We start from the raw sequence: 72,089 nt of genomic DNA, 5'->3' as shown, positions 1-72,089 counted from the left end.
CAGATTACTATTACTGTTAACACGCTAGCCTGATCATGCCATTGTCCACACCGATGCCCTTCGGAGCTACAGAAGCTATATCCGAGGTAATACAGGCCTTCTTATGTCGACATGGCATTTTCTTGACAGGTTACCATGCCGATGGCGAGACTTTCGCCACCCGTACCTTTCTTCCAGATGACCTATGGTTCTTTGATTCCGTTCTCTTTCAGAACATATATATGGCCGGGCACAAGATTCAGTGGCGAGGAGACTATCTGACAGCCCTCTACGTATTTTATACAGGCCATTGGGTATCTATCCCCGTGCTCATCTGGAGCATGATGAGGAAGCTCTTCGACGAGTATATCAGCAAGGAGATGCCCAGAAGGGCTAAGTCTCTCCCTTTTGGCCACCTCATCACCCAGATACTGATTGATCAGCGCTATCCTTTCCATCCTCGGGAGCACCCTGAGAGAGGTTCCTATCACTTCTTGAAGAAGGACTGGGATAAGAGCTACTATGCTATCATAACTAGACTGCAGGACCATGCAGTAGTGGCTACAGAGGAGCTTGAGGCTGAGGAGGTAGCAGCAGATCCGGCAGCGGATGATGTACCAGTATGTACCGACCCGGTCATTTACCTTCCTTTCTTTTTTCCTGAAATTTTATGGATAAATTTTTTCTGTTTAATTTTCTTTTCTGAGCTCTATTTCTTGTCACATAGTGTCATCTCAAGTGCTCGGAAATAGTTTCTGAGACTCTTTTCCGTGGATTGACAACTTCCTTTGAGGACCGAGTCATTTTTGCATTTTCACTTTTCGGACACTATACGCTATTTCGTCTTTTCCCTATTCTGTCTTATCTCCGTTTGTCAGTTTTTGGCACAACCTCACTTTTCATGCTCAAAGTTGGTTTTTGACTTCATGTGTCTTTATCTTCAGTGGTTTTCTCGAAATACAAATCTTTACTTTTGCAAGAAAGTACTCTGGTTGCTCTCAGTGTCCATAGGGGCATGGATGCACAATTCTTCAGAAACTTTCTCTTTTCTTAGGGCATTTTTAATAAATATCTTTTGAATATATTTTATTTCAGGGGCATCTAAGAAAATATCCTTTGGAAGATATTTTCATTCTGGGGTAGTTTCGCAGTTAACCCTTTTTGTAGGGGCCATTGTGCAATTAACGAAAGTTATTGCAAAATGCCTCGTCTGGAGCTTGGATCCTCGTGTAGGATTTATTTTCACATTTTGTTGAGTCATGGACTCTTAGAATTTCCTCTTGGTCGTTTTTTTTCCAGTTTTAGAGTTTCTGGACCCAGTTGCCGCCGAACCTGTTCGGGGCATATCTCTCTGCTCAGGACTAAGTTTTTGATACCATTTCTTCAGTTGTTCATATTTTCTCATTTTGAATCTTTTTTGTTCACGGAGTTTTGCCGTTTGAGCTCGTTTGCTCAAAATCCACTTTTTAGGACCCGGCGGGGCCCTTTCTGGGCACTTTTTGAGACTTACTATAAATAGGATGACCTAAAGTGAAAAATCACTTTTTCTCCTTCTTCTTCCTCTCTTGGCCGGCAGCCATGGATGCCTATGGAGCTGCCACTCTCTCTCTCCTCCTTTAATCCACTTTTCCTTGGTAGAAATTCTTCGGCCTTCACGTTTATTGTTCCCCTCGACGTGCTCTACCATTCCCCCTTATTAGAATTCATTTCTAACCATTTCTTGAGTTTGGGTTGGAGGTCAAGTTGTGAATTTCATGGGGCTTCCTTTGGATTCATGTAGATCGTGTTGTCCTTGACAAAACCTAGGAGTTTCATCGGATTCAGAGCCGTTTCAACTCGGTGGGGATTTGAGATTTCCATCACAAATTGAGGTAGGGGTGGTTATAATTTACTTTCTTGCTATTTTACATGCTTGTGATGCTTATACAACTTGATTACGTGCTTGAATCACAAAATCTAGAGATTTCATTATTTACTTTTCTTGTGAAGAATTTAATTTTTCCGGTTGTCCATAACTTTGTTTAATCATGTGGCATAATAGAATATTAACCCTTGATATGTTGATTGACATATATTAAATCTAGATTATTTGGACAAGTATTGAAGATTTTATTTAATATTTATCTTGAATAAAATATTAAATCATGTGGCCTTAACTAGCTTGAAATCAATATGTGTTAGCATATTATATTAGGCCCTAGCATGCTCTTCAACATAGGTGAATTTGAGAGTAATCAGAAGTGTTTCGAAATCTAGTAATATTTAATTAATTAGATTAATTAAATTGCTCCAAGTGAACTATTCATCTCATCGGATTTCCGACTTGATATTCTTGATGTGCATGCCATGTAGTTTCACATATATTTAATCTAGAATATTTGATTAGTTTTTGAAACCTTTCATTTATTATTTTTTTCGTATTAAAGTTTAATACTCAAGGTCGTAACTTGCATGAAATGTACTTGTATTGTGTTCTTAAATCAAGTTATAACATGTTGTATAACATATACTCAATTGAGGTTATTTGGAGGACTTTCAAAATCTAGAGATTTTAATTAAATGAAATAATTAAAATCCATTCAATGGTGCTATGCACTTGATTAAGTTTCTAACCTTGTATTCATGATTTCCTTGATAAGTTCCTTCACGTGTATTACTTTGAGCATAATCGGATGAGTTTTGAAACTTACATTTATTTATTTCCCTTGTATGGAACTTGGCTCACATGGTTATGTCATGTATGAAATGAACTTAAAACTTGACATTGAACTTGGCCTTGACATGATTCTTGACATAACTTGTTCGTAGAACATTTGGACTTGCCATGTAACCTTGATAAATTAATCTCTTAAGTAGATTAAATTCTCTTTTGTGTCTCCCTTGAGTTAATCATGCCTTGATATCATGTATCTAGACTTTTTGTATCTTGGTTTCATTAATGTGTTTAATGAACATGTTCATTTGTCTTGGAATGGTTTATGTACACATGTGTTATTTAGTATGCAATTGATATCATGTACCTTATACTTGTGGTATATTTGCTTCGATGGATTCCATGTGCTATTTATCTTGGTTGTGGTCTATATAAATGCACACTTTGATTTCTTGACATTTCTCATGCCATCATAGTTGAGAACTTAGGGCATGACTTGTGTGTTCCAAAATCTTGGTTGTGCATGATATGTGGTTAATGCATTTCTTGTATTTTGATACAATCTTAACTTGCACAACTTGTTGATTTTGGGACTTGGGATATCAATCAAGAATTGACATGGCTAGGACTCGATTCTAGTATGGGGGAATGTCCTTCTATATTATAGTGCGTAGTAGGGGAAAGGTACCCATGGGTTAGTAGCCCTAAAGTGATCTCAAGAGTACGGTTTTAATCCGGGCGATATCCAAGTTTCTACATTGGTTGATTTCACTCTTTAAATTTCAAATTACTATTCCTTGAAGATTTAAACTTGTCGTGTATGTGAAATGCACCAATCTTGTCTCATTGCATAGATTTTATGCTTCATTCATGTTTTAACTCCTTAAATTTCAAGTGTTGTATTCCTTAAAGATTTAAGACTCCCTTCATGTTGTATGGAAGATTCTATCCTTGTTTAAATGCATAGATATTATGCCTTGCTCTTGACTCCATGTACCTTCCTTTCCGTGTTTTATGGAATATCCCATCTTTGTTTAATTGCGTAGATATTATGCATTATTCTTGATGTCATGTGTAACTCTTTTCGTGTTATGTGAATGGTTCCAACTTTGTCTAATAGCATAGATACTATGCCTTGTTCTTGATTTCTTGTATAACTCCTATCGTGTTAATGTCCCAATCATGTAAATTACATTGATAATGTGATTCTTGTATTCTATTATCTTCTTGTTTTGTTGAATGAACATTTCCAAATCTTGCTTAATTGTATTGATAATGAAATTTATGTTGATCTATATTCAAGTATCTTTCTATCGAGTTCTTTGAATTATCCCAACTTTGACTTGTTTCATATATGTATATATATCATGATTCTTGTTGCTTATACTCCATGGTAGCTTAGGATGATCCTTGAGTCTAATCTTTGACATAGACGTTAGGTGGCATGATCCCTTTTGAATTATATCAAGTTAGTCCTAAAAATCTCTAAAGAGATCGAGTCGATGCATGCTCATTCTCTACGAGTAAACTTGTTTACTCACCCTGAAGTTACTGGGGGATTTGATTAGGTACGAAGACTTGGTTCGTGATGCTTGCTGTTCTGTGGGATGGCTTCTAGCTTTTCAATTTCTATTTCATGTAAATGTTAGCATGAAATACCATTTCATAGCCTTTTGTAAAAAACTTGTATTCTTTGATTCCATATATGTAATGTGTACTTAAGTACACTCTTTACAATGTATTTGACACGTATGAGATGAGGTCGGAGGCCAATGACATGTATATTGTATTTTATGCAACTTTTAACTTCATGAAGTATTATGAAAACCATGAAAAATCGCAAGTCATTGGTTCACCATGGTTGCATCGGGTGTGGGAATTCCATTTTCATTCTTTTATAGGGTTTCATTAATCTTGTTTGAAGTGTGGCCAAGGGCCAAATGATCAGTCGACTCCATTTTATAATTTTGGATTTCATGTTTTCCATCTCAAGTCCATTTTTGCCTTTTTGGCCGTTGGGGGGTCGGATTTTGTATCGGTGGTATTTTTAAGTCATGGACCATTGTAACATGTCCAAATAGGTAAGTTACATTTGCGTGCATGGTCGTTTTCGGGCAAAACCTCATCGTTTGTGATTTGAGCTTCCTATGGACTCATTTTGCGTTTTTATTGCATAATCTGATCTAAGGGCATTCTAGACTTTTCACTGTGGTTTTATTTTCTTCTTTCAACATGGTTGAATAGAAAAAATGATTTTAGGGGGGGTTTCTTCTTCGTCTTTTTCCAGAAAATGTCGTCTTGGCATCAGAAATCGCATACGAAGTTTAGCTTTCAAATTTTCAATTTAGCAGCTTTTTGGACCTCCATGACCAGATTTCATGGAGGGGCATTTTGAGCATTTTGAAGTGAGTTTTTTTTCTTTTTCATTTTCTTACATTATGTCACATAGAAAACTCGATTTTGAGGGGGGTTTCTTCTTTGTGTTTTTCCAAAAAATGTCATCTTGGTCCTCAAAAACTCATTTTTTTCCCGAAAAACCCCTGTTGCCAGGTTTTTAGGTTGAGCTTTCTGATTTTCGCTATCTAACCGGTTAGAAGAGGTCATCTAAATGGTTAGATGAGTGTGGGTAGTGTTTTTGGTCATCATTTTTGGCTTTCTAACCAGTTAGAAGGGCTTGGTAACCGGTTAGATGTTCTAGGGTTGACTATTTCGACTGTTTTACCCCTGTTTCTTCCGTTAGCTATATCTTTCTCATCCGGACTCTGAATCAAGTGATTCTTGAGTCTAAGTTTATTGATTTTTCATTGTCTTTCTAATGGTGTGCTCGGTACTACCCACTTTTATGTTGGAAATGATCGTTTTACCTCTAGGTTCATTCTTGTCCCTTTTTGAAACGTCGCTTCCGCATTTGTTTTCTTTGGGTTTTGTGACCTCATTGAGGGTCACATTTGTGTCTTAGGGATGTATTTTGTCTCTTGAGACCATTGTTTCATCTTTTGCTTCCGCATTCTGGATCCAGTTCGGGTCATCACAGGAGACACTGGGTTGAAAAATCCAGGGTCGTTACAAGTTGTATCAGAGCTTCTGGGTTCGAATACCTTGGACGACGGGTTTTGGGTGCATATAATGCTCACGGTGTTTTGCTTTGATGTGTCATTTATATCTTGATAACATGCCTTGTTTGATAACATGTCTTGTATGATAACATGTTCACATGCTCAGGTGTTGTGAGACGCCTATTGTTTGTTAAGCATACTTTATGTATATATATATGCTTCCTGATAACATGGTTCGTGTTGCTATCATGTCTTGGTGTGATGTCATGTCTGTGTGCTTATGTTAGCATAACCATATGTGACATATGTCGGCATAGCTTATGCTTTTCATTCACGTGTATTGTCATACCATATACTTACGTGCTTCTTGATAACATGTTTTAACTTGATAACATGTTTGTTTGCTTATGTGGCACCTTGAGTGGATAGTCCATTGCTATGATGCATGCTAGCTGTTTACTTTTATGTCAGGTTTTGACGTTGCCTCGTAGGATCTGTCGCATCCCTTAGATGCGTTCTTGTTTCACGAGTTTCTTCCTTGGATAAGAGAAATTCATTCTGTAAGGACCTATGTCGGGAACCTTCTTGTCTGTTCTATCGATTGATGCGAATAAGGCTAATGCGAGCGTAGAGGACTGTGATTCATTTCTTTTCCTTGTCTGGTGGAATGAGACGCGCGCCAGGGAGGCACCGTTTCATTTCCTTTTCCTTCGTGGCTTCTAGATCTAAGGCCTTAAGCGTAATGGTGCCGGTGTCGTTGTTGTCAGAGTTTTGGGATTAGCTACCCCAACTCTCGCTGATACCTGGTTCCCGTGGTGCTTTTGGTAATGATCATTTTCGACATTGATGTCATCCGTATCAATAGGTTTCTTAGAGTGGACCTGGTTTGGGGCATGTTATGGACTAGTACCTTATATTGTCATGCTACCTTGCTGACGAGTAAGTGTGGGCGAGTTCTGGTCGCTGTTCGTACTGCCTTGTCACTCTCTGCTTTTATCGTGATCCAGCCTTTCGTTGTCTTGGGATTCTCTCAGTGGTTGACGTGGAGTTAACGTACCGATTCGTATGAGGTGTTATCTTAGTTCGTGTTTCGCATTCCTTTAGTTGATCTTGAGACTTCTAGAGTTGTCCTTTAGTGCTTTATGAGCTGTCATTTGATTTGACCTTTTGTTCGGTCCCTGCTCTGTTCTTTTCCGGTATGTTCTGAATTTCAGGGACGAAATTCCTTTAAGGAGGGTAGGTTGTAATGACCCGATCATTTACCTTCCTTTCATTTTTCCTGAAATTTTACAGATAAATTTTTTCCGTTTAATTTTCTTTTTTGAGCTCTGTTTCTTATCATATAGTGTCATCTCGAGTGCTCAGAAATAGTTTCTGAGACTTTTTTCGGTGGATTGACAACTTCCTTTGAGGACTGAGTCATTTTTGCATTTTCACTTTTTGGACACTATACACTATTTCGTCTTTTCCCTGTTCTGTCTTATCTCCGTTTGTCGGTTTTTGGCACAACCTCACTTTTCATGCTCGGAGTTCGTTTTTGACTTCACATGTCTTCATCTTTAGTGGTTTCCTCGAAATACGTATCTTTACTTTTGCAAGAAAGTACTCTGGTTGCTCCGGTTGTCCATAGGGGCACGGATGCATAATTCTTCAGAAACTTTTTCTTTTCTTAGGGTGTTTTTCATAAATATATTTTGGAGATATTTTATTTCAGGGGCATCTAAGAAAATATCCTTTGGAAGATATTTTCATTCTGGGGCAGTTTCGCAATTAACCTTTTTGTAGGGGCCATTGTGCAATTAACGAAAGTTATTGCAAAATGCCTCGTCTAGAGCCTGGATCCTCGTACGGGATTTATTTTCACATTTCGTTGAGTCATGGACTCTTAGAATTTCCTCTTGGTCGTTTTTCTCCAGTTTCAGAGTTTCTGGACCCGGTTGCGGCTGAACTTGTTCGGGGCATATCTCTCTGTTCGGGACTCGGTTTTTGACACCGTTACTTCCGTTGTTCATATTTTCTCATTTTGAATCTTTTTGTTCATGTAGTTTTTCTATTTGAGTGCGTTTACTCAAAATCCACTTTTTCGGACCCGACGGGGCCCTTTCGGGGCACTTTTTGAGACTTACTATAAATAGGATGACCTAAAGTGAAAAATCACTTTTTCTCCTTCTTCTTCCTCTCATGGATGCCCATAGAGCTGCCACTTTCTCTCTCCTCCTTTAACCCACTTTTCCTTGGTAGAAATTCTTCGGTCTTCATATTTATTGTTCCTCTCGACGTGCTCTACCATTCCCCCTTATTAGAATTCATTTCTGACCATTTCTTGAGTTTGGGTTGGAGGTCAAGTTGTGATTCTCATGGGGCTTCCTTCGGATTCATGTAGATCGTGTTGTCCCCGACAAAACCTAGGAGTTTCGTCGGATTCGGAGCCATTTCAATTCAGTGGGGATTTGAGATTTGCATCTCAAACTGAGGTACGGGTTGTTATAATTTACTTTCTTGCTATATTACATACTTGTGATACTTATACAACTTGATTACATGCTTGAATCACAAAATTTAGAGATTTCATTATTTATTTTTCTTGTGAAGAATTTAATTTTCCCGGTTGTCTGTAACTTTGTTTAATCATGTGGTATGATAGAATATTAACCCTTGATATGTTGATTGACATATATTAAATCTAGATTATTTGGACAAGTATTGAAGATTTTATTTAATATTTATCTTGAATAAAATAATAAATCATGTGGCCTTAACTAGCTTGAAATCAATATGTGTTAGCATATTATATTGGCCCTAGCATGCTCTTCAACATAGGTGAATTTGAGAGTAATCGGAAGTGTTTCTAAATTTAGTAATATTTAATTAATTAGATTAACTAAATTGCTCCAAGTGAACTATTCATCTCATCGGATTTCTGACTTGATATTCTTGATGTGCATGCCATGTAGTTTCACATATATTTAATCTAGAATATTTGATTAGTTTTTGAAACCTTTCATTTAGTATTTTTCTCGTATTAAAGTTTAATACTCAAGGCCGTAACTTGCATGAAATGTACTTGTATTGTGTTCTTAAATCAAGTTATGACATGTTGTATAACATATACTAAATTGAGGTCATTTGGAGGACTTTCAAAATCTAGAGATTTTAATTAAATGAAATAATTAAAATCCATTCAATGGTTCTATGCACTTGATTAAGTTTCTAACCTTGTATTCATGATTTCCTTGATAAGTTCCTTCATGTGTATTACTTTGAGCATAATCGGATGAGTTTTGAAACTTACATTTATTTATTTCCCTTGTATGGAACTTGGCTCACATGGTTGTGTCATGTATGAAATGAACTTAAAACTTGACATTGAACTTGGCCTTGACATGATTCTTGACATAACTTGTTCTTAGAACATTTGGACTTGCCATGTAACCTTGATAAATTAATCTCTTAAGTAGATTAAATTCTCTTTTGTGTCTCCCACGAGTCAATTATGCCTTGATATCATGTGTCTAGACTTTTTGTATCTTGGTTTCATTAGTGTATTTAATGAACATGTTCATTTGTCTTGGAATGGTTTATGTAAACATGTGTTGTTTAGTATGCAATTGATATCATGTGCCTTATACTTGTGGTATATTTGCTTCGATGGATTCCATGTGCTATTTATCTTGGTTGCGGTCTATATAAATGCACACTTTGATTTCTTGACATTTCTCATGCCGTCATAGTTGAGAACTTAGGGCATGACTTGTGTGTTCCAAAATCTTGGTTGTGCATGATATGTGGTTAATGCATTTCTTGTATTTTGATACAATCTTAACTTGCACAACTTGTTGATTTTGGGACTTGGGATATCAATCAAGAATTAACATGGCTAGGACTCGGTTTTAGTACGGGGGAATGTCCCTCTATATTATAGTGCGCAGTAGGGGAAAGGTACCCATGGGTTAGTAGCCCTAAAGTGATCTCAAGAGTACGGTTTTAATCCGGGCGATATCCAAGTTTCTACATTGGTTGATTTCACTCTTTAAATTTCAAGTTGCTATTCCTTGAAGATTTAAACTTGTCGTGTATGTGAAATGCACCAATCTTGTCTCATTGCATAGATTTTATGCTTCATTCATGTTTTAACTCCTTAAATTTCAAGTGTTGTATTCCTTGAAGATTTAAGACTCCCTTCATGTTGTATGGAAGATTTTATCCTTGTTTAAATGCATAGATATTATGCCTTGCTCTTGACTCCATGTACCTTCCTTTCCGTGTTTTATGGAATATCCCATCTTTGTTTAATTACGTAGATATTATGCATTATTCTTGATGTCATGTGTAACTCTTTTCGTGTTATGTGAATGGTTCCAACTTTGTCTAATAGCATAGATACTATGCCTTGTTCTTGATTTTACTTGTTTTACTCGTATGGGACTTAGTTCACTTAGTTGTGACTTGTATTCCATGGAACTATTAGCTTTTCATCATGGAACTAGACCCCGTGTATCTTAATTTCATTAATATACTTAATGAACTGGCACGATTGTCTTTGAATGATTTAATTATCCATGTATTGCTTAGTAAATAATTAAATCATTAATCTTATACTTGTGGTATTTTTACATCGATGAATTCTATGTAACATATATCCTAGTTTGTAGTCTATGTAGATGCATACTATGATTTCTTGACATTTCACATGCCATGTTAATTGAGAACTTAGGGCATGACTTGTATATTTCTAAAATCTTAGTTGTGCATAAAACGTGTTCAATGCATTACTTGTGTCTTAATGCTATCTTAACTTACACAACATGTTGATTTTGGAAACTTGGTGATATCAATCAAAATTGACATGGCTAGGACTTAGTTCTAATACGGGGGAAAGTCCCCCTACACTATAGTACGTACTTAGGGAAGGTACCCATGGGTTAGTAGCTCTAAAGTGATCCCAAGATTCCGGTTTCCTATAGTACGCACTCGGGGAAGGTACCCATAGGTTAGTAGCCCTAAAGTGATCCCATGAGAACGGTTTTAATCTGGGCGATATCCAAGTTTCCACATTGGTTGATTTCACTCTTTAAATTTCAAGTTGCTATTCCTTGAAGATTTAAAACTCCTTTCTTGTTATGTGAACTGTTCCAACCTTGTTTGATTACATTGATACTATGCCTTATCCTTGATTTCATGCCTTGTCCTTGTCGTATTAATTGAATTGTTTCAATCTTGTTAAATTTCTTAGTTATCTTATTTCATGTTACTTTATGCTACCATGACTTAGGAATGATCCTCTACGTGTAACTTGACTTAGATTCTAGGTGGCATGGACTGCGAGTAATGATTTATATCAACATGCAAATCTCTAAACTCTTAGATCTCTAGTGTTATCTCTTAAAGACTTATGAACCTTGTCATGTTTTATGGAGTATTTTCCCACCTTGTTTAATTGCATAGATGTTATGCTTACTTCGTGTACTTAGATCTTATTTAGCATACTTAAAACTGCACACTTGCTTCTCGTACCTAGATTTCGTTTAGTGTACTCTTGTCTTGTATACTTGCCTTGTGTATTTCCGATCGTGTTTGGTATACTTATGTTTTGCATACTTACCTAGCATGTTTGCATCTTAGTTTAATACACTTGTAACTGGTATGCTTGTATAACGTGTATCACATCTCAATTGCATGAGTAGCTTAGGATGATCCCTGAGTCTAACCTTTGACATAGACGTTAGATGGCATGATCCTTTTGAATTATATCATGTTAGTCCTAAAAATCTCTAAAGAAATCGAGTCGATGCATTTTTTTTCCTGAATGTTGTATTTTTTTTTTTTTTCATAGATCGAAAATAGTACAATTACAAGTAGAGGTAAAATCCTCCAAAACAACCAAAAAATGGATAAAATCCATTTTCAAAAATAAACCTACCAAAAACTGACTAACTTACAAAAAAAAAAAAAAAAACATTCTGATCACAGAATTCAAAACCGCAGCCAATTGAAGATGAAGCAGACTCCATGCAGGAAAAGAAGAATCCCTTGGATGCAACACACTCAAGCAAGACCCCAACAAAATAGAACTAAGACATTCCCTTTCTAATAATCACCAAATAGCCTCAAAGACATTAAAGTGCAAACACAATTAACAAATCCTGTAATGAAATATTAAGATATGCAATCACATCCCAAATAATGGATTGAACTACATAGGCAGCATCATCTTTAACTCCATTGTAACAGGCGTAATTTCTCATCAACCAAATCTTCTATATAGTGACAACAAATATTGCACAGAGATACTTAGCCTTAGTGTTATGTGCACCAGTTTACACCACAAACTAGTCTACAATCTCACTGAATGAACTAGCCCGCAGCCCCTGCAGGTGCCCTGCAGGTGTAACAAGTCAAACAAATTGCTCCAAATTTCTTTAGCATACGCATAATTACAGAATAAGTGATCATTGGTGTCAACATTTTCATAGCAGTTATGACAAATAGCTGCTAAAGTAATCCCTCTCTTCTGTAAATTCACAAATGAGAAATTTTTATTTTGCAATATAATGTTTACGCCCACTGAAACTCTTGGTCTGCAACCATTCCAACATAGTCTACTCCATTTGACCTTTTGTTTTTTGACTCGACACACATTCCATACAGATTTTAGTGAAAAACCACCATGTCTCCAAACTATTAAGTCACTACCAGTCCTCAAGGGAATTCGGTAAATTCCAGTCCTCACCTCGTCAGGAACATAAACAGGAAGACACTAATTTCCATCTGCAATGTAAACAACAACAATCTCTGCTCTATTTATATGTCTGAACATAGTAGCACCAAATTTTTTGATCAAAGTTTGAATATCACACCAAGGATCTGTTAATAATTTAAAGCTTAAACCATTTCCAACCTTGAAATCAATATTATCCAACAAAGTCTGTCTAAGTTCAAGCATTTGTTTCCAAATGGGTGAATCACCAACCTTTCCAATCATATTCCAAAAGGAAAACCTTTTTAAATAAATGGCCTGAAGCCATTGTATCCAAAGTTTGTCCTTTTTCTGTAAGAAATCCTAGCACAAAGTAATTTTTGTAGCCAAATCAATGTCTTTGATTTTTCTAATATTGAAGCCCCCTTCAGCCACAGGAACAATTACTGAACTCCATTTTAGTTGAGAAAGTTTCTTTAAATCTTGTTTGCCACTCCATAGGAACTGCTTAAACTTCTTCTCCAGCTGATTTTTGATCCCCTAAGGAATTTTAAAGCCAAACAGCCAATGATACAAATAAGAATACAAAACTGATTTTATCAATTCAACTCTTCCAGCCAAAGAGAGATTGATAGTATTCCAGTGACTTAATCTAGCGTTGACTTTATCCAATAAGCTACTGAAATCTCCAGCGCTTAACTTATAATTGGACAAAGGTAACCCAAGATATTTGAAAGGGAATTGTTCAGTCTGAAAATGAAGAATTGATGCCAACCTTCTCTTGCATCTCACTGAATGTGAAAAAATAATAGAACTCTTCTCTTTATTAACCTATAAACCAGAAACGTCCTTGAATTTTCTGAAAACTTCATCAATAGCTTTTGCTGTTGTTGCCTCAGCCTTGACCACCAATAATAAATCATCAGCATAGAACACATGAGAAATTTACAGCCCAGAATTGACCACTGATTTACACAATTTGATCCTCCCACTTTCAATTTACTGATTCATAATAGTACTAAAATATTCAGTAACAAAGGCAAAGAGCAAATGAGATAACGGACAGCCTTGTCAAATCCCTCTGGCAACAGAAAAGTACCCCACATGCACACCATTGCACAAGATAGAGAATTTGGGAGTAGAAATACATGCTTTAATCCAAGTAATCCATTGATCACTAAACCCATGAGCCTTCAGTCTGCTTAAAATAAAACCCCACTCTACCAAATCATAAGCCTTCTTCAAATCAACTTTCAAAGTCATATTAGGTTCCCCATATTTCTTTCCAAAATCCTTGACCAAATCAGAAACTAGTAAAATGTTATCATGTAATCTCCTATTCTTAATGAAAGCCACCTGCTCTGGTCCGATCAAATTAGGAAGCACAAGACTCAATCTATTGGCGAGAATCTTGGAAATAATCTTATAGACCAAATTACATAAAGCAATAGGTCTATAGTTTGTGATTTTATCCCCATGATTCAGCTTAGGAATCAAAGTGAGAAAAATAGAGTTAATACCTTGAGGAAATTTGCTAGTATTGAAGAAGAACATAACAGCCTTTATCACATCTGAACCAACAACACTCCAATAATTTTGAAAGAACTTAGCTGGATAACCATCTGGACCTGGAGATTTGTCTGGATGAAAACCCATAACCACTCCTTTTATTTCCTGAGCAGAGATACAACCATCCAGAACACAACAATCTTCTTGATTTAAGCTTTTCCTAACTGGCGTATCCTCTTGCAATATACCCCCTTTGTACTTATAAAGATCATAATAGAATTGAATCAACCACTCTTTAATGGTATTAGGATCTGAAGAAAGTTCTCCATTCACATTCTCAAGTTGAGTAATAGCATTTTGCCCCCTTCTTTGTTTGACAATATTATGGAAATAAGCTGTACACCTATCCCCTTCCTTAGTCCATTTAACCCTTGATTTCTGAGCCCACATAATCTCTTCAATATCAAGAACATGATGTAAATGACTAGCAGCTTCCCTTTCTGAATTTATACTGATTTGATTATCAGATTGAAGAACCATTTTCATTTGAATTTTATGTAAATTGTCCCTTGCTTCTTTGACTTGATCTGGAACACTTCCTAACTTTTGGTTCCATTCTTTAACTGCTTTCTTTACAGACCTTAATTTCTGCTGAAGTAAGTGAAATGGATTACCTACCCTATCAGTCACCCAAGCTTGTTCCACAATATTTCTCACCTCTTCTTTCATACACCAAATTTTCAGGAATTTAAAAGGTTTGGGTCCTACTGAACAATTAGAGTGCCAATTGATAACCATACCATAATGATCAGATAAGGAAGTTGGAGTAAAATAAGCCTTTGAGTCAGTAAACTGTTGAAGCCACAAATCATTTATCAACATTTTGTCTAGTTTAGCATTGATTCTAGAGTTAAAATTCTGCTTATTGCACCAGGACTAATCCCCATTATTAATAGGGATGTCATCCATTTTGAGGTCATAAATAACATTGTTAAATTTATCCTATCTTGTTTGAGGAATTCGTAACCCTCCCCTCTTCTCTGAGTTATATCTGACTATATTCCAATCACCCAAGGCTATCCAAGGACCATCAATAACTGAAGCTTGATCCTTTAAAGCCTTCTACAACTCCCTTCTATCCCCAACTCTATTAGCAGCATACACAGCAGTGACATACACACTTGACCCGGATTGCAAATGTTTTAATTTCAGCAACATAGATTGTGCATCTTCTTGAATTAAAATGACATCAAAAATAGTAGTATTCCATCCAACCCAAATCTTTCCCAAAAAATGAGACTTGTAGTTAGCTAACCAAGTCCAATGAGAACAAATCTTCTTCTAAATTCTAAGAGATTTACCTTCCTTAACCCTAGTTTCCACAAGGATAGCTAAAGCAAGCTTTTAATCTGAAATCCAATGCTTAGCTTCCTTTTGCATTGGAGATCTATTAAGACCTCTGACATTCTATACCCTAACATTCAAAAGGTTGTGACAGTGAACCACTGCCTCCATTTTTCCCCCAGGTCACTCTATCTGATGGAGGAATATAAGGTTTATTTCTTTTCTTTGATTGTTTGCCTCCACCTGTAGCCATTTCTTCTTTCACAATATTATTTTCCAAATCCTTTTCAGCAGTTGCCCTATGCCCACTAGACTGATGATCCACACAAACCACATTTGAAGGGCCAACTTCGCTACTAATTGCATCATCCAAACCCTCATCCTGTAACACTTCATCATTCAAACTATATGGCACAACTGAAAGACTCTCATTTTCCACTTCAGCACCCTCTACAGCTTGTGACTGATGTTCCACAAAACCAACATTTTCAGCAAAACCAACTTCAAGAGAAGTCACAATTTCTTTCTGAATATTTGAAATAGTTGGAGTAATATTTGTATCCAAATCAGCTTTCTGCTGAACATCCTTATTCACCATAGAACTAGTGACATTGACCAGTACCTCCTCGACCACAATTTCATTATCTTCCAGCAAAGCAAAGGAATTCTTCGTGGTAATGACATTTTCTGTTTGCAGACTTCTCACAGGTATACTTTCAGTAATCTTGTCTACAATCTCACACTCTACCTCATTTCTTTTCTATTTAACCACCCATTTTTCCATATTTCTTTTAGGTTGGATTTGAACAACTTTTTTGGGACATTTATTTTCTGTGTGATCCACTCTGCTACAGAATTTGCAAACCACAGGTTTCCATTCATATTCAAAAGTGATAGCACAATTAATACCATGTATGTCAACCACCATCTCTTCCGGTAGAGGTTCTTTAACTTCCACTTCAACCATAACTCTTACAAAATGTCCTTTATCTCTATTGGTTTCGGGATCATCCATATAGATAGGTTGTGTAAATGATGAACACACCTTAGACACAGAAGCTTCATTACGACAATGGACAGGTAAATTGCAAATACGCAACCACACTGGCACAGATTCAAGGACCTCCTTTTGGAAATTAACATTTTTGCACCACCTCTTCAATATTGTTGGCCTTCCTTCAAAAGTATGAATCCTGGATAATACTTTCTGGACATCATCATCAGTCTTGAAACGCACCATGAAAAAGCCATCCTTAAGATAGACTAACGTAATATCTTTGGACCAGTATTTCTCAACAAAGGATTTGAAGTACGGATAATAAGGTTTCCTTCCCATAACGTATCCTATAACAGATGATTGCCAATACAACACTTCTTCAGCCACATCTTCGTCGGTAATGGATACCTTTTTGCCACGAACTTCTTGATGGTATTGTAGATTCTTGAAAGAAGATTGGGAATTATAAAAAAAAACTACTATATTTAGGTTTACTAGGGGTAGGGTTCCGACTTGGAACACTTGTCGGAGGTGTTGGGGAGGAGGATTGACCCTCCTCCATACTAAGAACTCCTTTTGTAGACGACAAACCCTAGAAGATGTATGTCGCCCTAGAATATTCAGCGAAAGAAAATGCAAAAAAATAAATGTTTGTTTAAAACATACTTGGGAACTTTTTTAATCGAGTCGATGCATGCTCATTCTCTACGAGTAAACTTGTTTACTCACCCCGAAGTTACTGGGGGATTTGATCAGGTACGAAGACTTGGTTCGTGATGCTTGCCGTTCATAGGGATGTCTTCCAGCTTTTCAGTTTCTATTTCATGCAAATGTTAGCATGGAATATCATTTATAATCTTTTGTATAAAACTTGTATTATGCGCTTAAGCACACTTTTTGGTATTCATTCTATGTATATAATATGTGGCCAAGGGCTGAACTTCATTTGTAATCCTTGTATATTGAAGAATGATGAATTTTGCCTTTAATGTGAAAAGTATGAAAACTAGGGTTTTGATATGTCATTCTCGCACCGGTGTGTGCATTTTGTGTGAAATTCATCCTTTAGCATTCATTTGCCATATGTGAGGTGTGGCTAAGGGCCAAATACCCTTTAGTTTTCATTTTTGCATTTCAGTTCACATATTGCATTTTAGGCTAAAATAGTAGAATCCGAGCCTTTAAGGGTTCATTTTCAAATCGGGTGGTGTAAAGTGTGTTCCGCCACCTCCACTAGGTCTCATTTATCTTGCATGAAGTGTGGCCAAGGGCTAAATGGTCATTTGAAATCATTTCCTAATTTTGGTTTCCATATTTTCCATTTCAAGTCCATTTTTGCCTTTTTGGCCGTTGGGGGGTCGAATTTTGCATCGGTGGTATTTTTAAGTCATGGACCATTGTAGCACGTCCAAATAGGTAAGTTACGTCTGTGTGCAAGACCATTTCTGGGAAAAACCATTTCCTTTGTGAATTGAGCCTCCTAGGGATTCATTTTGACATTTTGTTGCATAATCTGTTCTAGGGGCATTATAGACTTTTAACATTTGTTTTATTTTCTTCTTTCGATATGGTTGCTTAGAAAACGTGATTTAAGGGGGGGTTTCTTTTTTGTGTTTTTCCAGAAAATGTCGTCTTGGTGCCAGAAACCCATCGCAAAATTCAGCTTTCTGTTTTTCATTTAGCAGCTTTTTGGACCCTCATGATCAGATTTCATGGAGGGGCATTTTGGCATTTTACAGTGAGTTTTTTTCGATTCCGTTCGCAAGGTCAGGTAGAAAATTTATTTTAAGAGGGATTTCTTCTTCATGTTTTTTCAGAAAACATCGTTTATTACCTCAAAACGGCACACGAACTTTAGCATTTTGCCCAGGTTACTATTCACGACCTCGGCGACGTCAAAACTTTGTTTTGATTTTTCTCTTCCGTCCGGATTCCGAATCAAGTGATTCTTGAGTCTAACTTGATTAATTTTTTGTTTTCTTCCCAGTGGTGTGCTCGGTAGCACCCGATTTTATATTTTTTCAGAAATGACCATTTTGCCCTTGAGGCTATTTTTGTCCAGTTTTCTTATAATTCGCTTCCGCTACTTTCTTTTGAGTTCTGTGACTTCACGGGAATTCACGGATGTGTCTCAAGAATAATTTACATTCTAGGAACGTCATTTTCTACGCAAAATGACTATTTTTCCCCTAGGGGCTTAATTGTCATATTTTCGTTCTTTCGCTTCCGCATATCGGATCCGTTATCGGGTCAATTTTTGGTTCATCACAGGACACGCTGGCCTAAAAATCAGGGTCATCACAATCACTCGACCTACTAACCCTATATATTGTTTCCATTGCAAGTGCACTCATAATCCCTTGGGACGATCCCTACTCACCCTATCTATATTATTTTAATTAGAGGTAGTAGTGTCATTTATAAATTTAAAACTTGGCCACACTATTGTATTTTGCAAATTTGGAGTGTTGCGACGACCACGTACCAACACACAAGCTATGCCCTAGGCATTCAAGCTACAATGGCATATTAAATGTCATATAAGTAAAATGTGAATACTTACAAGTTAAATCATAACTTCAACTCATGGAATATTATCATGTAAACATATAACAAGTTCCAAATTATAAATTAAACAAGAATATGACATCAATACATGATTACCTCCACGTAAGCATACAAATGGAATTTAATTAAATTAATTAATTAAATTCTCAAGGTTATAAAGCAATTCAAAAAGGTCTCAAATTAATACGTGCTAGTAAATAAGTCATAGTCATTCCAAATATCAAGTTAAAACATAACCAAGACAATGGAACCATTAAATGGATTCGAATTAATTCTTTTAATTAAAATCTCTAGATTCTAAAACTCAACTAAATGCTCTCAATTTCAAGTATGCCAAGGAACATGCCAAGACCTAATTTAATATCATATCATAAGTTAATTCTAAGCTAGATACAACTAGGTGAATTTAACTTTCATACAAGAAAACAATTAAATAAAAGTTTTAAAACCTTTTCAAATATTCTCAATTTAATACATATGGAAGAACATAGCATGCTGATCAACACTATCAAGTTAAAAATCCATTTAAGAGATTAAAACACTTAAAATAAATATTAATAAATCTAATTAATTAGTTATTACTAGATTTTAAAACAACTCCAAATGCTCTCAAATTCACATATGTGGAAGAACATACTAAAGCTTAATTTAATATGACATTACATTTGGGTTCCATGCTAGTTACAACCATTTTAATTAAATCTTCATAAAAGAAAATAATTAAATAAAAGTTGCAGTGCTTTACTAAATACTCCAATTTTAATACATGTTAATGAACATATTAAGGTCTAATTTAATATCATGCCACAATTCAATTTCAAACTATGTACATCCTTGTAAATTAAATCTCATACAAAAAAATTCAAAATATTTCATTAGCCATGTTGCCTTTCCATATTCAAGCTCAGTTTGTCTTCGGGTCCTTATATGGTTTAGTAAATCCAACTTCATATACCCGATTGATTCTTTTCTACCAGCTTGCCTTCCCATCAACTCATATGAATTGCGGGGGCTTATTCCTAAATCAGAAGCCAATTCCAAATCAATGGCTTGAATGCGGCTAATTTTACGTTGGGACGGCAGCATGTGCATGCATTTATCAATCATCAATGGATGGTTGTGGCTTTCAACAAATTTTGTAACTTCCAACTTATGGGTATACTTGGAAACTTGTATAAGCATTTCAGCAAGGCAACCAGTTCGTGTTTTGGCCCTGGGAGTCTTTGTATTATTGTCCCGAATGTCATCAATCCTGAAACCCTCCTTGCAGCATGTTAACAATCTCGATGACAGTTTACCAGTCTTCTTGCTCTTATTAAAATACTCTTTGCGGATGCTAAAACTGACTCGACCGGCATATGAATTATAAAAATCATATACCTCTTCCTCAGTTTCAAACTTCATACTTATTCTTGGTTTCCATTCTACGACATCGGTCCTTGCAATAGGAGCGTTTTTTGTATATGTGGTGTCTTGGATGTTATTTAATACCTCTTCCATTCCAATCAGAAACCTACAATATTAAAAAAATAAAATTTGAACAAAGGGCTGTCTTGTAGGTATGGATTATTAATTGGAATTTTTTTTTGACCTATTAATATTATTCAAGATAGTATAATGTATCAGGGATCCAACTTCCTCTACTGTACATATTTTAATTTTGCTACAAATAATAAAACCAATGATTTATTTAAGTTTTTCCAACTCAAACATGCATTTCCAACCTTTTTGGGCCTTCTATTTTCATAAAATTTACAACTATGTTCAATTATTCATTTAACTTTTTTCAAATTAAACATGGACTTGCAAACTTTTTTCGGCTTATTTATAATGAAAAATCATAACTCTCATTGGAAACTTATAGGAATACAATGGAAAATTTATTCTAACATCTTAAATTGGAAGTGTAAAACCACCATTCAACCTCCATTTATTATTATACACAATATCCCAACTATATTGTAATATTTATCACGAATAAAACACTATATTACAAGAATACAATGGAAAATTTATTCTAACGTCTTAAATTGGAAGTGTAAAACCTCCATTTATTATTATACACAATATTCCAACTATATTGTTGTATTTATCATGAATAAAACATTGTATTACAGGAATACAATGGAAAATTTATTCTAACATCTTAAATTGGAAGTTTAAAACATAACACAACTTATAATACAAAATATCACAACTTTTACACTATTTAATAATTTGATTTTCATAATTTCTCATTCAATTTTTTACAATTTAATAACAATTCAAGAATAACCAAACAAAACTAATGAAATACAATGTTATACGATTCACAAATTCACTTACAAAACCAGTACACTGTAGCTTCGTCTTCCTCGGCCTTCAATCAAACAGAGGACATTGTAGCTTCGTCTTTCCCGGTGTTCAATCAAACCTTTCCAAAGATTTTGGGAAGAGGAATTTATTTCTTTCTATATTTTGGGAGAGAAGAAGAAAGAAGATTAAGAACAGGCGCTATAGTTTCGTCACTGTAGCTTCGTCTTCTCCGATATTCAATCAAACCTTTGGAAAAAAATTGTAAATTTGGAAAGAAGAAAATTATGGAAAATAGAGCTGAGACTTTTTTTGGAAGAGGAATTTGTTAATTTCTATATTTTGTGAGAAGAAGAAAGAAAGAAGATTAGAAATTTAAAAGAGGTGCTAAATCTGTTTTGAAATTTTCAATTTGGCGCTTAAATCTGAGTGTTAATACGAATAATTTCGTATATGTGTATATATTTTTCGCATATGTTTGTGTGTATGTATATATACCTTTTTTTACCCAAAGTCCTGTTTGCTCTTTTTAACCATCGCTACAGTGCCTGAACAGTAAGAACCGGGGGAATAGATTCTCCTATTTCAATGGAGAGGATTTTGGTCCGGTTTTACATTAAAACAATGGTGGGAGGGTTACATGGCCGTTCATTATAAACCCAAGTGAACAACTTTTGAGACATTGGACTTAAACTAAAAATAAAAATTCATTTATACCACGAAAGAAAGTTGATCAAAATTTGTAATTTAACTTTGCTCTTCTTTTTTTTTTTTTGTTCCTTCAGAAAAGTAGAGGGGTGACAACAAGACATGTGATCTGAAGATTCAAAATTATTTGAGGTAAAATTGACATTAATAAAATATTTAAAACTTAAAAAGTGTTTCAGCCGTTTGAAAATAGTAAATTATAAACAAACATACTTATAAAGGGCCGTCTTAACAGTCCTTAGTATGGGCTGGGCCCAGGTCAGTTCACTTGTTCACGTGTCTCTTATGCGTGTGTTATATATATATTGCCCATGTTTCCGATACAGATAACTCTTTCTCTAGGGTTTATAGCACGCTTGTATCGCATTGTTCCTCGCTCATCGGCTTGGTCGTTGTTCAGGTAACCTTCCTATTCCTTATAGCTAATATATGTGTATATATGATACACATATGGGTATTTGGATACTGGTAACTAATAATTGAATTCTTCTTGCATATCTACGTCAGAATGGAACCAAATTGATTTACTCATTTTTCGTATACGGGCTCAAAAAATGTGCGCGAGATAGGCAATTCTGATTCTTGAAATGCTGAACCCAACCCCTAATCTGATTTAGGCGTTTATGCCTTTCAGAATCTGAGCTATTCTTTATTGCTGGTTGAATTTGATTCAAATTTAGCTATATATTAATTTGGTGTCTTGGGTTTCCCCTGTAATGTTGCCTATTTCACACAATTGAAATTGTGGTCAGTCAGTAACCATTGTAGGGTTGAGTTGGGTGTACGACAGCATGTATGACCAACATAATGACCAAAAAAATAATATTGGAGAGGGTGGAGGTTTGGGGAGGTGAGGATTCCAACTGGGGTGGGGGTTTTAAAATTTCTTTGGAAGGGGTGGAATAAGTTCTCCAAACATATTCGTTCAGGCTTAGGAGCGGGTGTGTTGTGAGATTCTTGACTGATACGTGGCGTGGTAGCATGCTGCTTCTGCTTGGTAGCATGTTCCTTCTCGAGAATGTTCAGGATTGCAGTGGATTCTTAGGTTTCAGTCGCTGATAATTATGGATAGCGTTAGAACGACTTGGGATGTGCAGATGGTGACACACTTTAATGATTGGGAGTTGGAGGAGGTTGTTGAGTTTTTGGTGGTCCTCCACCATCAGGATGTGGAGTGACTTGGGATGTGCAGATGGTGAAAGACTTTCATGTTTGGGAGTTAAAGGAGGTTGTTGTTATTGGTGGTCCTCTACCACCAAGACTTGTGTGGAAGGGGGAGGATGAGCGGATATGGGTTGTGATCATTAATGCAGATTTGTGTTCCTTATTCAAGAGTCTGTTGGATAATCAGGAGCTTTCTTTCCCTTGGGAGGTACTTTGGAGGACTAAAGCCCTCCAAGGGTGTCTCTTTTTGGTGAGACCTGTGTTATTAAAGGCTCAAGGTGCACCAAGGTGCTAGAGGTTCTTTGGAGCCTAGGTGCAAGGCGCATGGCGATGCGTGCACTGCGCGCCTGAGTGAAGTGACGTGGCTTCATCGTTCATATATGCAACTAGGGTATCGTCGTTCGTATCTGCAACTAGGGCTTCGTTGTTAGTCTAGCAGTCTCACTCTTTCTATGTTCGGATGATACTTTGACTCTTGGGCTTTCTTATTTGTTTATTCTTTTGAACAAACGTTCTTCTTTCATACGCTTGGGCTTTCTTATTTGGTTATTATGTTTGCCAAAAGTACCGTTGTTGGCTTAAGAAATAGAATAATCATTTAAAAAAAAAAAATTGTGAGGGGCGCCTGACAAATAGGACGAGGCGCAACCAAGGCGCGCCTAGTAAACATCAGTGTGCCGGATGACAACATGCGCTAGACCCGCCTCTCGAGCCTAGGCGTGCCTAGGAGGCGTTCCTTTAACAACATTGGGTGAGATAGTTGCCCTTGGAAGGATATTGACGATTGATAATTTGAGGTGGCGGCAGCAAATTTTAGTGAATTGGTGTTTCATGTGCAAAGGGGGTAAGAAGATTGTGAACCACCTTCTTTTGCACTGTCCCATGGCTAGGGATTAGTGGGAGCTTCTTTTTGCTTTGATTGGCATTAATTGGGCTATGCCAGATTCCACGAGAAGTCTTATTGAGACTTGGAAGGGTTGTATAGTGCGGAGGCCAGCCCTTGATGCATGGAGAGTTACCCCTCTGTTTGTGGTGGGGTTCGTGGCTGGAGCGCAATAGGAGGTGGTTTGTTGGAGAGGATGTTCCCTCTTGGGTTCTTAATTCTTAAGTCTGAATTATTTATTATTTTGGGTTCATGGGTGGTATTGTAAATCTATAGAAAAATTTAAGGATATTGTCAATTCTCTGAAAGTATAGCAGGTTCTTTTTTGTGCGGTAGTATTTGGGATGCACTCTCCTCTTGAGAGTTTTTAAATGGAATCGTACTTATCGGGAGAAAAATAAACACATATTGCCACTTAGAAATTGATGATACTTGTTATTTTAGAGGATTGGATTGGCCATGGTCATAATTTACGGGCTTAACACTTTTGGAAAAATGTATTGCGTTAGTAATTATAATCTTGTTGGGTGAACCTGTATTTAGGACTAGGGTTTGTCTTCTTTGGTTGGGATGCATGAGAACAAGTTGGTCTCGTGTGTTAAGTTTTGAAAACCTTAGCACAAAAAAAAAACAGATTGTTTAAAAAACGCAAATAATTCTTTCGTTCAAGAAAGGAAATACTGCAATATTGGTTGGTGATAATATGAGGTTGATATTGAGATTTTGCATGTTAAGTGAATGCTAAGATATGTTAATGCATCTCAATTCTCTACCCAACTCTATTCAACAAAATCTTGTCCACTCTATTCGGGGTCCGCTATATAGATCTTGTGTTCTTGTTCTCAATTTTTTTTTTTTTTTTTTTTCCCCAAGATTATTATAAATTCAAATAAGCCACGCGTAACCATGTCTTTTTTATTTTTTCCCTCAAATACTATTTTGTTTGCCCCTTGACCTTATGCTACTGTTTGGCGCTATGTGGTACTCATTGGTCTTTAGTAGCTTGTTGCTGAACAATCTTAATTAGTGCTCTCTCTCTCTCTCTCTCATGATAAGTGAAATAGGAGGTGCAGTTGTGCAGTTGTGTATACAAGATGTTCATGAAAATGGATAGGAAACTGTACTCTCATCTTGCTTAAAATTTATGTGAGGGATCCATCTAAAAGGAGAAACTCCTAGTGAACTAAAAATCTGTGAGCACAACACATTATATTTAATAGTTCAAATAGTAGACCAGGGCACAAGTCCACAACACATTATATTTAAGAGTTCAAATAGCAGAATCCACTCCTTCAAAAGCTTTCTTATGTGCAGGAATGGACTGTAACTCTCAGTCTTCTGGTTTTCAGGTAGTACTTTTACTTGTGTTTTTATTTTCATTTTGGTATAAGAACATCTCTACTTTGAGTTAACCAAAAATTGGTTGTGTTTTATCATAGCGTTGTTTTTTGTTTAGAAGACATAAAGGTTGTTATATAATTAGTTCTAGCAAACTCTAGATAGAACTTTCTGGAAAGTAACATGTGAAAAATATATAGGAGAAAATTCTAGATAGATGTTTCTAAAAAGTAATATATGGAAATTATGTGAAAAAGAAAGTGCTAGATTTAGAGTACTTTGGAATGTTCTAGAGAAAATAAGGAGGTGGAAATGGGACTATAACTACCCCAAGGGGGTTTTCCTTGAAGTGAAGCATGCAAGCCAAGTCTTCCAATATCCAAAGCCTTGTACTTGGAGAACAAGTGCTCCAATCAATAAAAAAAAAAATTATCTCAAAGTGTTCCATCTCTCTTCCTACTACCTAGTTCACAACTCTAATCAACTCCATCCATTATCCAAACACCTAAACCATCCCACCTAAATTCCAACAAGTGGTATCAGAGCTCTAGGCCGATCTTCTTTGGGCATAGGGCTACATCACCTTAGTCATGGCTACCATTGGATCAATTTCAACCTTCCATTCCAATCTTTGGTGGAGATAACTATGATTACTGGTCCATAAAGATGAGGACCCTCTTTCAATCTCACGATCTATGGGAGATTGTTGAAGAAGGGCATGAAGTTCTTGACGAAGGAGCCACCCTCACCAAAGCTCAAAAAGAAAATAAGCAGAAGGATGCAAGGGCTCTCTTCATCATCCAGCTAGCTGTGACCGATACTATTTTTCCAAGGATAATTGGAGCTACAAGTGCCAAGGAGGCTTGGAACACCCTTAAGGAGGAGTTTCAAGGGAATGCTAAGGTACGTACTATTAAACTTCAATCTCTACGAAGAGAATTAGAGAATAGTAAGATGAAGGATAATGAGTCCTCAAAAGATTACTTCTCCAAAATCATGGAGATAGTAAATCAAATGAGAGCCTATGGTGAGAATATTCCAGATAAAAGAGTTGTAGAGAAAATATTGATAAGTCTTACTGATAAATATGATTCAATAGTTGTGGCTATTGAAGAATCAAAAGATATATCAACTCTGTCAGTCACAGTGTTGATGGGCTCTCCACAAGCACATGAGCCTACACTGAGTAGGCGTAATGAAGGCTCATTGGAGAGTGCCTTTCAGTCACATGAGTACTCAAAAATTTGGGGATGGTAAAAAATCAAGAGAGAATTTCAAAGGAGGAGAAAAATCCCGAAATGGAGGATATTCAAAAGAAAAAGAAAGAAAGAATAATCCTCCATGCGGCATATGTAAGAAGACAAGTCATCTGGAGAAGTATTGTTGGCATCGTGGAAAGCCATAATGTCAAAATTGTAAGAAGTTCGGGCATGCGGAGAAAGTCTGCCCCTACAAGAACGATCATCAAGCCATCTTCTCAGAGGAGGAGGAGGAACATCTATTCTATGCTTGCCAAGCTGCCTCTGAAGAGCGAAATGATACATGGTACATCGACAGTGGTTGCAGCAATCACATAACCAAGGACGAGAGCATCTTCTGCAACATCGATGCATCTGTCAAATCAAAAGTTAGAATGGGCAACGGCGCATTGGTGGAGACTAAAGGCAAAGGAACTATTGCAATCGAGACGAAGAAAGGTGCGAGATATATCAAAGATGTTCCAAGTGCAGGTCAAATGATACAAAATGGATATTCCCTACACTTTGGAGGAGATTCCTGCACTATATATGATTCCAAAAATAAAAATCAAGAAATTGCTAGAGTAAAAATGGAGAGAAATCGGAATTTTCCGATTCAATAGCGCTTCGCAAAAGAGACATCTATGAAAGCTCAAGTTGATGACACGTCACTATGGCACTGGAGATTTGGCCACTTCAACTTCCATGGACTTAACATCCTGCATCAGAAAAATATGATGAGAAACTTGCCAACTATCAAAGAGAGAGAGGACGTATGTGAAGGCTGCCTACTAGGGAAACAACATTGGCAACCATTCCCATCAGGAAAGGCTTGGAGAGCCAAGAAACATCTCGAGCTAGTCCACACTGATGTTTGTGGCCCCAATGAGGACACCATATCTTGATCAAAATAGGTACTTCATCCTCTTCATTGAAGACTATACGAGGATGACATGGGTCTACTTCCTAAAAGAAAGATCCGAAGTTATTGGAATTTTCAAAAAAATCAAGTATTTTAACTTATCAAAAAAAAAAAAAAAAAAAAAGGTACTTAGAAGTGACAGAGGCAAGGAGTATAATAGAGAATTTAACAAGTTCTAGGAAGATGAAGGTGTAGAGCATCAATTGACTACTAGGTATACTCCACAGCAAAACGACGTGTCAGAAAGGAAGAATAGAACTGTCATGGAGATGGCCAGCTCAATGCTGATGGAAAAAGGACTCTTGAAAAAGTTTTGGGTTGAAGCAGTATACATTGCAGTCTATCTACTAAACAGATGCCCAATAAAGATTGTCCAAGGCAAGACCCCTATTGAAGCATGGTGTGGTAAGAAACCCTCAACTATCTCAGAGTTTTTGGTGCATTTGTTACGTCAATGTACCTGCAGAGAAAAGACATAAGCTAGAAGAGAAGACAGAGAAAGGCATATTCATTGGGGTACTGCACAAAATCAAAATGCTGATGGAAAAAGGACTCCTGAAGAAGTTTTGGGCTGAAGCAGTAGACATTGCAGTTTATCTACTAAACAGATGCCCAACAAAGATTGTCCAAGGCAAGACCCCTATTGAAGCATGGTGTGGTAAGAAACCCTCAGCTATCTCAGAGTTTTTGGTGCATTTGTTACGTCCATGTACCTGTAGAGAAAAGACATAAGCTAGAAGAGAAGACAGAGAAAGGCATATTCATGGGGTACTGCACAAAATCAAAAGGCTATCGAGTTTATATAGCCTAAAGACGAAGGAGCTTCCCATCAGTCGAGATGTTGAGTTCGACGAGAATGCTGCTTGGAACTGGGAAGCTGAGAAAGTAGAAAAGCAAGGCACTACTACACTTAATGAGTAGTTGACAAGGTAAGACTCCGTGGAAGAAGAAGCGGAAGGACGAGAAGCTCCTGAAACTCAAGATCGCGAGGCGATGCTATCACCTTCATCAGTAATAGACGACCCTCCAAGGAAGACAGGGTCAATACAAGAAATATATGAAATATGCAACTTCTCAGCTACGGAACCAGAAAGTTTTGAGGTTGCATCAAAACAAGAAGTATGTGTGAAGGCTATGGAAGAAGAAATACGGATGATAAAAAAGAACGAGACATGGAAGTAGGTTGATAAACCGAAGACAGAGATCATTGGAGTTAAATGGATCTACAAAACAAAGCTCAACTCCGAAGGCTCTGTACAAAACAGCTACCTGGGATCGACTACGCAGAGACATTTGCTCCAGTTACTCAACTAGATACTATAAGAGCTTTAGTCGCTCTTGTAGCTCAGAAGAAGTGGAGCATTTATTAGCTTGATGTGAAATCAACATTCCTGAACGGAGTACTAAATGAAGAGATCTACGTGGAGCAACCACTGGGTTTCATCGAAGAAGGAAAAGAAGTCAAAGTTCTAAAGTTAAAAAAGCCTTATATGGGCTTAAGCAAGCTCCTCAAGCCTGGTACAGCAGGATCGATATACTTCACAGATCAGGAGGAGCAAGAGTGATCATACTCTCTACGTCAAGGCCTAAGGTAACACTGATATTCTCTCAGTCTCCCTCTACGTTGATGATCTAATTTTCATAGGGAATAACAAAAAGATGATTCAAGAGTTCAAGGGAGACAGAGATGAGCGATTTGGGATTAATGCACTACTTCCTTGGCATGGAGATAAGCCAAGAAAAGTCGGGGATCTTCGAATCTCAAAAGAAGTACACTAAGAATCTACTAAATAAGTTTGGGATGTATGGTTGTAAGTCAGTTGCTACACTGTTGATGACAAACGAGAAACTAAAGTAGGAGGATGGATCGAAGAAAGCAGTCGCCTCAGCATGTCAAGCATTATGGCTTCGAAGGATACTTGAAGATATGGAGGAACAACAAGATGAATCTACAAAGATATATTGTGACAACCAGTTGGCTATAGCAATGGCTAAGAACCCAGTATATCACAGTAGAACAAAGCATATTGCAATCAAGTATCACTTCCTAAGAGAAGTTGAAGCAAATGGAGATATCGTGCTCAAGTATTGCAACACTAATGAGCAAGTGGCAGATATCTTCACAAAAGCGCTGCCACGTGAAAAGTTTCACATACTACGCAACATGCTTGGATCTTCAGAATAGTGCATCAAGGAGGAGTGTTAAAAAATGATGCACTATTCTAGAAAGTTCTAGAAGACATAAAGGTTGTTATGTAATTAGTTCTCGCAAAATCTAGATAGAACTTTCTGGAAAGTAACGTGAAAAATATATAGGAGAAAATTCTAGATAGATGTTTCTAGAAAATAAAATATGGAAATTATGTGAAAAAGAAAGTGCTAGATTTAGAGTACTCTAGAATGTTCTATAGAAAATAAGGAGGTGGAAATGGGACTATAAATACCCCAAAGGGGTTGCCCTTGAAGTGAAGCAAGCAAGCCAAGTCTTCCAATATCTAAAGCCTTGTACTTGGAGAGCAAGTGCTCTAATCAATAAAAAAAATATATATATCTTTCCTTGTACAAAGTGTTCCATCTCTCTTCCTACTACCTAGTTCACAACTATCCAATCTACTCCATCCATCATCCAAACACCTCAACCATCCCACCTAAATTCCAACAGTTTTAAATACGAAGTATATGAACTTTTTTTTTTTTTTTTTTTTTTTTTTTTCACTTTTTTATTTTTATTTTTTAATTATAAATTTGTTTAAGCTAAGATTTGTGCTGCTCACATATTTTCCATTAATCTTTGGTCATTTTCAATGTATTGAAACATGGGCTGTTTTACTTTGGCCTTAGTTTTCATTCAACTAAATTGAACTTAGGATATTGTCAAAATCTTTAGAATAATGATATAAAACTCGAATAGTAATTCCCAAAATTTCACCGAATTTGATGTGGCCAAAGACAGGTAGGATTCATTATATGTCTTTTAGGCAAAGTATTCAACATCCTCTCTCACCTTACGTGACTTGGGTGGGTTTCATCTTTAACCGCACAAACTGTATCAAATTCCAAGTTTTAATAGTAGCACACAATGGCGATGATTTACATTTCGGGAACTCATGCCAACGAAATCAATATATGCAAACAAATGAAAAAAAAATAAACAAAAAAACCAATAGGAAAAAAAGAAAGAAAATGGGTGTGCCCACTGCCCAGTCCCAAAGTGTGTGTTCATCTGATGTTGAGTTTCAATTTTTTTTATTTATTTTATTTAAAAAACTAGGATAATGTGAGAGAATTTTGAAAATTGTATTGGACCAGATTCCGATTGTGCTAAGTGTGGATTGCGGCAAACCTTCAGACGCCAAATCAGAACTCATGGAATGAAATCGATAGATCCAAACAAATAAATAAATATATGTGTAATAATGGAATGTTGTTAAGAAGAAATCTAGCCAATACGATGTTGTGGTTTTGTGGAGTCTGATTATGTGAAATATTTTTTAGGAAGATTTAATTATATGGAAATTTTAGTTTCCTAATTTGTGTTTAACTTCCTTACTGGTTTTGTACTCTACAAAAGGCAATTTCTTGTAGGACAAGTTTTTTTGGGTCTATATATATAAACTCTAATAAGATTTTAGAGTGGGAAGAAAAGAGGATCATCGTACGGGTTCTATGATTGATTAATTTGTGCCAACTCAATAGAGACCAAATGAGAGAGATTGAGAGAAAATTCTCAATTGTAATTCTTTATCTTTTTCATAGTGGGATTTGTTTGGTGCGCTTTATGGATGTAGCCCTAAGATTTGGGTGAACCATGTATATCTTGTGTGTGATTTTTTTTATTCTTCATGATTGCTTGATTATTTTTCGAACAACGTTGTTTATTTTGCATTTTCGCCACAACAACCGGTATCAGAAGATCCGGTTGATTGTGTAGAGTAACTCCAACAACTGGTATCCAGAGGTTTTGGTTGAGAACCTAGGGCACAGAAGGTGTTTGACGAAATTTTGAAAGTCTTTCGATTAGATTTGTTCGTTTGAGTGTGAGTAATGGCATCAAAAGATAAGACATCCACATCTATGATCGAGAAGTTCGATGGCACAAACTTCGGTTTCTGGAAGATGCATATAGAAGACCTCTTGTTTTAGAAAAATCTGTACCACCCTTTGGGAGAGAAGCCAGAGGATACAAAGGATGTAGAATGGGAATTACTAGATAGGAAGGTTCTTGGCGACGTTGTCAAATTCAGTCGCCTTCAACATCAAAAACGAGAAGACGATGAAGTCTCTCATGGCAGCCCTTTCTAGTATGTATGAACAGTCTTCTGCAGCGAACAAGGTGCACTTGATCAAGAAGTTGTTCAACATGAAGATGGTCGAACGTGATAAGTTCAACGAACATCTAAATGCGTTCAACGAGATAGTTGGGCAATTAGAGTTTGTTGATATTGATTTCAAAGACTAGGTTAGAGCATTGCTAATTCTAGGGCAGTTACTCGAGAGTTGGAGTGGCACAATTATAGCGACCAGTCGCTCTGCTGGGAAGACTAAGTTGAAGTTTGATGAAGTTATGAGCATGATTCTGACCGAAGAAATCAGAAGGCAAATAACAAGAAATTCCACCAGTTGTTCGGCATTGAATGTTGATAGCAGAGGCCAGGGTTTAAAATAGAAGAAGGGCAACGGTTATAAAAACAGAGGCAGATCCAAGTCAAGGAATGGAAGGACATAATCTCAAAATTCTAGGAGTTCCACAGGTCTCAGTGATGTTGAGTGTTGGAATTGTGGAAAGAATGGACATTACTGCGTTGATTGCAGACTTCTAAAGAAGGGAACCGAAAGAAAAACTGAAGCATGATGCATTGATATGCTCTTTGGAGAGCAAGGCGGAGTAATAGGTTTTAGATTTCGGCACATCGTTTTATGGCACCTCAAGCAAAGAGCTATTTAATAGCTATGAATCGGTTAACCTTGGCAAGATGCATCTTGGTGATGATTAGCCTTGCAGCATTGTTGGCAAGGGTGAAGTGCAAATCAAGTTGAATGAGTCAGCTTGGAAGTTAAAGGATGTGAGACACATCCTTGACTTGAGGAAGAATATGATTTCGGTGGGACAATTGTCAGAAGGTTTTGTTACAACCTTCAATGGAGACTCGTGGAAAGTTTCCAGATGCGCTATGACCATTGCATGTGGTAGGAAATCTGGCGCACTCTACACAAATATTAGTGCTTGTGGGTCTATAGCAGTTGCAGAAACAGAGAAGATTGCAATTTTTGGCACTAGAGACTAGGTCACATGAGTGAAAGGGGGCTAAAGATTATGCACTCAAAGGGAAAACTATCAGGCATACGGGCAATTGATATTAACTTGTGTGAAAGTTGTGTGATGGGCAAGTAGAAGAGGGTCAGTTTCAAGAAGAGTGTCAGAAATCTTAGAAAGGAGAAACTTGAGCTAGTTCACACAGATGTCTGGGGCTAACCACTGTCTCATCCATTGGCGGAAAATCCTATTTCGTGACTTTCATTGATGATCACACGAGGAAGGTATGGGTTTATTTTTTGAAGCACAAATTTGAGGTATTTGATGTGTTCAAGAAGTGGAAGGCCATGGTGGAGAATGAAACAGGTTTGAAGATCAAGAGGTTGAGGTCAGACAATGGTGGTGAGTATGAAGACACTAGATTCAACAAGTTTTATTTTGATAATGGGATTAGATTAGAGAGGACTGTGCAAGGAACCCCACAGCAGAATGGGGTGGTAGAACGGATGAACCAAACATTGACAGAGAGAGCCAGAAGAATGCGCATACATTTAGGTCTATTCAAACAGTTTTGGGTAGAAGCAGTCAATACAACATCCTATCTAATTAATCGTGGACCATCGGTGCCTTTGGAGTATCGAATACTGAAAGAGGTATGGAGTGGCAAAGAGGTAAATCTTTCATGGTTGAAAGTTCTTGGTTGTATTACATATGCGCATATTAGTGTGACCATGCTGGGGGAAAGCTCGACCCCAAGTCACTAAAATGCATATTCATTGGGTATGGCGGAAATGAGTTTGGTTATTGACTTTGGGATAATCAAAACAAGAAAATCATCAGAAGTAGAGATGTGGTTTTCAACAAGAAGGTGATGTACAAGGTGTCAAGGATAGATGTAGCACAGTTAACTAAAGCCTGTATAGAGTAAGCCTGAGTGTGTTAAGTTGGATAATGAGCTAGAGAGTATTGTTGCGGAGCAGACAGATAAGGGTTCTTGGCCAGAACTCACAAAGTATAGTTCACCGCTGATTCCAAATCCTAAACCTCCACCCAAAGCGTTAATTAGGGAAGAGGATGTTCGTAGGGGGATTACTAATTTTTATCAGGGCCTATTTACGGAGAATGCCTCTTCGAGACCTCAACTGGATGGTCTTCATTTTAATTCTATCTCGAAGGCAAATAGGAATGGGCTGTAAATCCCGTTTTCTGAAGAGGAAGCCGTGAAGGCCCTTAGAAGCTGTAATGGGGACAAAGCTCCAAGGCCAGATGGCTTTAACATGAGTTTCCTTTTGGAGAGTTGGACCGTGGTTAGGAACGATGTGATGGGAACGTTCCATACTTTTTATTCTTAGGGGCGGTTTGAAAAATTCTTGAATGCATCGTTTATTGCACTTATTCCTAAGAAGGCGGGAGCTGCTGATGTGAAGGATTTTAGACCTATTAGTTTGTTGGGATGCATTTACAAACTAATAGCTAAAGTCCTCGCTTTGAGATTGAGAGAGGTTTTGGATGACATTATTTCGGATTCTAAGAACGCTTTTATAGGTGGGCAACAAATCCTAGATTCTACACTTATTGCCAGTGAGTGTGTGGATGATAGGTTGAAGAGTGGTGACCCAGGAGTTGTGTGTAAACTGGATGTTGAGAAAGCTTATAACCATGTTAATTGGAACTTTTTGTTATGTATGTTGGAAAGGATGGGCTTTGGGTAAAAATGGAGGAGATGGATTGAGTTCTGCATTTCTACAGCAAGATTCTCAGTGCTGGTTAATGGGTCTTCGACCGGTTTTTTTAGTAGTTCGCGAGGTTTACGACAGAGGGATCCTCTCTCTCCAATTTTGTTCGTTATTGTTATGGAGGCACTCAGTCGGTTAATGGGGAGGGCAGTGGAGTTGGGTTCATCAGGGGATTCAGGGTGGGAAGGGAGGATGATCATTTTGTGGAGATTTCTCATTTACTATTCGCAGATGATATGTTGGTCTTTTGCTAGGCAGAGGTGTCCCAGATGAGATATTTGAGGTCGGTGTTGGTGTGTTTTCAGGCAGTTTCGGGATTGAAAGTGAATGTGGGAAAGAGTGCTATGATTCCGGTGGGGAAGGTTCATAATTTGGAGTTACTCTTGGTTGTGGGGTTACTTCCTTTCCGATTTTTAATTTAGGCATGCCTTTGGGGGTTTCCGTAAGGACTGTGGGTGCTTGGGATCCAGTGGTAGAGAGGGTGGAAAGGAGACTTGTTGGATGGAAGAAGCAGTACTTTATCGAAAGGAGGGAGAGTCACCTGCTGAAGAGCACTTTATCGAGCATTCCTATTTACTTTTTGTCCTTATTCCACATTCCGTCAACGGTGGCTGAGTTGATTGAGAGATTGCAGAGGAATTTTTTATGGGGAGGTTTAGGGGATGAATTCAAGTATCATCTTGTTCGTTGGGAGAAGGATTGCAGGCCATGCAATTTGGAGGAGTAGGGATTAGGAGGTTAGTGCCTTTCAACAGGGCTGTTCTTGGCAAGTGGTTGTGGCAGCTTGGTATTGAGCGTCATAAGTTATGGAGGAGAGTTATCTTGTATCGGTTTGGGGAGGGTGGTGTTTAGATACGGTAAGGATTTCGGAAGGGGTGGGTGTGTGGAAAGCCATTCGGAAGGAGTGGAATGAGTTTTCTAAGTATATCAGATTCAGCGTTCAGGATGGTAGAGAGATTCGGTTTTGGGAAGATGTTTGGTGTGGTGATCGTACCTTAGTAGGCCTCTACCCCAGACTGTTTAGGATTGCAGTTAACAGACAGGCCTCGGTTGCTGGCTGCTATCGTCTTGATAACGGGAGGATGATGTGGGATGTGCTGTTTACAAGATCTTTTTAGGATCGGGAGTTGGAGGATGTTTCTGGATTGTTGGAGTTATTGTATAGACAGGAGATTCGTGGAGGAGGTAGGGACTTAATGGTTTGGGTTCCTTCTGCTAAAGCAAGCTTTAGTGTGAGATCCTTTTTTGGATGTCTTGGGGAAATGGATGGGATTACGTGTCCGTGGAAGGCTATTTGGCGTTTCAAGGCGCCGCGTAAGGTGGCTTTCTTTGCGTGGACAACAGTATGGGGCAAAATTTTGACGATTGACAATTTGAGGAAGAGAAATCGGATTACTGTTAACTGGTGTTGTATGTGCAAGTGTAATGAAGAGACAGTGGATCATCTTCTTTTGCATTGTCTAGTGGCGTTGGATTGTTGGAGTTTTTTGTTTAACCTCTTCGGAGTTTCATGGGTCATGCCTATATCAACGAGAGGTCTAATGGATGCCTGGAGAGGGGGAAGAGTGGGACCTCAAGCTCGAAGGTATTGGAGGATTGCGCCTTTGAGTCTATGGTGGTGCCTGTGGAGGGAACGTAATAGTAGATCCTTTGAAGGAAAGGAGTCGTTGGTTGCTATGCTTAAGTCCTATGTTCTTTGTTATCTTATTCTTTTTCTTTTTCTTTTTTTTTTCTGGATTTTAGGTAAACATTGTTCTTCTTCGGAGGAGACAATTGATTTCCTGAGCTCCTTGGGGCCTTAGGGTACCATGCTTTTTGTATTTGGCCTTTTATGAATTATTTACTTATAAAAAAATAAAAAATAAAAAAAAAACTTGCACCCAAAAGGTCCACGCGTCCTTATGTACCGAATCAGCGATATATAGATTATATGTTGCTCACAGATGATGGTGAGCTTGAATGCTATAACGAAGCATGTCAGGTTGAAGATGCTAGCAAGTGGGAGCTTGCAATAGAAGATGAGATGAAGTCCCTTATCTCCAACAAAACATGGGAACTAGCCAAGTTGCCTATGGGGAAGAAAGCTCTTCACAACAAATGGGTATACAGGGTAAAAGAGGAACACGATGGTTCTAAGAGATACAAGGCAAGATTGGTGGTCAAAGGCTTTCAGCAAAAGCAGGGCATTGACTACACATACGTTTTTTTCCCTGGTTGTGAAACTGAGTACCATTCACTCAGTTCTTAGCATTGTTGCAGCAGAGGGGTTGCATCCTAAGCAGTTAGATGTCAAAACTGCTTTCCTCCATGGTGACCTAGAGGGACATGGCTACAACAAGTGCAATGCTGACCATTGCTGCTACTTCAAGAGGTTTAAGCAAGTTTCATTATCCTTCTACTTTATGTTGTTGACATGTTAGTGGCATGTTCTGATTTTGAAGAAATTAGCAAATTGAAGAAGCAATTGTCTGGTGAATCCGAGATGAAGGATCTTGCTGCAGTGAAACAAATTCTTGGAATGAGGATTAGCAAAGACAAGTAGAAAGGTAGTTTGCAGTTGTCTCAGGCTGGGTATGTTGAACGGGTTTTGAAGAGGTTCAACATGAATAATGCTAAGGCGGTGAGTACTCCCTTAGCTAGTCACTTCCGATCATCTCAAGATCAGTGTCCGAAGACACAGGATGAGAAAAACTGTATGGCTAAAATTTCATATGCCTTAGCCATTGGAAGTTTGATGTATGCCATGGTGTGCACAAGACCGGATATTGCATATGCAGTGGGAGCAGTAAGTAGGTTCATGAAGTATTCGGGCAAGCTACACTGGAAGCAGTGAAGTGGATATTAAGATATCTAAGGGGTACCACAGACAGATACCTATGTTTCAGAAGGGGCGAGGTGAAGCTACGTGGTTATGTAGATTCAGACTTAGCTGGTGAGGTGGACCACAAAAGAAGTACTATCGGGTATGTGTTCACGGTGGGTACAACTGCAGCTAATTAGGTTTCGCAAATACAGAGGATTGTAACGTTATCTACTATAGAGGCAGATTATGTGGCGATGATAGAGGCCAGCAAGGAGATGATTTGGTTACAAGGTTTGTTGACAGAGTTGGGATTCGAACAGGTGAAGAATGTTTTGCACAGTGATAGTCAAAGTGCGATACATCTGGCAAAGAATTCAACATTTCATTCAAGGACCAAGCATATAGGATTTCGGTATCACTTCATCAGATCTTTGTTAGAAGATGGGGTGTTGACACTTGAGAAAATACTTGGCACCAAGAATTCGGCTGACATGTTGACTAAGATAGTGACCATGGAGAAACTGAAACTGTGCGCAACTTCAGTCGGTCTTCTAGCTTGTAGACAAAGATAAGCGCACCGACATGCATAGGATTTGCATGAGAAGAAGATGGAATGAGTTTACAAATGCTCCAACCTCCAAGTGGGAGATTGTTGTGTTTTTTTGGAATTTGGTTACATGAAACATTTTTAGGAAGATTTAATTATATGGAAACTTCAGTTTCCGGATATGTGTTTAATTTCCTTATTGGTTTTGGACTCTACAAAAGGCAATTTCTTGTAGGACAAGTCTTTTTGGGTCTATATATATCAACTCTAATAAGAATTTAGGGTGTGAAGAAAAAGAAGAGGATCATTATACGTGTTCTATAATTGATTAATTTGTGTGAACACAAGAGAGAGCAATTGAGAGAGATTGAGCGAAAATTCTCCATTGTAATTCATCATCTTTTTCATAGTGACATTTGTTCGGTGCGCTTCATGGACGTAGTCCTAAGATTTGGGTGAACCATGTATATCTTGTGTTCTTGTGTGATTTTTTTTATTCTTCATGATTGCTTGATTATTTCTCGAACAACGTTGTTTATTTTGTGTTTCCGCCACAACAACTGGTATCAAAGGATCCGGTTAATTGTGCAGAGCGACTCTAACATACGATGCCCCCTCGGTACAGCATTGAAGACGGTTGCCCTGATATATTCAGTTCCCAAATAGATATTGATACACTCATATCTGTATTTATCTGTATATATATGCATATATGCTTCTATTATATATTCTCTTTGCCGATGTTATTCTTTTGTTTTCTGATGAGGGAAACAATTTTAGAAGATAATGGCACCTTTATTATAGTTTTCCTTTTAAAATTTTGCACTTCATTTTTTCTTTTCATTTTGAAATCATTGATGGAAAGGAGTTTGGATTTAGATTGTGGGTAAAAATTGGGAGACTGTTTTTATACAAACAGAACACATGTCCTGAGGTTGAAGACAACTATGATTGGTGTAGGACCCACTCAAGACACGTGAGGTGGGAGATGACTTTGAATTTTCACATTACGTGGCTTGACCATTTGAGATTCGGTGACAATTCAGGGATAACCATTTGGTTTCCCTATCACTACTCAAATCTTTATTATGATAGTTCTGGCCAACCCTTGACTGGATTAACTTGAAGAATTATATATTTCCCTTTGGGATGAGTTTTCGTTAAACTTAGTTTTTGTACTTGGTTCATTATCATTTCCCTGGCCAAGATTATATTTTCGTAAAATATATTTATGCTAATCCTTTTTGCAATAATTTATATTGTTTAGTTGTGTTATCCGAGTCCTCCTGGAGTTGGATCAATGGGCCCTCAAAGTTTTGCTCCACCCAGCCTCATGCAGATAAACTTCTATCCTTTCTGAGTTACATGTCATTCCTTGTCTGCTTCTTCTAAAAAGGGCTAGCCTAGTACATAAGGCTCCCTTATCTGCTTCTTATAAGAACTATAATACTTTCACTATGGGCAAATCCATTTGCTTCACATGGTTCTGGCACAGCAAGGACAAACAGCTTTGGGTTTGCAACAATTTTCGCTCGAGTTTTCTGTCAACTAAATTGTATTTAGGGTAAAGTGCAAACCCCCCTTGAACTATGCGTTTTTGCAAATAACCCCCCTGAACTACATAGTGTCTCCCTGAATTATTAATTTGTTGCAATTAAGGACAAACTGATCACAAAAGACTATTTTACCCTTTCTCATTAAATTTGTCATTTCTTATTAACTAGGAAAAAAATTATCATTCTGATTAAATTACTTTTATTATCTTTTCTCTTTTCTAAATATTTAATTATATCATTTACCTTAATTTTATTATTAGTATCAATTTATGATTAAAATGGAAAAATTTAAATAGACTTGTAACTTCCATTTTCTAAGAGCTTCTCCAACCGTTGTGTATATATTTTTGTGTAAATCTGATGTGTCAGAGTAGATTTACACAAAAATTTTGTACTACCTATTTTTAGCTCCAGTGGTTATTTTAAACCTTTTATGTAAAAAAATATCCCCCAATAACAACCAATCACGTGTCATACCCAAGGTCCTACATAACTTTTACAAACCTAGTTGATTCACTTTACTTTTTCGCGATTAAACCTCACGTCCCAATCCTCCTCAATTAGGAAAAAAATAATAATTTCCTTCTATATTTCACTTTCCCGTCCTGCCAATAGCAAACCTTTCTCGCCGCCACCAGAATTGTAACTTAATAACAAATAATAAAATAAGATTTAAGTATGTAGAAACTACATAATCAAAGGTTTTATATCAACAATTATACAAAAACGTGATCTAAAAAACCCCTAGAATCTACGACGATGATTGCAGAAGATAAGATCAAACGAAAGTGATGAATCAAACTATGTTTATTACAAAAAAAATAAATAAATAAAAGATGGTCGAGCAGGTCTTACCTTGCCGGTTGCAGATTCTTCTCTATGGTGCTCTAGAAAAGAGGGAAACAAAGAGGCGTAAAGGAATGAGAGATAAGAAAGAGAACAACGAGTGGGAAAGGGGGAGGAGAGAAAATATGCTTACGTGGCTGTGTAAAAGGGCTGTGTAAAATACACAACCCTTTTACACATTGGTGATGTGGCAGTGTATATCAACAGACTGCTGGAGATGAAAAAAAATTACAAATCATATGTGGCAGTGTATATTTTGCACAAAAGGGTTTTTTAATATATTGGTGGAACTCTAGGTTTTTTTAAAAATTATATATTTACCTCCATGGGAAAAAAATACCTTCTTTGTCATACAATATCTTCATGAAAAATTAATAAATTACTTGAATAAAAAATGCATTTTTTTTTTAATGCAATATATTCATGAAAAATTAAGAACGAACTTAAATTGTTTTAAAATTTTCTACTTAAGATTTAATTAAATAATTAATTCAAAAAATTAAAGGTAAATTTATGCAAATTTAATGGAGAATATGTCATCAAATTAGTATTAATTTTTTTCATAATTTATTTCAATAAGAAAAATAGATTAAGTACAATTCAATAAAAAAGGGCATTGTGGGCATTTAATGAAAATAGTCTAGGCATTGGGGAATGTTGCAACAAAATGTGATAGTTCAGGGTATATTATGCACAAAATCTAGTTCAAGTTGGTTATTTGCAAATTCGGACATAGTTCAAGGTTTTTTTTTTGCACTTTCCCTTGTATTTAGTATATTGTCAAAATCTTTATTATGACACTTTAGGCCAATCGTTGACTGGATTAACTTGGAAGAATTAAACATTTCCCTTTGGCATGAGTTTTTGTTCATCTTAATTAGTTTTAGTACTTGGTTCATTCTCTTTTCCCTGGCCAAGCATATAATAACATAAAATATATTTATGGCAATCCTTTTTACAATAATCTCTCTCTTTCCTATAAAAGTCTCCTGGAGTTGGATCAATGGGCACTCAAAGTTCTACTCCACCCTTCCTTATGCAGGTAAACATCTCTCCTTTCTGAGTTACATGGCAATCCTTATCTGATTCTTCTAAAAAGGGCTAGCCTAGTGCAAGAGGCTCCCTATAATTGGATTAACTTGAAGAATTATATATTTCCCTTTGGCATGAGATTATGTTCAACTAAATTAGTTCTACTACTTGCTTCATTCTCTTTTCCCCGCCCCAGATTATCATATCGTAAAATATATTTATAATCTTTTATCCCAACGTTGTTTAATTACAAATTTTGTGATTTTTTTTTTCACTTTTTTATTATTTATTTTTAATTATAAATTTGTTTAACCTAAGATATGTGCTGCTCACATATTTTCCATTAATTTTGGGTCATTTTCAATGTATTGAAACATGGGCTGTTTTACTTTGGATTGAGTTTTCAGTCAATTAAATTGAATTTAGGATATTGTCAAAATCTATATTATGATGGTTCTGGCCAACCTTTGACTGGATTAACTTGAATTATATTATTTCCCTTTGGGATGGGTTATTGTTCAACTTAATTAGTTTTAGTACTTGGTTCGTTATCATTTCCCTGGCCAAGATTATAATATCGTAAAATATGTTTATGCTAATCCTTTTCACAATAATTTATATTGTTTAACCGTGTTATTTTTGGCCTCCCCCCCCCCTCTCTCTCTACTGTAAAAGCCACCTAGAGTTGGATCAATGGGCACTCAAACTTCTTTTCAACACTTCCATATGCAGGTAAACTTCTCTCCTTTCTGAGTTACATGTCATTTCTTCTCTGCTTCTTCTAAAAAGGGCTAGCCTAGTGCACGAGGCTCCCATATCTGCTTCTTATAAGATCTATCATATGTTCGCTATGAGCCAATCCATATGCTGTACGTGGTTCTGGCACAGCAAGGACAGGAAACTTTTGGTTCGCAACAATATTGGCTTGAGTTTTCAGTCGACTAAATTGAATTTAGGATATTGTCAAAATTTTTTATAATGACAGTTCTGGCCAATCTTTGACTGGATTAACTCGAAGAATTATATATTTCCTTTTGGCATCAGTTTTTGTTCAACTTAATTAGTTTTAGTACTTGGTTCATTCTCTTTTCCCTTCCCAAGATTATAATAACTTAAAATATATTTATAATCTTTTTATCCCAATGTTGTTTTAATAACAAATTATATGAATTTTTTTTTTTTTTCACTCTTTTTATTTTTGTTAATAAAAAATTTGTTTAAGCTAATAAGATTTGTGCTACTCACATAATTTCCATTAATTTTTGGTCATTTTCAATTTATTGAAACATGGGATGTTTTACTTTGGCTTTAGTTTTCAGTCAACTAAATTGAATTTAGGATATTGTCAAAATCTTTATTATGATAGTTTTGGCCAATCTTGGATTGGATTAACTTGTAGAATTATATATTTCCCTTTGGGATGAGTTTTTGTTCAACTTAATTTGTTTTAGTACTTGGTTCATTATCATTTCCCTGGCCAAGATTATAATATTGTAAAATATGTATATGCTAATCCTTTGTTACCTGTGGGGTGTGCACCCCTTTGTTTTTGGCCCAAGTTCTACTCCACCTTTCATGTCATTCCTTATCTGCTCCTTCTAAAAAAGGCTAGCATAGTGCACGAGGCTCCCTTATCTGCCTTCTTATAAGTTCTATAATATTTTCACTATGAGCGAATCCATTTGCTACACTTTCTTCTGACACAGCAAGGACTGGCAACTTTGGGTTCGCAACAATTTTGGCTCGAGTTTTCAGTCAATTAAATTAAATTTAGAATATTGTCAAAATCCTTATTTTGACAATTCAGGCCAATCCTTGACTGGATTAACTTGAAGAATTATATATTTCCGTTCGGCATAATTGTTTGTTCAACTTAATTAGTTTTAGTAGTTGGTTCATTCTCTTTTCCCTGGCCCAAATTATAATATCGTAAAATATATTTATGCTAATCCTTTTTTCAATAATTTATATTGTTTAGCTGTGTTATTTTGGCCTCTAAATATCCCCCCCCCCCCCCCCGGTTCCCCCCCTTTTTCTCTTTGTCTCTCCTGTAAAAAAGCCTCCTGGAGTTGGAACAATGGGCCCTCAAAGTTCTGCTCCACCGTTCACTATGCAGGTAAACTTGTCTCCTTTCTGAGTTACATGCCATTGCTTATCTGCCTAAAAAGGGCTAGCCTAGTGCATGAGGCTCCCTTATCTGGATTAACTTGAAGAATTATATATTTCCCTTTGGCATGAGTGTTTGTTCAACTTAATAAATTTTAGTAGTTGGTTCATTCTCTTTTCCCTGGCCCAGATTATAATATCGTAAAATATATTTATGCTAATCCTTTTTACAACAATTTATCTTGTTTAACTGTGTTATTTTGGCCTCTAAATATTCCCCACACCCCCCCGGGTCTCTTTCTCTCTCCGGTAAAAGCCTCCTGGAGTTGGAACAATGGGCCGTCAAAATTTTGCTCCACCGTTCCCTATGCAGGTAAACTTCTCTCCTTTCTGAGTTACATGTCATTGCTTATTTGCTTCTTATAAGATCTATTATATGTTCACTATTAGCCAATCCATTTGCTACGTGGTTCTGGCACATCAAGGACAGGAAACTTTTGGTTGGAAACAATTTTGGCTTTAGTTTTGAGTCGACTAAATTGAATTTCTGATATTGTCAAAATCTTTATAATGACAGTTCTGGCCAATCTTTGATTGGATTAACTTGAAGAATTATATATTTCCCTTTGGCATCAGTTTTTGTTCAACTTAATTAGTTTTAGTACTTGGTTTATTATCATTTCCCTGGCCAATATTATAATATTGTAAAATATGTATATGCTAATCCTTTGTTACCTGTGGGGTGTGCACCCCTTTATTTTTGGCCCTCAAAGTTCTGCTCCACCTTTCATCTCATTCCTTATCTGCTTCTTCTAAAAAAGGCTAGCATAGTGCACGAGGCTCCCTTTTCTGCCTTCTTATAAGTTCTATGATATTTTCACCATGAGCAAATCAATTTGCTACACTTTGTTCTGACACAGCAAGGACTGGCAACTTTGGGTTCGCAACAATTTTGGCTCGAGTTTTTAGTCAATTTAGGATATTGTCAAAATCCTTATTCTGACAATTCAGGCCAATCCTTGACTGGATTAACTTGAAGAATTATATATTTCCCTTCGGCATGAGTGTTTGTTCAACTTAATTAGTTTTAATAGTTGTTCCATTCTCTTTTCCCTGGCCTAGATTATAATATCGTAAAATGTATCTATGCTAATCCTTTTTACAGTAATTTATATTGTTTAGCTGTGTTACCCCGGTCGTCTCTCTCTCACCTGTAACAGCCTACTAGGCCTCTTGGAGTTGGAACAATGGGCCCTCAAAGTTCTGCTCCACCGTTCCCCATGCAGGTAAACTTCTCTCCTTTCTGAGTTACATGTCATTGCTTATCTGCTTCTTCTAAAAAGGGCTAGCCGAGTGCATGAGGCTCCCTTATCTACTTATAAGCTCTATAATATTCACTTTGAGCCAATCTATTTGCTCCACGTGGTTCTGGCACATCAAGGACAGGAAACTTTTGGTTCGAAACAATTTTGGCTTGAGTTTTCAGTCGACTAAATTGAATTTCTGATATTGTCAAAATCTTTATAATGACAGTTCTGGCCAATCTTTGACTGGATTAACTTGAAGAATTATATATTTCCCTTTGACATGAGTTTTTGTTCTACTTAATTAGTTTTAGTACTTGATTTATAATCATTTCCTTGGCCAAGATTATAATATCGTAAAATAGGTATATGCTAATCCTTTGTTACCTGCGGGGTGTGCACCCCTTTGTTTTTGGCCCTCAAAGGGCTAGCCTAGTGCATGAGGCTCCCTTATCTGGATTAACTTGAAGAATTATATATTTCCCTTCGGCATGAGTGTTTGTTCAACTTAATAAGTTTTAGTAGTTGGTTCATTCTCTTTTCCCTGCCCAGATTATAATATTGTAAAATATATTTATGCTAATCCTTTTTACAGTTATTTATATTGTTTAGCTGTGTTATTTTGGCCTCTAAATATTCCCTCCCCCTTCCTTTTGTTTCTTTCTCTCACCTGTAAAAGCCTCCTGGGCTTTCTGGAGTTGGAACAATGGGACCTCAAAGTTTTGCTCCACCGTTCCCTATGCCGGTAAACTTATTTCCTTTCTGAGTTAACTTGAAAAATTATATATTTCCCTTCGGCATGAGTGTTTGTTCAACTTAATTAGTTTTAGTAGTTGGTTCATTCTCTTTTCCCTGGCCCAGATTATAATATGGTAAAATATATTTATGCTAATCCTTTTTACTATAATTATATTGTTTAGCTGTTTTATTTTGGCCTCTAACACCACCCCACCCCCCCCATCTCCCTCCCTCCCTCCCTCCCTCTCCTGTAAAAGCCTCCTAGGCCTCCTGGAGTTGGAACAATGGACCCTCAAAGTTCTGCTCCGCCGTTTCCTATGCAGGTAAACTTCTCTCTTTTCTGAGTTACATGTCATTGCTTATCTGCTTCTTCTAAAAAGGGCTAGCCTAGTGCACGAGGCTCCCTTATCTGCTTCTTATAAGATCTATAATATGTTCACTTTGAGCCAATCCATTTGCCACACGCGGTTCTAGCACATCAAGGACAGGAAACTTTTTGTTCGCAACAATTTTGGCTTGAGTTTTCAGTCGACTAAATTGAATTTTGGATATTGTCAAAATCTTTATAATGACAGTTCTGGCCAATCTTTGTCTGGATTAACTTGAGGAATTATATATTTCCCTTTGGCATGAGTTTTGTTCAACTTAATTAGTTTTAGTACATGGTTCATTCTCTTTTCCCTGCCCAAGATTTTAATATCGTAAAATATATTTATAATCTTTTATCCCAACGTTTTAATTACAAATTGTATGAACTTTTTTTTGTCAGTTTTATTTATTTATTTATTTTAATTATAAATTTATTTAAGCTAAGATTTGTGCTGCTCACATATTTTCCATTAATTTTTGGTCATTTTCAATGTATTGAAACATGGGCTGTTTTACTTTGGCTTGAGTTTTCAGTCAACTAAATTGAGTTTAGGATATTGTCAAAATCTTTATAATGACAGTTCTGGCCAATCTGACTGGATTAACTTGAAGAATTATATATTTCCCTTTGGGACGAGTTTTTGTTCAACTTAATTAGTTTTAATACTTGATTCAGTATCATTTCCCTGGCCAAGATTATAATATCGTAAAATATATTTATGCTAATCCTTTTTGCAATAATCTATATTGTTTAGCAGTGTTATCCTAATGCAAGAACAGGAAACTTTTGGTTCGCAACAATTTTGGCTTGAGTTTTCAGTCGACTAAATTGAATTTAGGATATTGTCAAAATCTTTATTTTGGCAGTTCAGACCAATCTTTGACTGGATTAACTTGAAGAATTATATATTTCCCTTTGGCATGAGTTTTTGTTCAACTTAATTAGTTTTAATACTTGGTTCAGTCTCTTTTCCCTGCGCAAGACTATAATATCAGAAAATATATTTGTGCTAATCCTTTTGACCATAATTTATATTGTTTGTCTTCGTTATTTTGGCCTCTAAATATTTCTCTCTCCCCATCCCCCAGCCCCCACCCCCATCATTCTTTGACTGCTTCTTATAAGTTCTATAATATTTTCACTATTAGTAAATCCATTTGCTACACAGGTGATTCTGGCAGAGCAAGGACATGCAACTTTGGGTTCGCAACTATTTTGTTCATTTTGGCATGGTAGATCTTTACCTAATGTTGGGATGCCTTTTAGTTTGGATCAGCCTCTGCTGTTTTCTCAACCAATGCAGCAATTACCTCCAAGGCTTGGCCAGCCAAACATACGACAGACCCAGCAGACTGGTTTAGGTGGTCCTGGAGCACCTTTCTCATCCTATAGTGGAAGTTTCTCCTCATCGCATACTGTAAGTAATTCAAATTTGTGTACTATTTTGAGTTTCAGATTGCCATTAACTTCAAAATGGTTTGTGATTTCAGTCTGCATCATCTTCTTTTGGCCAGCAAACAAATGTTACACCTGTGCAGGTGACTGGGCAACAACCCTCAGTTACTGCTGCAACAGTTCCAGTAAGTCAGAATTCACCCTGCATTGAATTCTTTTTAGTATTTATCATCTTAGATCTTCTCTGTTGTTTGTACAATGTCCTTATGTTTCCTTGATACTGGCCACTTGAATGGTATTTGTTAATTCAACTCTCGAGAGTTAAATTTGCATAGGATATCAGAGAAGCCGCATGGAACTATTATTAAATATTTCAGTTGAGTGGTTATTTAAGAAATACAAAGTCTAAGCTCCTTGTTTTCCACTTTATGGGGGTTAAAGAGTCAGCCAGAGCTGATTAGGGTTCAAATAAGGCGTAAAAAAACTGCAAGTCAAATCTGGCATTTTAGTGCAAATTTGATGTTGTGAGAGTGACATAAAGAACTCTGCTGTTACCAGCAACTGGTATGAGGATTCTAGCGTGTATCTTTCTTTGGCAAAGCTCATCCTCCCTTTTCACCTCCTTCGTCTTTTTAAGGGTACCTAGACCAAAGCTGATGTATATTTTGGATCATGTTTCAGGATGTTGAGCCCCCTACCCTTGAAGTGCAATAAGACAGTCTCTTTGGAGAAGGTTTACTTGATATTTTTGAAGGTGTCGTGTATAACATCATCTGAGTGGTGGCATTGGCGTCCGTTTGATGCATTAAATTGTTGAGTTTCTTTGTAAAGCATGAGCATTATAAGCTTTCTTTTCGTGTAGTTTTAGCCTTTGGAAATTGGAAATGGCAGTTCTGCATTTGTATATTCACTTATTTTTGTTTATGTAAATACAAAAAGTTTGGTGTTAAACAACGTTACCTCACTGCAACTTCTTGTCTCCTACTTATTGTTTTGCTTTCCTCCTGTATATGCAGAGAATGACTATCTGTCTCCTTCCTTCTTTTTTTTTTTTTGAGTGGAACAAAATGAGGATGGCATTGTACAAACCAAATTCTCACATGTTTGAATGAATTCCAAGGGACATGAATTTGGGATACTTTGTTTTTAGGTTCCTATGGATACATATTTTCAACGTATATATGTTTCTAGTGGCTGTGTGTAAACTCTGTTGGAGTAAATAAGCTAATGTGAATTGTTTTACATATAAGGCATTTTGATCTTCATTTTACCCAAATTTGTGCAATTGTGCATGTAAATTGTTCTGAATCCCTTTTGTTTATATAGTAGTAATTATTTGATTCTTCACCCTTCTGGACTAGTTGTTCGTTGTTGTCTTTAGAACATTCACGTGTGTTAATTATGGACCATATTAAATTTTTTTAATACATGAATTTCTTTTTCTCCCGGCGTTGCTTCCTAATAGATAGACTTCTTTTAGTGTTTGCTTTAAGCTTAGCTCTTATTTTATATGTAGTTTTCTTGCATTGATTCTCTAATCTGTTTAGACTTTCGCTCGATTCATTCTATATTTTTTGTGGGGTTCAAATTTTCCTAGTTTTTCTTATATCTTATGGAGGAATCCTATGCACCGTGAAAATCAGAGTTTGGTTCTCTTAAAGAAGGTCCATATAATGTAAATTGTATATTTCTCTAGTCATCCTGCAATGTCTGCCTTGTCTTAGTGTTTGTTTGGACCAAACTTGTTCATTTTGTTTTGTATTGATGGTATATAACGGTAGAGAAAAGCTCAATAACATTAGGATTTCAAGAGAATCACATTGTGGGTGAAATGATACCCTCAATGGATTGATAGCGGGCAAAAAAGGGATCATTCTGATCACAAGTTCATTAGCAGTTTTCTGAAATTTCACCCTTTCAAAGTCTCTTCGTCTTAACATGCTCATCTTCACTAAAGTATGCAATATTACTGATGTGATCTTGGAGTTACTAATCTAGTTGCAAGTATTGTATAGTCACTAATGTTGTGATCAGGGTTTTCATTCTGATATGTTTTTAAAATCTGTGGAGGAAAACATCAAAATTGTGAAATCTTGAAATAGAAAATAACTGTAATGGGTTGATTCTTCATGTACATCAGCTGTTATGTCTGTTTCACAATAGTAGGTTTTGAACTTAATAGTATATAGTCTCTAATTCGATGAATTTTGTGAAATTTGAGTTTTGAGCATAGTTTGACATGATATCAACAGAAAGAGACGTTCTTCGTTATTTAGAACTACTAAATATTTTGTTGGTAAAAACGGAATGCATTTTCATTCAGATTCAGAAAAAAATTGAAGTGTTAATGATTGAATAGAAAGGCTTGCAATTAAGTGTAAATGCGGGGTGTGTAAATATTGATTCTGCAATCAATAGCTCTAAAGCATATCATACCAAGCCTATCAGAAAATGTTTGAGATATCTTAAAGCTTTAACTTAAAACGGTGCAGTTTCCTAAATTCTATTTAAAAATTAGCTGAAGTGGTTTAATATAGGCCGCAGATGTTTCATACATGCCACGTCATTCGGTGGAGAATTCAATTTAGGATAACTTAGAGGATCCAAGTCCATTTTCTTCCACACACACCAAACTATAGTTTTGAGGGCTGATCATGTTTACTGCCATTTTGTATTTGTATTTCCCTGTTATCAAAATTGTTACCATTCGTTGATGCTATTATTGTTGTTGTTATTAGGGTCGCAAGCGAAAAACACCCTTTTGGTATGCATATAATGTATAACCCCCTATACGTTCTTAACAGTCCCTAATCTTTGGTGCGAACGAGGGCCTGTTGTCAGTGGACCGATTAAAAGACTAAAGTGCCCTTATGTATTTGAAAAAAAAAAGGTGAAAAACAAAGTAAATGTAAAATGACCAAAGTGCCCTAACCAATAGCGACTTCGTATCGAGCGGGTAATAGGGCATTTTGGGGAGACCAAAAGCGTATTTTAGAGAATCTATTACTTATTATACTTAAATGTGTACGAAGTAAGCCCTTTACCCATTTTTTTAAAACTTAACGAACTTATATACCCAAATAAAGGTTAGGGGTGTTATTTTACCCAAAATTTTAAACATTAGGGATGTTTTTCTCACTTTACCCTTGTTATTATTATGATTAGATATTATTTATATTGTTATTTTTTATATTGTCTTAGATAACGCAATCAATACAAGTATCATTACTAGAGGCCGCGGATGTTATTGGGGTTGGTGGAGCCAATGTTGCTTACATTCACCAGACTAGTGGAGCAAATCTAATTGTGTCAGAGACCGAGGGTGTTCCTGAACAGATGACTATTGAAATGGAAGGCACCTCTTCAGAAGTTGATAATGCTGAACGACTTATACAGGTTAGTGCTTTCAATTTTAGCAGCTCACCCTGCTGCCTGTGGTGGAAGTGAAATGGTTTTTGGCACTAGCATCACTTATTATTATTATTGTTATTATGCATTTCATTAGTATAAAAGAGATGAGTAATCTGAATCATTACGCTTATTATTTTCTCATTAGACATGGTTACATGTTACAATTGTCACCATTTGTGATACTAAACTGTCAACTTCCGGCACCAGGGATTTCCTCAATCCATCAGATTAGTGTCCGTTATCCTTTAAAGAGATCAAATAGAATGAGAAAATATTGTTTACTGCATTGTATTAGAGATCATCTTTTGTTACTTTGTACAGGTGGTCTTATTGGTAATTGTCCGTGTTACAAATTCCCTTATTTATTTTTTAAATCGGAAATTTATATTAGTCATGGAACTCGTTATATTCTTCAATGAAGAAATTTATTGTACAAGCTTTCTTTTCACCTGAAACACTTTGGAAGGGGAAAAAATAATAAATAGAAGTAAAGCTTGGATGGTTTTTCTTTACCCTCTTGGTATCACCTTCCTCCTCGGGGGGAGGGAGGTTGAGGTTTCAATTTCTGAATAGTGAATGTGTATGAGTACCTTACCCAGTCCCTTAACCCCACCCCACCACCAATCAACCGGAAAAAAAACCCCTTTGTGATATGAATATTTATTGCTGCAGGAGTTTATTAAGAACGGAACCAGCTCCAAGCATCGAAAGCGTCTACAAGGACTGGTACGTACCCATCATCTTCATTTGCATCTGAGCCATTGGGGGAGGGTATGAAACTTTTAAGTTATAGATTCTGGTAGAACTAATCATATTTCCTGTCTTGGACTCCCTGGAACTACATTGTAGAATGATCTTGTGGTAGTCAATATTGTAAGGAGAAAAACTTATTTTTATGAAGACCTGTTTGACCAACTCCCATACAGAGAACAAAGAAAAATATTGTGTGCCGGCAGTGATTAGCTCGTGCTTTCTTGTGTATGTTTCCTTTTTCAAGTTTTTGCTTGCATATACTAAAATAGGAATTAGTTTTTAATGTAATCAAGGTTTTAATGACATAATAGTGAAATTTTGAATCTTGTGGCCATGCCCATTGGCAAAGAAATCCTTATTTAGTGATTGGTATTGTGAAGTGAAATTCTAAGGCAGCTAATCACATTTTATGGAAGTTGGTCGTCATCACTGTAAATGAATGTTATTTCTTGTAAGGTTTTGTTCTCTAAATGGTGAGGATTTGGACTTAACCAACTTGAACTAAAAGAGGCTGGCTTTGGCATGCTTCTACATATTAATGAGTAAGTGATGATGATGAGGTCATAAAATAATCAGATATAACTTTTGAACTACTAATTTTTATTATTCTATGTTAATAAGTGGTTAATAATTAACACATCCGCTTTGGATCATAAGTGATCAGTGGATGATTGATATTCAAGCTTTAACAAGTAGATAAATCAACGTCAATTTTCAGACTTTTTGTCTTCTGTTTTTTTCCCTTCCCAATTGTAAGACATTAAATAGCATTAGAATAAAGATGTACCGTATCAGTGTAGTTCATTTGCTACACGTGGTTCTGGCACAGCAAGGACAGGCAACTTTGGGTTCGCAACAATTTTGCCTTGAGTTTTCAGTCAACTAAATTGTATTTAGGATATTGTTAAAATCTTTATTATGACACTTCAGGCCAATCTTTGACTGGATAAACTTGAAGAAAATAATATTTCCCTTTGGCATGAGTTTTGGTTCATGTTAATTAGTTTTAGTACTTGGTTCACTCTCTTTTCCCTGGCCAAGATTATAATATTATAAATTGTATTTTGCTAATCCTTTTTACAATAATTTATATTGTTTAGCCGTGTTTTTTTGGCCTCTAAATATTTCTCTCCCCCCTCCCCCCCTCCCCTTTTTTCATCTCTCTGTCTCCCCTGTAAAAAGCATCCTGGAGTTGGATCAATGGGTACTCAAAGTTATGCTCCAACGTTCCCTATGCAGGTAAGCTTCTCTCCTTTCTGAGTTATATGTCATTCTTTGTCTGCTTCTTCTTAAATGGGCTAGCCTAGTGCACGAGGCTCCCTTATTTGCTTCTTATAAGATCTATAATATGTTCACTATGAGCAAATCAATTTGCTAGATGTGGTTCTGCAGAGCAAGAACAGGAAACTTTGGGCTCGCAACAATTTTGGCTTGAGTTTTCTGTCGACTAAATTGAATTTAGGATATAGTCAAAATCTTTATTATGACTGTTCAGACCAATCTTTGACTGGATTAACTTGAATAATTATATATTTTCCTTTGGCATGAGTTTTTGTTCAACTTAATTAGTTTTAGTACTTGGTTCATTCTCTTTTCCCTGCCCAATATTAAAATATCGTAAAATATATTTCTGCTAATCCTTTTTACAATAATTTATATTGTTTAGCTGTGTTATTTTGGCCTCTAAATATTTCTCTCCCTCCCCCCTCCCTTCCTCTCTTCCTCCGCATCATTCCTTATCTGCTTCTTCTATAAAGGGCTAGCCTAGTGCACAAGGCTCCCTTATCTGCTTCTTATAAGATCTATAATATTTCACTCTCAGCAAATCCATTTGCTACACAGGGGGTTCTGTCACAGCAAGGACATGCACCTTTGGCTTCGCAACAATTTTATTGTTCAGGTTCACATGGTATATCTTCACCTAATGTTGGGATGCCTTTTAGTCTGGGTCTGGGTCAGCCTATGCTGTTTTCTCAACCAATGCAGCAATTGCCTACAAGGCATGGCCTGCCACTGCCAAACATACCACAGACTGAGCAAACTTTTTTAGGTTGTACTGGAACACCTTTCTCGTCATCCTAGAGTGGAAGTTTCTCCTCATCGCATACGGTAAGTAATTCAAATTTGTGTACTATTTTGAGTTCCAGATTGCCATTAACTTCATAATGGTTTGTGATATCAGTCTGCATCATCTTCTTTAAGTACAATAAGACAGTCTCTTTGGAGAAGTTTTACTTGATATTTTGAAAGGTGTCGTGTATAACGTCATCTGAGTGGTGGCATTGGCGCCCGTTTGACGCATTGAATTATTGAGTTTCTTTGTAAAGCATTAGCATTATAAGCTTTCTTTTCCTCTAATTGTAGCCTTTGGAAATTGGAAATGGCAGTTCTGCATTTGTATATTCACTTATTTTTGTTTATGTAAATGCGAAAAGTTTGGTGTTAAACAACGTTACCTCACTGCAACTTCTTGTCTCCTACTTATTGTTTTGCTTTCCTCTTGTATTTGCAGAGAAATGACTATCAGTCTCCTTTTCTTCTTTTTCCTTCTTGAGTGAATTAATTTTTCTTTGAGGGGAACAAAACGAGAATGGCATTGTACAAACCACATTCTCACGTTTGAATGAATGCCAAGGGACATGAATTTGGGATACTTTGTTTTTAGGTTCCTGTGGATGCATATATTTAATGTATATATGTTTCTAGTGGCTGTGTGTAAACTCTGTTGGAGTAAATAAGCTATAATGTGAATTGTTTTACGTTTAAGACATTTTGATCTTCATTTTACGTGAATTTGTGCAATTGTGCACATAAAATTGTTGTGAATCCCTTTTGTTTATATAGTAGTAATTATTTGATTCTTCACCCTTCTGGACTAGTTGTTCAGGTTTTGTCGTCTTTAGAACATTCACGTGTGTTAATTATGGACCATACTACTTTTTTTTGATACATGAATTTCTTTTTCTTTCGGCATTGCTCCCTAATAGATAGACTTCTTTTAGTGTTTGCTTTAAGCTTAGCTCTTATTTTATATGTAGTTCTCTTGCAATGATTCTCTAATCTGTTTAGACTTTCGTTCGATTCATTCTATATTTTGTGGGGTTCAAATTTTCCAAGTTTTTCTTATATCTTATGGAGGAATCCTATTGAAATATCCCGGATTTTTCTGGATTTTTCGGTATTTTATTTTTATTTATTTTTCGTACATTGTTTTGCGCATCATGTGGGTCTCGGTGATTTTATTGCATATATTTATTTATTTATATGAGCATGTGATGTGTTTGCAAATATATGGATGTACATATATATATATATATATACATATATATATATATATATGGATGGTTAGTGAGAAGAGAGATTATTTGGCATATCAGAGATTAAAGTTAGTACAAGCCGCATGGTGGTAATTGTGAGGGTCAAAGAATGTGACCCATGGGTTGGCTAGTCTTGGATGACCCTTTAGTCATTTTTTGAACGTCACAATCTTCACTCTCTTCTCCCTCTGGGCCACCACTCTCCCTCTCTTCATTTTTCTCTCTCTCTATATTTCTATCTTGTCTCTTTGATCTTGCAAGTTTCAGCAAGAATTGGCCCAAACCATAGTTAGGAAAGTGGTAGAGGTTGACAAGGGCTACATTTTGGCACCGGTCTTGCATCATTTTGGTGGGATTTTGAGTTAGGGTCTAAGGGCTTTGGTTACTCCATTTGCGGTAGGAAGTCTAAATTGCAATGTCTTTAATCTTTGTGGATTCTTATTTGTATATGTGTTTGAGAAGCATGATTATGTGTTACATCTTTGTTCTTGTAATATGAAATTCCTTGATTTGGTTGTTGCTATACATAAATCATGATATGGATGTATTAATTTGGTTTATTCAAGTTGAAGCATGCTAAGTTTGATGTTGCTGAAAGTTAATTTCCTTGAGAAATGTGAATGATTTGATGTATAGCATGCATTTCATGAACATTGGTTGGGTTCATGGGTTGGAAAGAGTTGATGAAATGGTTTTTGAAAAGTTTTTTTTGAGAAATTGGTTTGAAATTGAAAGGTTTTTTAGAAAAGGTTTTGTGAAAACTGGGCGCCTCGAAGTTGCCATGTGGTCCGGTGAGCTACCTAGGCCTCAAATGATGCTAGGAAGATGCCTTAGGTCAATGATAGCTAGTCAATTCCCTTTGTAACACCTAGGAGATGCCTAGGGTCGGGTTGTGTTAACATTTTCGGTGTGAGCTGTATTTGGACGGAATTGGTTTTGGAAAATGGGGAGAGTGCATCTTATGACATTTCTTTTCATCATTTGAAAGGCACGGAAATTAAAGTGTACGTTGGATTATTATTTTCCCCCGTTTCATATGATCCCCTTCTATTGTTTTCCCTTGCTTTGGGTGTGATTCACGAGATTACAAAATGTGTATTTTAGGCTATCTATTGAATCGTTGTGCTCACCCCATATTTTAACACTTTCATGACAGGGCAAGGATGTTGTAGATGATGCACCCCCGGTAAGCTTAGATGTAGATTGATGAATATTTTGGTATCTTTTGTAAAGGCCTTCTTTTGACGATTGACTATTTGTAATGACCTTATTCTTTTGTCGACTTCCATGTGAAGAAGTATTTTCCATGTGAAGAAGTATTTATGGCCACGGAGGCCTTTAATTGTAATCTTACTCTTCTGGATACAATTTCATTTATGGTTAATTTAATGTAGATAAAAGTGTGGTTTTATCTATGGGTTATTTGCATGTTGAATTGTGTTGGGAAAGGGTTAGAGTTTTGATCAAATCTCATAAGCCCAGGAACCCATCCGACCAATTAGATGAGTGATCTAAATGTTTGTAAGAAATTTACAAAATTCTCATTTTCTGGTAACAGTGTGATTTTATCCATGGGTTATTTGCATGTTGAATTGTGTTGGGAAAGGGTTAGAGATGAGTTTTGATCAAATCTCATAAGCCTAGGAAACCATCCGACCAATTAGATGAGTGATCTAAATGTTTTTAAGAAATTTACAAAATTCTCATTTTCTGGTGTAAGCCAAGTAACCGGTTAGATGATCCCATTAAACAGGTTACGTGAGCTAAGTAATCAATTTTCAAATCTGTTTTCAAATTGATTACGTGATCAATTTTCAAATTGATTACGTGAGCTAAGTAATCAATTTTCAAATTTGTTGAAATTTTCAAATCTGCACGTTCACTGTCCCAAGCCAGTAACTGATTAGATGAATTCATGTAATTGCTTAGATGAGTTATCTAATTAGTTAGATGAGTCATCTAATCGGTTAGATGAATTCATGTAATTGCTTAGATGGGTTATCTAATTAGTTAGATGAGTCATCTAATCGGTTTGTTGGTCTTGGCCGTATGCATGCTCATTGGATTAGACCATCTAGCCAGGTATGGCTAGAAAGATGTTTGAATGTAACCGGTTAGTGCAAAGCATATAATGGCTATAGAAAAATGACCATTTTACTCATAATAGTTTAGAAGTTATTAATGTATTAAATGATTTTTTTGTCTTTTTTTTGGGTTTTAAATTATTATTTGACCACGATAAATGACTATTATATCCTTATGGACTCTAGAACTATTATATTGACTTGAAATGATCATAGTACCCATTGTGTGATTTCACGTTCGAGTAAAGGAGTAAAGATTCGGTTAGCAATCCGGAGCTGAGAGATTTGGGTCATTACACGTGAGAATCAAAGTTTGGTTCTCTTAAATGTTTGCCTTGTCTTAGGGTTTGTTTGAACCAAGAGAATCATATTGTGGGTGAATTGATACCCTCAATGGATTGATAGCGGGCAAAAAAGGGATCATTCTGATCGCAAGTTCATTAGCAGGTTTTTTGAAACTTCACCCTCCTTTCAAAGTCTCTTCGTCTTAACATGCACATCTTCACTAAAGTATGCAATATTATTGATGTGATCTTGGAGTTACTAATCTAGATGCAAGTATTGTATAGTCACTAATGTTGTGATCTTGGCGTTACCATCTAAGCTTTCTGAAGCATTGATTCGAGATTCTTATCATAAGCATTTATTCAAATTAAGAGTTACATTTATCACTTAGTCTTTATCATGGTGTCAATTTCTAGTAGTATAATATGTAATTGAAAAATTCGGGAGTGGAAAAGAAACACGAAGTTTTGGCGGGCTATGTTTCTGTTTTCACTATTTTGAAACAGACGTAACAGCTGATGGTACATGAAGAACCAATCTATTATAGTTATTTTCTCTTTCAAGATTTCACAATTTTGACGTTTTCCTCCACATGTTTTAAAAAGATCTCATAATGAAAACCCTAGTTATGATTTTACAACTTTAAGATTCATTGTTGCTACTTCGCCTTCTGTTCATATTTCGCTAATCTTGTAACTTGTACGAACAAATTTTAAGATAGGTGTCCGTTTAGCACTTTGATATGGGAAGGGTGATCTGATTAAAGAAACTTGAATAGTAGGTTTTGAATTTAATAGTATACAATGTCTGATTCAACGAATTTTGTGAAATTTGAGTTTTGAACATAGTTTGACATGATATTAATAGAAAGAGACGTTCTTCATTATTTAGAACTACTAAATCTTTGATTGGCAAAAACTTGATGCATTTTCTTTCATATTCAGATTCAGATTTAAATTGAAATGTAAATGGTTGAATAGAAAGGCATGCAATTAATTGTAAATGCGGGACATAGCTCTTAAGCATATCAGACTCGTTTGGTAGTTTGAAGTACTTTGGCGTATTTGTATACATGCACATGTGGCATGTTTTTGTATTATTTTAGTTTAATATGCTGAAACTTGTATTTTTTATTTGAACCATATAATGTGCACTTAAGTGCACTTTTTGACACTTATTTAATGTGTATGTGTTGAAGCCTTTATTTTGCAAGTATACACATTTGGTTTTGAGTTTTATTTGAAGATGTTTTGAGAACTTGATGTTTGATAGGTTGTAATTTGCATTGGGGGTATTTTGAGGCCAAGGGCCATTGGAGCACACTTAAGTAGGCATTTTACGTTTGCGTGCACCATCACTTTTGCACACAACACCTTATTGCATGAAATGAGCTCCCATTGGACTCATTATTTCATTTTTTTACAAAATCTGGTGCGAGGGGCTTTTTGGATATTTCATTTGAAAAATAAATTCCGGCCTTGACATGGTTACTTAGAAATTATTATTATTATTATTATTATTTGGGGGGGGGGGGGGGGGGGGGATTACTTTACGAAATTTTTTCAAAAAATGTCGTTTGTGCCCTCAAAACTCCGTTAAAATTTTGATTTTCTGATTTAAATACAAAACCTCCTTTTCTTGAAATTTTGAGCTTGACACTATTCATTAACTTTTGTCCAAAAACCATGCCGATTGTTTTGGAACTTACAGGGGTCTTATAGGTGTATTTTAAGGTTGCATATTCAATTTAGTTGTTTTAAAAATCACCCGAAGCCTCATTTCCATCACTTGGGCAGTAGCTCGACTTATTTTAAATCCTCTAGACCTAATTTATCTTGGGGGCATTTTTGTCATTTTTCTTTATTTTTCAATAGTGGTTTGGACCATGGTTGATCAGAAAACATGATTTTAGTGGGGGTTACTTCACAAACTTTTTCCAAAAAATCGCATCTTGGCCCTTAAAACAACCTCATTTTCATCACTTAGGCAGTAGATGGCTTACAGCTTGATGTCAGACCACGGTCTCCACTCCTTGACTCGAGGACTTATGAGGATATAGTTCAGAGGGCTATACTTGTTGGGGCAGAGGCTCAGGATGCTGTACGGATTAAGGAGTCTAGAGAGCGTTGTGAGGATAAGGCTTCATCTTCGGGGGTGCAGGTCAAGACGACTAGAGTTGGGGGTGTTACTTGCTCACTAGACCATCATGGCAGATTCATCCCACGAACCCTGTTCCTTTGGCTACAGGGTCCGCTCGTGAGATGATATGCCACCATTGCCATCAGACAGGGCACATCAGGCCTCATTGCACTCAGCTTTAGGCCCAGATCATTCGACATGCTGCTATAGCTATAAATGAGGTTCACAGAGCTTGCAACTACTACAAGTAGATAGGTCACTTCAAGAAGGAGTGCCTAAGGTTGTTGAAGAAGTCACGTCGTGACATGGGGTTTCAGGCCGCACCGGCACCGTCACAGGTGGGGGTGTCCATGGTTGCAGGGCAGGGCAGGATAGACACAGTCCAAACTTCTACGAGGGGAGGAAAAGGAGTTTTCAATTATTGCAAGTAGCCCGGTCACTTTAAAAGAGAGGGTCCACATTTGTTGAATAGGGCACTGAGTGATACAGGCTTTCATGCAGCACCGACACCGGCACCGTCACAGGTGGGTCGAACAGGACAGGGATTAGGAGTTCAAAGAGGAACGGTTCCTTCTCTTCCATAGGTGGATGCTTCCGCGGGGATTTTTGCTGTTCAAGGTACCTTTCCTTTGCTCAGTCCTTTTTTTCATTTGAGTTTTTCTTTTTTACATATGTTCTATCCTGTCATTTTACCATTTTCTGCTCATTCATCGACTTGAGGTCACAATAGGGATAGTTTTCTTTGTGTTTCCACGCCAGTTGGGGTTCTAGTGTCTTTGAACAGGGTTTGTCAGGGTTGTTCTATTCACCCAATTTTCTCTACATGGTAGGTTTTAGAGTTCGATTTCATCTTTCTTGACATGACGGGCTTTAACGTCATTCTCAGGATGGACTGGTTGTCTTTTTTTGGGGTTTTAATCATTTTCTTCCAGGGGAGGTTGTCTTTTTGTGCTTCCAAGGGAGTTTGTTTTCATTTCATGGGAGATCGGAGCGATTCCCACTCAACAGTCATTTTCAGCATCAGTGACTAGAGTCGCCACAGGTCTTACTTGGCTAGTTGATTGGCCGAGGAAGATAGGAGTTTGGGTCGTGTTTCTTCTGACAGTTATTGAAGAGTTTGTTGATGTCTTCCCAGAGGAGTGGACAGAGTTACCTCCTATACGGGAAGTTATTTTTGCAATTGATGTCATTTTTGGTACAACGTCCATCTTGATGGCGCCATACCGCATGGCACCGGTAGAATAGGGTGAGCTTAAAAGCCAATTGGACGATTTGAAAGTCAAGGGCTTTATTCATCTTAGTATTTCACCATGGGGAGCACTGGTTCTTTTACAAAGAAAAAGGATGGGTCTCGGTGCTAAAAGTTCCTTGGACATGTTGTGTCAGGGAGCGGTGTTACAATTGATCCGTCTAAGATTGAGTCTGTGATGGATTGGGAACCTCCAAAGACAGTGGTTGAGATTCAGAGTTTCCTTGGCCTAGCCGGCTACGACCGAAGATTTGTTCAGAAATTCTCTCGTCTAATGGCACCTATGACTCTACTTACTCACAAAGGGATCAAGTTCATATGGACTAAGGTCTGTGAGTTGGCGTTTCAGGAGTTGAAGGTCAGGTCGACATCGGCTCCAGTTTTGATCATGCCTGAATATGTTTTAGGTTAAGTGGTCTTCTGTAATGCTTTGTGAAAAGGATTGGGTTATGTTCTGAAGTAGTCAGAACGGGTGGTTGATTTATGTTTTAAGGATTTGGTTGTCTATGATGGGGATTTTGATCCAGCATTTTGGTTCTTGTGCATCACATTATGTTAGGTCTGTTTCAGTAGGTTTTCGATGTAGTGTCTTTTAGTATGGGTCGTTGCGACTTGGGTGGTGCAACGCTTTCAGATTTTATGGGGTCTGATCCATTGGCTTGAGGGCGCAGACTTGTCAGGATTTGGATTCGTGACTAGAGGTTGTTAATGGTGGTGTTTTGAGACACAAGAAAGGTTATTTTCGTGCATATTGAGGATTTAAGGCTTTAAGTGTAGCAGTGCCTATGACATTGTTGTCTGAGTTTTAGGATTAGGTACCCCAACTCTCATAAGATATTTGGTTACCACAATGTTTTTGGTAATGATCATTTTCGACATTGATGTCATTGGTATCGAAAGGTTTCGTGGGTTAACCTAGTGGGGGCATATTATGAACTAGTGCTCTATACTATAATGCTACCATACAAAGTTGTGTGTTGTGGGTGAGTGCTAGTTACCGTCGATGCTACCTCACTGACGAGTAATTGTGGGCGGGCACTAGGCGCTGTCGTTGCTACCGCACATTTGAGTACGTTGCAGGCAAGTTCTAGTCACTATTCGTACAGCCACATTGTTTTGGTTAGGGTCTTGTTTGATGTGTTATTATGATGGGGGTTCGTTTTGTGATTGATGTTGGGGTCTTATGTCGACTCATTTGGGGAGGTGTCTCACGGTTCGTGGTTTCATGTTCCGTCGTTGGATCCTGATGCTTTTGGAGTTGTCCTTTAGCACTTTATGATCTGTTCCTCAGTTTGACCTTGTGTTCGGTCTTAGTTTGGTTCTCCTCTGTATGTTCCTGATTTCAGGGATGAAATCTCTTTAAGGAGGGTAGGTTGTAATGACCCTGCCATTTTCCTTCCTTTTATTATTTATTTATTTTTACTATTTTTTTTTTTCATTGATGTTTTCTTTTCTGAGTTTGGGTTTTGTCTCTTTGGGTCGTCTTGAGTGTTCGGGAATGGTTCCCAACATTCTTTTCGTTTGAGGTTGGGATGTCGTCCTTGTGAAGACCGTGTCGTCTTCTTTCTTCTCCGCCTTTTTTTTTATATATATTATTTTATTTGATTATTTATTTATTTTCTTTTTTGGTTTGTCGTTTCTTTCGCGTAACCTCACTTTTTGTGTTGGGATTTGATCCCGGATAGAAAAAGCATGCTACTTGTCAGTTTTCGTAAAGGGCATGGATGTATAGCTTCTTCGGAAACATTTTTTTACTTTTGGGGTTTTTGTGTAATTAATTATTGTAATTATTTTTTGTCTTAGGGACCATCTTGCAACATTATTTATGAGAGATTTGGAAGAGGGACCTTTTTGCAATTACTTTGGAATTATTTTGGAATTACTTCTGGAAAGAGGGGTTTTTGTGTAATTATGCACAGTTGTGTGTGGGAGAGGTAGTGCTAGTGCACATAGTGAGTGAAGGAATACAAGATCTTCCACTCATACATATTTGAGCCTATCTCTCTATTCTCTTTCCTTTCTAACCCTAGCTTGCCTCCTTTGAATCAAAGCTTAACCTAGACCTAAAACCTTAGTTTTGGTCCCCTTCCACTCACCCTTTGGCTAAAATTTTGGAATACAAAAGCTTCCCCTCAGCCTCCTTTACAAAGCCCTTGAAGGGTTTCTTGAAAAATCTTTGCTTTCTTTGGATTCTAGAGAAACGATTCTCTAGTGAGGTAGGGGGTGTTTTCATGTTTATAATCTTAGTGTTTTAAGTGTCTTTGAGGTTTATATAAAGTGTATGCATGCCTTCTTTAAGTTTTAAGAATTTACATAGTTGTAAACTTGCATGAAATCGGCTTATGACATGCTATTAAATTAAGTTTGGACTTGATCTTTGACAGATATTAAACTTGCCTTGTTTAGATATGTTTTGAAGTCTAGAGATTTTTATTTTTTTTATATGAATGTATTGTTTCCATTGGTTTAATTATGTTAAGACATATTATTAAATTAGGTCTAGACTTGATCTTTAACATATAAGGCTTGCCTTATTTGATTTAGAGATTTTTATTTTATTTGATTATTAATTTTATATATTGTTTCTATTGATTTAATTATGCCTTGATTTTGTATTTGTACTTAAATCATGGATTTAAAACTTGTAGAATGCTTACATGAATATATTTCAAGTATTGACAACATAGTGTAACTTGTAAGTATAGCATGCCATTGTAGTTGAGGACTTAGGGCATGATTTATGTGTATTCCGACTTGTTTGTGCATGGTATGTGGCTTATTGCATTGTATGTATATAGTATATACGTTGTTGCACAATTTGATGATTTTGGATTTCTTGGGACATCATTGTTATGACTATGGCTAGGGCAAGGCTCTAGTACGGGGGATATGTGACGATGCTAGTTTTACAAACCAGTACGTCTGTGATGACTCGAAAGTTGACCTAGTAACGGGTCCGAAATGTGGAAGCAAAAGATAAAGCCAATGCCTCTAGGGATATACATCACCCTTAAGACGCCAAAATAACCTTCTATGAAGTCATAAAACTCAAAGAGAACTAAAAAAAATGAGGGTCAAAACGGACAAATCCTTAAATCAAAGGTAGAATGGTTAAACTACCATTTAAAAGGGAAATTTGACTCTAAACAAGTCAAATAATGTCCATACAACCTAATCTAATCATATAACAACATTGCAAGTGGTTCTAAGAACTTTGGTCAATAATCCCATAAGATCCCCACCCGGTTCAAGTAAAATTTGACACCATCTCACTAAAACATGAATAACCTTCACTACGGTTTAAATTTGAGAATGGCATTAGTACCATTGGGAAGCTAACTCAAAATTCTTGAGTTTAGGCTCAAGAATCTCCCCATTTGGGTTGGGAATGAAGGAGATATGCCCTTTTGAAGTTGGAGAAAGAAAGTTGATAAACAAGCTGCAAGGTAGGTGTGACTATGGCATTTCCGTTGGTCGGAATGAACCCTGATTCACCAAAAATCTGGAAGTTACTTCGGTTTTGCCAAAATAGAGAATCGGTAGACAGGTTGTGCCCCAAACAGTAAGTTTAGCTACTGGAATTGGATTTTCACCGTGCAGTTAAATTCAAAAAAGAATCGGTCGAACAAAATGCCATTTCGGTCGGCCGAAATACCTCGAATTCTGCTGAAAACTCTGTTAAACATGAAATTTTTTTATAAAACCATTAAGGTTCATCTACCCCCATACATAAGTCAAAAACTGATTTATAAGGATGAATGAACATATGAGCATATCAACAGGCATAAATTTCATATTGAATTATGTTATAATGGCTTGAAACCTCATTACATATCAATTGTCCAAAAACATAGTTTATGAGTCTATAGACACCAAAAATATTACAAAACATATGCTAAACACTTTGCATGATAACTAAAAGAGCGTGTCCGTAACACATCATCCAAAATAAGCTAAGTGTATCAACCATCCATGAAAAGTACTTATTTACCTGAAAAATAACCCAAACAACTAGGGTGAGTAATTAAGTTACTCGTAGGATGTGGTGCACGCGCATACCCTATAGTTTCAAGTATAATGCAAACTAAATATAGATCATCACAAGGGTGCATTCCACCTAATGTCTATGTTTTCAAGGTACTCTAAGGAATCATCTCAAGCTATACAAATATTTGAAATGATAAACGCATGGCATCCAAGTGTGCATACACAAGTACACTAACCATATAGAAACTTAAGCACCAATTCACAATTTCAAGAAATCCATGATTTACAATTTGGAATTTAATGCGAAATCAAATAATGAAAAGACAAGGATATGTGGCCACGAGACCATACAAGTTATTCTGGGCAATTACGACCCGCAAGGTATTACCTAGTGCGTACTATGACTTAGGAAAATTCTTATCCCCTGTACTAGAGTGTAACGACCCGGTCAGTTGCCTACCTTTCCTTTTTCTTGAAGTTTTACGGATAAATTTTTTTTTCGTTTAATTTATTTTTCTGAGTTGTGTTTCTCGTCGCTTAGTGTCATCTAGAGTGCTTGGAATTGGTTTCTGAGACTCTTTTGTATGAATTGACAACTTCCTTTGAGGACCGAGTCATTTCCATATTTTCACTTTTCGGACATTATTCACTTTTTGTCCCTTTCCCTGTTTGGTCTTTTTCCCTATTCTGTCTTTTCCCCATTTGTCACATTGCTGGCACAACCTCACTTCTCATGCTCGGAGTTAGTTTTTGACTTCACGTGCCTTCATCTTGAGTGGTTTTCTCGAAATACGTATCTTTACTTTTGCAAGAAAGTACTCTGGTTGCTCCTGGTGTCCATAGGGGTATGGATGCACAATTCTTCAGAATCTTTTTCATTTCTTGGGGTGTTTTTCGTAAATATATTTTGAAGATATTTTATTTTAGGGGTAACTAAGAAAATATCTTTTGGAAGATATTTTCATTCTGTGGCAGTTTCGCAGTTAACCCTTTTTATAGGGGCCATTGTGCAATTAACGAAAGTTATTGCAAAATGTCTCATCTGGAGCCTGGATCCTCGTACGGGATTTATTCTCACATTTCGTCGAGTCATGGACCCTTAGAATTTCCTTCTGGTCATTTTTCTTCAGTTTCAGAGTTTTTGGACCCAGTTGCCGCCGAACTTGTTTGGGGTATATCTTTCTGCTCGGGACTCGGTTTTTAACGCCGTTTCTTTTTTTGGTCATATTTTCTCATTTTGAATCTTTTTTGTTCATGGAGTTTTTCCGTTTAAGCGCGTTTGCTCAAAATGCACTTTTTTGGACCCGGCGGGGCTCTTTCGGGGCATTTTTTGGATTTTTCTATAAAAGGGAGAGGAGATATTTCATTTTTCATCTTCCCCACTCACCTTGCACGACCAGAGCTCCCATGGCAGCCCAAGGGAGGCTGCCACCACCTCTCTCCTCTTTTGAACATCATTCCTTTGTTAAAAAGTTAAAGTGCCTTTACGTTTTGTGTTCGTGTTGACTACGCGCTTCTTTCACCATTATTGGAATCCATTTTTGGCCAAATTTTGAGTTTGGGTTTGAGATCAACTTGTGATTTTCATGGGGCTTCCTTCGGATTCATGTAGATCGTGTTGTCCCCGACAAAACCCTTTGGTTTCGGCGGATTTGGAACACTTTTCTCCCAGTGGGGATTTGGGATTTTCATCTCAAATTGATGTAGGGGGTCTTATAATTTAAACTCTTGCTATACTACATGCTTGTGATGCTTATACAACTTGATTACATGCTTGGATTCAAAATCTAGAGATTTTATTATTTATTTTTCTTGTAAAGGATTTAATTTTCCCGGTTATCCATAACTTTGTTTAATCATGTGGCATGATAGAATATTACCCCTTGATATGTAGATTGACATATATTAAATCTAGATTATTTGGACAAGAAATGAAGATTTTATTTAATATTTATCTTGAATAAAATATTAAATCATGTGGCCTTATCTAGCTTTAAATCAACATGTGATAGCATATTATATTAGGCCTTAGCATACTCTTCAACATAGATTAAATTGAGAGTAATCGGAGAAGTTTTGAAATCTAGTAATATTTAATTTATTAGATTAATTAATTTGCTCCAAGTGTATTATTCATCCCGTTGGATTTTCGATTTGAAATTCTTGATGTGCATGCAATATAGTTTCACATATATTAAATCTAGAATATTTGATTTGGTTTTGAAGCCTTTCATTTATTATTTTTCTTGTATTAAAGTTTAATACACATGGCCGTAACTTGTATAGAATGTACTTATATCATGCTCTTAAATCAAGTCTTGATATGTTTAATAACATATATTAATTTGAGATCATTTGGACGAGTTTCAAAGTCTAGAGATTTTAATTAAATGAAATAATTAAAATCCATTCAATGGTTCTATGCACTTGATTATGTTTCCAACCTTGCATATATGATTTCCTTGACATATTCCTTCACGTGTATTAAATTGAGAACAATCGGATAAGTTAGAGACTTACACTTACTTGTTTTACTCGTATAGAACTTAGTTCACTTAGTTATAACTTGTATTCCATGGAAGTTTTAGCTTTTCATCATGTAACTAGACCCCGTGTATCTTAGTTTCATTAATGTGCTTAATGAACTAGCACAATTGTCTTTGCATGATTTAATTATTCATGTATTGCTTAGTAAATAATTAAATCATTAATCTTATACTTGTGGTATTTTTACATCGATGGATTCTATGTGACATATATCCTAGTTTGTAGTCTATGAGGATGCATACTATGATTTCTTGACATTTCACATGCCATGTTAATTGAGAACTTAGGGCATGACTTGTATATTTCTAAAATCATAGTTGTGCATAAAACGTGTCCAATGCATTACATGTGTCTTAATGCTATCTTGACTTGCACAATATGTTGATTTTGGAAACTTGGTGATATCAATCAAAATTGACATGGCTAAGACTTGGTTCTAGTACGGGGGAAAGTCCCTCTACATTATAGTGCGTATTTGGGGAAGGTACCTATGGGTTAGTAGCCCTAAAATGATCCCAAGATTCCGGTTTTCTATGGTATGCACTCGGGGAAGGTACCCATGGGTTAGTAGCCTTAAAGTGATCCCATGAGAGCGGTTTTAATCCGGGCGATATCCAAGTTTCCACATTGGTTGATTTCACTCTTTAAATTTTAAGTTGCTATTTCTTGAAGATTTAAAACTCTTTTCGCGTTATAAGGAATGTTCCAACCTTGTTTGATTACATTGATACTATGTCTTATCCTTAATTTCATGCCTTGTCCTTGTCGTGCTAATTGAATTGTTTCAATCTTGTTAAATTTCTTAGTTATCTTGTTTCATGTTACTTTATGCTACCATGATTTAAGAATGATCCTCTATGTAACGACCCGGTCATTTGCCTTCCTTTCCTTTTTCCTGAAATTTTACGAATAAATTTTTTTCGTTTAATTTTCTTTTCTGAGCTCTGTTTCGTGTCGCTTAGTGTCATCTCGAGTGCTCGAAATTGGTTCCTGAGACTCTTTTCCGTGGATTGATAACATCCTTTGAGGACTGAGTCATTTTCACATTTTTCGTTTTTCGACACTATGCGCTATTTCGTCCTTTTCCCTATTCTGTCTTATCTTTGTTTGTCAGTTTTTGGCACAACCTCACTTCTCATGCTCGGAGTTGGTTTTTGACTTCACGTGCCTTCATCTTGAGTGGTTTCCTCGAAATACGTATCTTTACTTTTGCAAGAAAGTACTCTGGTTACTCCCGGTGCCTAAAGGGGCATGGATGCACAATTCTTTAGAATCTTTTTCAATTCTTGGGGTGTTTTTCGTAAATATCTTTTGAAGATATTTTATTTCAGGGGTATCTAAGAAAATATCTTTTGAAAGATATTTTCATTCAGGGCAGTTTCGTAGTTAACCCTTTTTGTAGGGGTCATTGTGCAATTAACGAAAGTTATTGCAAAATGTCTCGTTTGGAGCCTGGATTCTCGTACGAGATTCATTTTAACATTTCGTCGAGTCGTGGACTCTTAGAATTTCCTTCTGGTCATTTTTCCCAGTTTTAGGGATTTCTGGCCCTAGTTGCCGCCGAACTTATTCGGGGCATAACTTTCTGCTCGGGACTCAGTTTTTGATGCCGTTTCTTCCGTTATTCATATTTTCTCATTTTGAATCTTTTTTGTTCATGGAGTTTTGCCGTTTGAGCGCGTCTGCTCAAAATCCACTTTTCCAGACCCGGCGGGGCCCTTTCGGGGCACTTTTTGTGATTTTCTATAAATAGGGGGTTTGAAAAATTAAAACAGAATTTTCCTCTTCTTCCCACACATTCTGGACCAGATCCCACAGCCTTCCATGGCTGCCATCTTCTCTCTCCTCTTTTGGTTCACTTTTCTTTGATGAAAAGTCTTCGACCTTAACGTTTAATGCTCGTCTTGACGCCGCGGATCTTATGCCCTTATTAGAATCCATTTTCGACGATTTTTTGAGTTCAGGTTTGGAGTCAAGTTGGGATTTTCATGGGGCTTCTTGCGGATTCTTGTTCACAGTGTTGTCCCCGACAAAACCTCTCGGTATCGTCGGATTCGAAGCACTTTCGTTTCGGTGGGGATTTGAGATTTTCATCTCAAATTGAGGTAGGGGATGTTCTAGGTTTAAATTCTTGTTATATAGCATGCTTGTGATGCTTATACTACTTGTTTGTATGATTAAATATAAAATCTATAGATTTTATTATTTATTTTTCTTGTACGGGATCTAATTTTCTCGGTTGCTCGTGACTTGGTTTAAACATGTATCATGATATTATATTGTCCCATGATATGCTCATTGTCGTGTATTAAAATTAGAGCATTTAAATAAGTATTAAGGATTTTATTTAATATTTATCTTAGGTGAAAGATTAATTCACATGGCCTTAACTAACTTGAAATCAATATGTGTTAGCATATTAAATTAGGCCTTAGCATGCTCTCCAACATAGTTGAATTTGAAAGTAATTGGAGGTGTTTTGAAAATTAGTAATTATTAATTAATTTAATTAATTAATTTGCCCCGAGTGCACTATTCACTCTATTTGAATTCCGACTTGATATTCTTGATTTACATGCCATATAGCTTCACATATATTTGATTTAGAATATTCGGTTAGGTTTTGAAACCTTTTATTTAATTAAATTTCATGTTTAAGATTCAATCCTCATGGTGATATACAACTTGGAATTGTATTGTGGCATGCTAGAAAATTAAGTTTTGGTATGGTTGTTCACATGTATTAAATTGGGATTTATTGCATGAGAATTGCAACTTTTGTTTATATTTAACTTTAGTGAAAGTTTAATTCGCATGGTCGTAAATTGAATGAAATAAACTTGTAATATGATATTACATTAGTCCTTGGCATGTTTTCCAACATAGGTTAATTTGAGAGCATTTGGTTAAGTTTGAAAATCTAGAGATTTTAATTAAAAGAATTAATTAAAATCTATTTTGTGGTCCCATTAGCTTAATTAAGGTTTTAACTTGATATTTGTATTGGTCATGACTTGTTTACTAGTATATATTAATTTGGGACTATTTGAAGTTGTTTTAGAACCTTGGGATTTAAATTAGCATGATTTAATTAAAGTTCTACCTTGTTGTTGTATTTAAACTCATGAACTTATGTTTTCAATATTGAATATATTGTTATCTTGCGTAAATTTGCACACTTCATATTTAACGTCATTCATGCATAGCGTGTAACGAATCGCACACTGAAGATTCGACATTTATCATATCATATTAGTTGTGGACTTAGAGCATGTACTGTATAGGTTTCCAAATTTAGTTGTGCTTGGTAGATAGTTGATTATCTTGCATATTCCTGTTAATATATGTGTTGTTGCACAACTTGTTGATTTTGGAAACTTGGGGATGTCGTTGTTTGGCTATGGCTATGACGTAGTTCTAGTATGGGGGATAGTCCCTCTATGTAGTCTAGTGCGCACATAGGGAGGTTACCCATGGGCTAGTAACCCTAAAGTAACTATGTTGTCGGTCTGATCCGGCGTGACGTCCGAGTATCCACTTTGTTTGATTTCACATTTCATTTTCAAGTTGATAACTAGATGATGTTGTAACTTGTTGTTTCTTATTTGTCGTTCCATTTTAAGTTACATGATGTTAACTTTGCGAAATTGTGTTTTATGCGTTGTATTGGAAGTTCCAATGTTGGTTAAATTGCATCGATATTGAAATTGTGTTTTGACGTTCTAACAAAGCTTAGGATTGATCCTATTGATTCATTTAGAACTTAGACGTTAGGTGGCATGAACCACTACTATTATTTTATGCTTTAGATTCTAAGTTGATGGCTTTGAGAACTTATACCTTGTTGCATTATATAACATGCTCTTTTATTGTTGAATTGCATGGATAATGTGATTCTTGTTAACTTGTATTCAAATATGCTTTTGTCATGTTGTATGGATTACTCTAGACCTAGTTCAATTGAATTGAAAATGCAATTCATGTTAATCTATGCTCAAGCATTCTTCTTGTCGTGTTCTTTGGATTATCCCAACCATGATTCGTTTCATACACGTATGTATATCACGATTCTTGTTGCTTAGACTGTAAGGTAGATTAGGATGCTCCCCGAGTCTCACTTGGACATAGACGTTAGGTGGCATGAGCCCCTTTAACATATTTCACCTTAAGGTGATAAAATTGTAAAATGCTAGGTCGATGCATGCTCATCTCATACGAGTAGCTTTATGTTACTCACCCCTACGATACTGGGGCATATTTCAGGTACGAAAACTTGGTTCGTGACGCCTAGCATTCCTTGGATGTCGTGTAGCTTTTAAGTTTTCATTTCATGCAAATGTTAGCATGAAATGTCATTTTATAGACTTATATGTCAAAATATGTATATTTGATTCCATGTATGTAATGTGTACTTAAGTACACTCCTTTCAATATATTTGATATGTACGAGATGAGGCCGGAGGCCAATGACCATTATATTGTATTTTATGTACTTTTTAACTTCATGAAATATTGTGAAAATTTTGAAAAATCGCAAGTCATTGCTTCACCATGATTGCATCGGGTGTGGGAATTCCATTCTCATTCTTTCATAAGGTCTCATAAGTCATGTTTGAAGTGTGGCCAAGGGCCAAATTGTCGTTTGATCCCGTTTTGTATTTTTGGATTCTGAGTGTTCATTCCAAGTTCCATTTTTGCCTTTTTGCCCGTTGGGGGGTCGAATTTTGCATCGGTGGTATTTTTAAGTCTGTACCATTGTAGCACGTCCTAATAGGTAAGTTACGTTTGCGTGCGTAGTCGTTTCCGGGTAAAACCTCATCCTTGGTGATTTGAGCCTCTTGTGAATTCATTTCGCACTTTTTTTGCATATTCTGATCTAGGGGCATTATAGACTTTTCACTGTGGTTTTATTTTCTTCTTTCAACATGGTTGAATAGGAAACTTGATTTTAGGGGGGGTTTTTTTGCCGTGTTTTTCCAGAAAATGTCGTCTTGATATCAGAAATCGCTTACGAAGTTCAGCTCTCAGAATTTAGCAGCTTTTTGGACCTCTATGACCAGATTTCATGGAGGGGCATTTCGGGCATTCTACATTGCATTTTTTTTGAATTCTCTCACGATACATGTAGAAAAGTCAATTTTGAGGGGGGTTTCTTTTCCGTTTTTTCCAGAAAATGTCGTCTTGATATCGGAAATCGCTTACGAAGTTCAGCTCTTAGTTTTTCAATTTAGGAGCTTTTTGGACCTCCATGACTAGATTTCATGGAGGGGCATTTTGGGCAT

The 72,089-nt window shown here is 36.6% G+C and overlaps 1 protein-coding gene across 14 annotated transcripts; it reads left to right on the top strand.

Annotated features, from left to right (window-relative positions):
* The first annotated feature begins 22,127 nt into the window (after positions 1 to 22,127).
* LOC132311180 (vegetative cell wall protein gp1-like) lies at positions 22,128 to 55,931 on the top strand. 14 transcript variants are annotated; one of them, XR_009482873.1, is made up of 16 exons: positions 22,128 to 22,203; positions 25,165 to 25,199; positions 41,076 to 41,132; positions 41,798 to 41,854; positions 43,182 to 43,238; positions 43,545 to 43,601; positions 44,449 to 44,514; positions 45,212 to 45,277; positions 45,528 to 45,593; positions 46,809 to 47,057; positions 47,131 to 47,220; positions 50,237 to 50,431; positions 51,119 to 51,172; positions 52,382 to 52,438; positions 53,022 to 53,308; positions 55,673 to 55,931. XR_009482873.1 is itself a non-coding variant. In XM_059808953.1 (16 exons), exons 2-15 carry the CDS (start codon positions 25,167 to 25,169, stop codon positions 53,279 to 53,281), a joined length of 1,320 nt encoding a protein of 439 aa, XP_059664936.1. In that variant the 5' UTR covers positions 22,129 to 22,203; positions 25,165 to 25,166; the 3' UTR covers positions 53,282 to 53,308; positions 55,673 to 55,931. The 14 variants fall into 14 exon arrangements, 13 of the variants coding, with proteins under 13 accessions (XP_059664936.1, XP_059664935.1, XP_059664942.1 ...); XM_059808953.1 differs by having other exon boundaries at positions 22,129 to 22,203; positions 47,155 to 47,220; positions 53,042 to 53,308; XM_059808952.1 differs by having other exon boundaries at positions 22,129 to 22,203; positions 53,042 to 53,308.
* Positions 55,932 to 72,089: the final 16,158 nt, after the last annotated feature.

Source organism: Cornus florida, unplaced genomic scaffold, assembly GCF_030987335.1.
Source record: "Cornus florida cultivar Cherokee Brave unplaced genomic scaffold, ASM3098733v1 CherokeeBrave_3.0.0_Hap2_Chr06, whole genome shotgun sequence".
Classification (NCBI taxonomy): Eukaryota; Viridiplantae; Streptophyta; class Magnoliopsida; order Cornales; family Cornaceae; genus Cornus; species Cornus florida.
The sequence above is the reverse complement of the archived record's forward strand: the minus strand, read 5'-3'. Positions and strand labels throughout refer to the sequence as shown.

Excerpts from the sequence above, each read along its gene's own strand:
- LOC132311180 (XM_059808952.1), top strand. The coding sequence starts at position 25,167 with ATGGACTGTAACTCTCAGTCTTCTGGTTTTCAG. Across the intron at positions 25,200-41,075 it reads CTCAGTCTTCTGGTTTTCAG|TCTCCTGGAGTTGGATCAAT; the intron begins GTAGTACTTTTA and ends TTCCTATAAAAG. Across the intron at positions 43,239-43,544 it reads CTCCACCGTTCACTATGCAG|CCTCCTGGAGTTGGAACAAT; the intron begins GTAAACTTGTCT and ends CTCCGGTAAAAG.